General features: G+C 36.5%; 1 protein-coding gene across 1 annotated transcript; it reads right to left on the minus strand.

The window, feature by feature from the left end:
• Window positions 1-2,250: 2,250 nt before the first annotated feature.
• On the minus strand, window positions 2,251-36,791 carry LOC114358072 (uncharacterized). Its single transcript, XM_028311947.1, has 35 exons — window positions 36,719-36,791; window positions 35,859-35,989; window positions 32,049-32,138; window positions 29,528-29,692; window positions 27,117-27,221; window positions 19,861-19,926; window positions 18,765-18,894; window positions 18,276-18,489; window positions 18,009-18,115; window positions 17,779-17,918; window positions 17,027-17,665; window positions 16,764-16,952; window positions 16,375-16,515; window positions 15,912-16,079; window positions 15,732-15,815; window positions 15,513-15,663; window positions 14,913-15,441; window positions 14,499-14,806; window positions 14,213-14,422; window positions 14,033-14,123; window positions 13,366-13,929; window positions 13,133-13,259; window positions 12,839-13,047; window positions 12,544-12,752; window positions 12,289-12,471; window positions 10,767-10,890; window positions 10,388-10,525; window positions 10,032-10,178; window positions 7,509-7,661; window positions 6,531-6,607; window positions 6,089-6,265; window positions 5,451-5,636; window positions 4,142-4,328; window positions 3,766-3,901; window positions 2,251-2,956 (listed from the first exon to the last, which is right to left on the minus strand). The coding sequence occupies exons 1-35, from the start codon at window positions 36,731-36,733 to the stop codon at window positions 2,905-2,907; spliced, it is 6,342 nt and encodes a 2,113-aa protein (XP_028167748.1). The 5' UTR covers window positions 36,734-36,791; the 3' UTR covers window positions 2,251-2,904.
• Between the last annotated feature and the right edge of the window lie 35,298 nt (window positions 36,792-72,089).

Here is a 72,089-nt window from a genome sequence, read left to right on the forward strand (position 1 = left end):
AAGTGTGTTGTGCGAGAAGATAACATTTAAGCGGAAGTAGCTAAAATGAATAAAAGCACAAAAATATTTTTAATTCTTTATTACAACGAAATCTATTATACGGTCACATTATATTATTAAAAATTCGACTTAATTTTATAATTTCATACTCGTTTAAAACAAAATACATCTGTGAAAATTATGGAAAATGAGTGTTTTCATTAGAGTATTTATTATTTGACACAAGTTTTTGGCTTGAAATTAAATTAAACATTTAAATATTATCTAACTAAGTATGATATACATAAATTTTGAACGTATTTTAATTCCCTGAAATAGTAAATGTAGACTTTCTAATATTTAGTACCCAACTTTATAGTTTCTCCAAATATGTAATCAAATTCAAAAATAAAGTAGGTACACTTCTTGATGTTCTACTATTAATTTGGAATCACCCACGAAATATTATGTAAAATTTGAAGCTGTCTCTACATTTATTTCATTATACAACACACATAAATATATTACTTTTTACCACGCAGTTACTATTTCTTTATTACATAATTCAATATTATTTTGATCTAAATTAAATAAATATTTCAAAGATGTGACAGTCGTATTATTTTATATACTGAACACATTAATAGCTATTTAAACATTACAATGTCCATAAATCTATATGTTATTCATAAACAATAAATTATAATCTTACAACGTGCATTTATAAATTTGCAATAATCAAAACAAATGTTATAATAAATCCAATAGCCTATATTTTAAACACTCACTATTATACAAGGCTACTCTATAAGCTTTTTACCGATTCTGTTTACTTCAAGTCTTTTTATTTTATCATTTAAATATATTTGAGCTTTTACATGATTATTTATATACAAATCGTCGAAGTGGATTTTATTCCACTGTTTAATATCATTTTAATGCACAATTTTAAGTCACCTAGTATGGACCACATTCTAAAGGGGAAAATATACTTACTGAACGTTTACACAAACTATAAAATACACATTTATTATTATATAATTATAGTAAAAAACTGTAACCCCCTTTTAAATTATACATATTTACAATTGCAAAAGAAATATGAAATAACTTTGAAAGTATTTGTAAGACATTTAGACGAAAATTCACAACACTGACATATATCGCTTATTGTATAAAAATGTAGAGGTTACAGACAAAATATGAAAATGACAAATTCATACAACAAATTGTGCTTTACCAATAAGTCAAAAACCTCTAACTACAGCTTACTAAACTAATCACCATGTATGGCACATCAAATATTTAGATATACATATCATTATTCTCCTAAAACCTACATTTCACAACTAAATTAAGATAATAATACCTACTACATAATATAATAGGAATATTATTTGGTTACTATATTTTTATATACTATAATCTTCAAAATGTCTAATATTATAAGTTATGATAATTACTTACTACTAACATTCCAATTGTCATTTGGTACGTTTTTATGAAATATTTGGAAATAAATATCGATAGATTTTGTTATGTAGCGATCATAGTTTATTTATAAAGTACTTACCATGTTTCGATATTTTTAAATATTTTTTCCAATTCTCTATCTTGAATAATTTGAGTAAACATGCATGAAATATTTATTATGATTAGGTATAAATATTTATTGATTATAAACTACGAACATTTATTAATCGTCGAATACTCCAGACCATACACGAACTTAGCATGTATAAACAAGGGCGTATTATCGTTTATTATGTGTAATGATACGTAAACATGTAAATTATACAATGTTGTATAATCTATTTTAGAATAACTTTGTTTTAAAGCTATATAAATTTAATAATGTTATATTTTTCGATGCGTCCTTTTATTCATATAATTTGTATATTAATGTATAATTTTAATAAATCCGAATAAAACTATGTCATGTTAAAGTATACAAGTTGGTAATCAATATAATTTTAACAAATATTATAATATTCTGATAAATTATTCGAACTTGCAACTTTTCATAAAACTGTACCTAGTACTACGTACATAGATGATTTAAATATTTTATTACCTTTAAAACGGTCTGCAGGTAGGTACTAACGTAGGACGGGATATCACGTTGTCACCTTATGATCACAAAATGTCTCATCCTTGTACATTACTCACTAAAAAGCCATTGACAATGAATAACAGTCACTGAATAAAAATTGTAAATAAATCTGATTATAATAATTATATTTTATACTTACATTTTGTATTATCATATTTTCGGAATTATTTTGTAAAATATAACCGCGTCTCGTCTTTATACATTTATTTCGTTTCGAGAACAGTGAACGTGTTAAGGATCTTAAACCGTTACTTAACGCTGTGTTTGATATTTTACAGATTAGTATTTTTTTTCTCCCAATAGATTAACCCTCGTCGTTCCCGGCAAATTAAAAAAAATGGTTTACCTAGGTATTAAAGTTACATAACATGAAAAAAAAAATTTAAAGAATAGAACAGATGTAAAAAAACAACTTTACCCAAATAATTTCAAAGTAAGTAAAGTAAGCACATCTCAGTTAATTTGTAGGATCTAAACGAAATAGACCAGCTCTTTTGGTAATCTTAGGCTGAGTTACATCACCTAAATTTGACCGAAACTATAACGATAACCGGTGTTTTTTATATGAAGTTTGACAGATTTTTGACGTTTGTCAAAGTTAAAGTAACATGGTGCAACTCAGCCTTAGTTACTGTAAGTATTTTGATAACAAATCACGTTGACTTTGTTGCTATTGTAACGATTGCTGAAGACTCCTTGATAGTGTTAAAAAGGAATGACAGTTAAGTTTGAAATAATTAAAACGGTAAGAAATAAATTTAATGATCTATTATTATTAATCGTATAGTTCTTTAGACACCAGAATGTCGTCGTCAACCGGCCTTCATCCACCGGTCTATGGAGTATTCCAACGCTGCCATCCATCTGAAAACAGACAGAACACAATGATTATCAATGGCGGTCTAGTTTTCAAATAATCGGACTCTCTATTATCTGGGTCCGATTCTCAAAATTAGTTCGGTTTAGTTAGTAGAACTTTTCGGACAAAAATAGAACTAATCTAATATGAACAATGTCAAAAGTGGGCAAATGTTGCCTAAACATCGACAAAGTTAAAAGCCCGTTGTTGACTCTACCTACATAAAATGAAACTAAAGAAAATAATTATGTATGTGTGGTATTTTTATAAAATAACAATATTGTATTACACAAATCACTAATAATCCTGTTAACACGTCCAGCTAAGCTAAATATAATGCTTTTGTTAGGAGTGGGTTTACCACAATAGACCAGCGGCGATGGGATTCGAACTACTGATCCTTGGATCGGCCGACTGACATCGACACCGTTGGGTTATTGTTACCTTAGTAGGCGCACAGCGTTGATTTTTCGTCGGCCGATAGTTTAGTCGGGCTGTTGATCAGTATGGGCACACTACGCCGATTCGATTTGGCCGATTCATCATACAATTTGAAATCGGGCACAACTATCGGCCAACTAAAAATCAATGGTGTGCGCCTACTCTTATGTAGGTAGAAGATTGGTGTGCTTCCACTACACAGTACAAATCAATATTAAGGGTATTTGACACCATTCACAAATAAATTGAGTTCATTAAATAGTGACGTCATTTGCTTGTATTGCCCTACAAAATCTATGAGAGTCTCGTTTTGCCAGTTTTAAAATAGTGGTTTCAAGTACCTTATTATTGGAATAAAGAGATTAATAAATACCGTTTCTTATCCATTTCAGACTCCGTATGGAAGTAGAAGTGTCGCTGCTTGGGTTCCGTAGGCATCACTTCGAACGCGAACTTTTTGCCGCCCGGCGCGCACGTCTGTATCCTGTACCCGTGGAGGCACGCCATGCCTGGGGGCAAACATTACTTATGTATCCGTCATCATTATAAAGGATGGACCGCAAATCAGCGACACTGCGCTACATGTTATTTCTATAAAGCGACTCTCGATGCAGAGCCGTCCTGGTGAGATACACACCACCACACCATAATATTATAAGTGTTTACATTTTCATTCGCATTTACAGCATTAGAATAGTCCGGATTATTATAGCTCTCCAATAACTTTTTTAACTAATTCATATCCTTACCAAAAGCACTCTTGCTGTTCCCATCATTATAAAAGTAGAGGCAGGCGTCCTTTAGCACACAGTAGCGTTTGGCCCAAGACTTCCACTTGGAGCCCAGCTTCATCAGGTAGCCGAAGCAGTCAGGCCTCGGTATGGAGGATGGAGGCAGTTTCATGTTTCTCATGGTCACTTCAAGCCAGCCGTCTCGCTGGAACGAAAAGAATTACATTAGCATGGTAGGTAATGCAATTTATCACTCAAACTGTGTAACTCAAACGAGAAATAAACAACTACACATGTATAATATTTGTTTCAATCTAAAAGAAGACTGCATAAAAGCATTTTTGAGAAAATCAAGACTAGAAGAGCTTTTTAGAGCTTTAAGTTCAGCGCCATCTGGCGAGAGAATATCGAATTACCTATACCAGTATAAAGGAGGTAGGCCACGCATATGATTGTACTTTGGGCATGATTGTTATAAGATTTACATTAGTTAATATATTATTATTTTTTTGATTAATTTTCAAATATTCGCATTTAAACAGTTGTTGAATTTAAATAACTCGAGACAAAGTTTATCAATAGCATCGCGCGCCCTCTGTAGTAAGCTTTTGTAACTTTTTTATAAGCTCTACAAGTTCAAAGCTTTTCCTGTAGATGACGCGCAGGTTAACTTTGATTCAAGATAAATAAGAATAAATTGAGTTTAAAAATTTTACCTAACTGAGATCAACGTATAAATGCATAATAATATGAGTGAATTTATTACTAAAAATAATAACTGTATCTAAGTTATTATTTTTAGTAATAAATTCACTCATATTATTATTTTGTACTGATCTTACATTGAAAAAGCTCGCTTCACCATAAATGTAGGATTGCTATCAAGACCAACCCCACATAATATACACAAACATAAAATAATTAATACTAAAAATCACATGTATTGCCTGATTACTAGCATCAATAGCGTGAACCAGTACAGCGCACCACCTAGCGGCCGCTTCCGAAGTGTCCGCCGCCTACTGCAGTCGCGTACCGCCACCGCGCTGCAGCCTAAAGCCGTGCGGTCTACCAGCGTCCTCTTCAGTTAGTTGATAGTTCACTAGATAATTAATACTAAAATCAATCATGTTCTACCTGATTGCTAGCATCAATAGCATGAGCCAGCACCGCGCGCCACCTAGCGGCCGCTTCCGAAGTGTCCGCCGCCAACTGCAGTCGTGTACCGCCACCGCGCTGCAGCCTGAAGCCGTGCGGTCTACCAGCGTCCTCTTCAGTTAGTAGATAGTTCACTAGATAATTAATACTAAAATCAATCATGTTCTACCTGATTGCTAGCATCAATAGCATGAGCCAGCACCGCGCGCCACCTAGCGGCCGCTTCCGAAGTGTCCGCCGCCAACTGCAGTCGTGTACCGCCACCGCGCTGCAGCCTGAAGCCGTGCGGTCTACCAGCGTCCTCTTCAGTCAGTTGGTAGTTCACTAGCATCAGCGCACCCACTGGGTGAATGCTCTGGAATATAAATACGAGGATATAAATAAACGGGTTAAATGTGTGTTTAAAGTTCAGCCGAAGATAATCATGGATTATAAATGGGAGATGTTACATACTTAAAATGTTGAAACAAAAGACGGTTGCTTTTAAGAACGTATAATACCAAGAATAATGAGTATTAAAATTAATTAACTATAAGTCATAATCTGTAACTGTTAATTATTACTGTTATGATTCTTAATACTGGTGTGACTTTTTTTTTTAAAAAAAAGGTACTTAATACCTAGTTACTTGTAATTTTTAATCTTAAAAATTTTCATTTGTCAGAGAGAGAGTGTACATTCGAATACTCGTAGTATTTATTTTTGTGAGGAATTGTGTACAATGTGTGAATTTTTAATGAACCACAAACAAGTGTACAAAAAAAGCTTAACATAAAACATAAAAAGGAAAACGTAGACTCTACTCACACTATCGGTTTTGTAATAGTACAAGCAGTTGTCCCTCTTCAGGACGAACCACCTTCGCGTCCATCTTGGAGGATGGTGGGGCCTCAGAGGCGCCGCCCTCCACAAGTATCCTGAGTATAAGGCAGCTGGACCACCTTCGTGGGCTAGAGATGCTACCACTTCGCATGTTCTTGCCACCTGTAGTATTTTTAGCCAGTAAGTGTAGAATTTAAGGCTGTCTAATCATACGTAGTAGAAGTAGTAGATGCTATGATTTAATGAGCAACATTACTAAAGGTCTCACAGTGCGCGTGGACGCACAGGGGACACACGAACCAATCACAGAGCTCTATTCAACGCTGTGCGTTCGATTTGATGCTTCACTTATGCAAGCATCGTTTGTGAATACGGGTGTAAGAGTCACGCAGTTGGAAAATTTAAAGAAATAAAAATATTTACTTACATCCAATTCCAGTATTTCAGAACCGGAGTGTGCTATTTTAACTACTTCCGAATGTGTCTTATCTAAAACATTGATCCCTGAAAAATAAATAAATAACAAATTAAAAGGTTAGGAAGCATCTAAATTCTGATTTGCTAGGTAATTTCAATATCTTAGGTCACTTGAATAGGGTAATAGTAAAAGATTTGAGCTGAATATGGAAGGGATATTCAGCTCAAATTTAAGTCATTGTTAAGACCATCAACCAGTAGGATAAGGTAAGTAAATCACCGATTAGAGGAATAAATCCGTCCTACAGGATTCACGAGGCTACACCAGCAGCGTGCCTGAGAGTGAAAATAAATTCCCGACAGGACACGTGTAGATCGCGTGTCACAAAAATCTGTCAGGCGAACACCGTGATATTTAGCGGCGTCTCCCATAAATTGTTATAATAATTGGCACGAAGGGAGCACGCGGTCATCACGCTACGTGAACTCCTCGTCCCGTCACGGTTTATGTCTGCCGAGATTTTTATTGACCACCCACATTGAATACGTAATAAATAACCTAAAATCTATCAAGAGCAACGCATAAACCTTGCTCTCTCTGAATTTCAATATGTTCAAAATCAAGTTCAAACTATAAACATATTAGTGTATCTATACATGTAACGACACTTATGGCAGTTATAGAGAGAGGTCATTTATTTGAGGATACCACAAGTTAAACCAACAAAAGTCAAGAGATTTTGACGTTATAAGGAGTTTGTCGTTAAATTGAGTGACAATGTAAAGAGTTTACACAGTAAATAAATAGAATATTTATTCAATTTACCAACACGATAATTTATTAAACTGTAAAACAAAAGCTCACTCATTATATCCCAAACGTCTACACCCAAGATTTTCAATCAAGGATTACTGAAGACCTTACAGGTAATGAATACTCTGCATGATGATTAGCACGTTAAAACAGCAGAATATAAAGCCAACTCACCATTAACAGCTATAACTATATCCCCGACCTCAAGGCCCGAGGTCTCCGCCGGCGTGTCGGGCTCGATCGCCGAGACCACCACGGGCTTGCTGCCGTGGATCCTAAATCCGAACTCCTCGTTACCTCGTCTCACTACCACTGTTTTGTCGCTTTCTGGAAAGAAATATTTCAATAACTTAATCAACCTCTCAACAAAATAATCTTAGCTAGTGTATTGAAACACGTTGACGAAGTAATTTGTGAACTTTTGTTTATTTTGTGCGCTAATTGTAAAAAAATGTTAGAGTAATTTTATGAAGAGGTAAAAGATTAAGTACACACAGTCATTAAAATCACAACTATCAGCAGGGCTTTTTGAAAGAAAGGGCAAAAATTACACTCCACCCTAGTCTTCAGTTTCAATTTTACATGCACATTTATAGGGTGTGATGAAAGTACTACTTATTTGAATATTGAATACGAAAACTTCAGTCAGATAACATCGATCCCAGAGACTATGATGTTTATTTTGCATGCACCACTATTTTTATAGGAGCACTACATAAAAATTGACCTGAAACCCAGTTCGTTATCTCAAGAGCGAAATAGCGGCCTAGAGACGACAATAAACTCCCAAAAGCCGACCCTGACATACTTCCGACACTTGCCGTAGGAAACGTGCAATATTTGCCTTATGGCTTTCACTGAATCGTCTGGCAAATGGCCAACTGTCAAAGTATGTTCATTCATACTGTACGTTTGCTGTAATTACGGGTTAGTGTAAGTGCAATTTGTGTGTACGTAACATGCAACTTTTTATTTACCAAAACTTTGCAGTTTTGAGAACCTCCCAGATTCTTTCTGAAGCTTTGATCGTGTTTAATCAATATTGTAAGTTACCTTTAGATCTGGATAGGCCTTTCAAAATGAAAGTTTACAAACCTAATGTCCTAATGATATGGGATCATTTGCCATTTCACGTAACCTTGGGGAAAGGTGCCCTAGAGGTTAAAGAAAATCGGAAGCTTTAGTCATTCTATGAGAAATTATTCAAAAGCGCTTATCATTTTAGAAATATTATCGATTACGGTGTTAATAAAACATAATTATTTCACTGAGAATTTACGAGTATTTCTAAATTGTTACCACATGGCTCTAGAGCAACTAGCCGGTTCACTTCGCACTGTCGGCACCACACCACAAGCATAAGTTTGAAGATTTCTTCCAACTTCTGTCTGAGACTGCCCTTAGAATTCGACAACACATCTTTAACTAAAAAAAGAAAACCAAAAAATAATACAGATGAAAATAAACTGACGAACTAATCGAGAAAAACAGAAACACTCACACATGAATCCCATGTTGTCGAATGCGTCCTAAACGCTCTTGAACTTCATAACTGACCTAATTTTGTCACTAATTTTAAGTTTCCACCGTATTAAAATTGCGTCACTCGTTCGCCAATATGTTAACAGAACGTTATTGATACAAAATCAATATAAACCCGACCGTGCTCCACGCCAGTCGTAAAAATATCATCCAGCCGCAGTCGCGCGTCTTTTACAACTGAGTACAGAGGTGGAAAGCGGTTTCAGAATTAAATTTAGTCCGTTACGTTTATTCCGCGCCTGTTTTTATCAGCAATAACTATTGCTGATTCAGTAAAACCATTCTCATTAGCATCAATCAAATGAACAGCTAAATTTGATGTATCAAGGTTCCGACCTTATTAAATTCAAAAATAATTTGAACAAGTTTAGCGTTACGTCACGCATCGGTGATTGTATCAATGCGTGTGATTTGAAAGAATTTTGGGACAATCCAGAAATAATAGGTGATGATATTTAAAGATGGAGTACCGAAAATAGGAGTACACGTCACTATGTGGAGCAGTTACGTGCGCATAGTTACCGATGACGTAATTCGACGAAACGAACATAACGAAAATGAAGGGCAGCCAGGCGTTGAAATACTTTAACAGCGCGTTAATTTACACCACTTTAAGTGATAATTGGATGCAAATGAGTTTTCTGACTTGTATTTGACTAGAATTTAGTTTTGTACCGTAAACAAACAATAAAATTGTACATAAATCTGTTGACGGTTATAAACGTTGTCATAAAACACACATCATTTTGGTTCACACCTCAATAACATGGTAAGCTATTATTTATTTTCTCTGTTAAAATTTGTTTCGACACGATTATTTTGTGTATTTTCCTAAAGTATTTAATTAGAATAAATTAATAATATTAACTTACTGAATTTCAGATACATAGTTAAGTACTTTTTTCTTGTCGTATGGATGGAGGGCGTATTGAACTTTGCATCTAAAGTTTAATTTATAAACAAAGGTAAAATAAAAATGTACTTAGTGGATTTCTAGTCCATAAGTAACAAACTTACCTGCTCGTACAAGCACACATAAAATATATCTTAAAAACTACTTTTCTGGTTTCGACCGCTCAGATTTATTTTTTTCATCCAGCATGCACTATCCCAGTTTTATTTATGTATAGGAGAGGATACTTATATGTTACTTACCAAATGTATTATTTGCTTGCCGTCTATTCAACTCAATGCAAGCGCGTCTATGTACAAGTCTATGTGTTAGAGCTACATATCTTTTGTTAAATTCAGTTTCTGACTCTGTAGGATCTTCTTTGCTGCTTTCGATTCGTTCCAAGACATCTAAAAAATGTAATTTATATTTAATTACTATAGTATTATAAATTATCTGTATTGTAAAACTTGTTGGCTCGTATGACTTTCTGTGAGCCTTCAAGCAGATTATAAATACATAAATAAATAAACCCTTATTTTATTGTTATTATCATCTACCATTACCAATTTCTGAATTTATTTAAATATGAAATGTTTATTATACTACGAGTACTTACCTGGTGGAATCCTAGTCCAGTGATCGTCATTCTCTGAGAGCAGTATCCAGTTTCCACACCACCATGGAGCAGCGTATACTCCTCTCTCTTCCCGGCCACCTTCAGCACCTTCAGAACTGCCCGAGCACTCTTCATGTTCTGGTAGATAGTTGAAAGAATTCAAACTCCACAATTACGCACTAAATTGTATATTGTGAAAATACGGATGTGTGTTCCTGCACAAAACTCAAAGGCAATGATTTTTTTGATGAGAATTTAGGTATGTTTTTGAAACAGGAGCCTTTATTTCGATATCTTTCATTAATTTGTGGTGGTACCAAAAACTTCTTCTGAAAGTAAACTATGCTGAAGTAGGTAGCTATTTAGAGGAAAATCTTACCATCCGGATCTACGCTGGCACTCGAACCGGCTAGTTTATCCAAGCTGTTGCCAGCAGACCGAGCAATACGAGTGTCTTGAGGTTTTTCTGTAGAGGCATATTCCTCCTTGCCACGTTCTTCGGACTAGAACCAATCAATATACTTTTTGAATCTATTTATGAATCATTCATCAAATTAATTAGAAATAAACAATTGCAAAAAGTTTTCAATTTAGGTACTTTTGCCAAAATAATTATCTATGACCAATTAAAAACAAAATGTCAAATATTTTGACAGAAACCTAAAAAAATCTCTGGTATAATAAGGTTGTAGGTGCCCTAACTAAAATGCGATTGTTGATAATTTTTAAGCTTGTAACTTTAATTATAAAAAAAAGCGACTCTACCAATCAAGATGATAGTGATTTTGGCATTGAAATAGATTTTACAACAAAACTATCAGTCACTGCTGATCAAATCATCGAGTCCACGTCTCAAGTTTACGACGAAAAGTGGATATCAATGGCCTTGAAAAACATAGCTCATTATTTGCGAAACTATAAATTTAACGAATGGGATCAAAGGTATTTTCACGAAAAACCGTCTGATGATTTAATTGGATACTACGATGCATTCCCTACTCCCATTTTGAGGACATTACACTGGAAAGTCTTTGAAAACTGCGAAAATGATTTCTACAAATGCATAACGTATTTGCAATCTGTGATAGAAACAGCGCCATTCAGTAGAAACGATGATGTAATTACAGCCTTAAATCAAGGAGCTGTTCTCAATGAAACGCTAGTCAAAAACCTTGATAAAGAATGTAAAGAATCCAGATTGAATTCAGAAAGGAGTAGTTTGCCTTTTGATAGTCCGACTGAGAAATTTCAGTGGCGTACAACTGCATCCTATTACATGTGTTGGTACACCATGTTGGGAACACCTGTCTTATCTATGCTTGGAGATACGTGTGATAATTTTGCTAATTGCTTGGATACTGAATTTGGTCACAGAAACCACGATCCAAGATCTGATGATAAGCTGTCATTTGGATGCGCCACGTATAGCTTCTGTCCAGATCCTTGCTGTCCATTAAAACACATAAGCCACGAAAACCAATGTCGGGACAGTCCAAACAACCCATGTTATAATGAAAATAAATCAAACGAAGTCAACAGGCAATGCATTTTGCACAAAAAACATAATCAAAACTTAAGAGATATGATTGCGAATAAGTGGAATGTAACTTGTAACTGCGAAAAACGTGGTTTTACTTGGGTTTCTCAGTTCGGCATGTGTGTGGACATAAACGAATGCCTTTCAAAAGATTACGTTTGCGATAACGAAACTGAAGATTGTTTGAATTTGCCTGGCTCATACAAGTGTGTTTGTAAATGGGGGTTCGGCTTTGATAATATAAACAATAGATGTGTTAAAAGTGATATCTACATTACTTAATTTTGGTTCAAAAGTATTGACTACGCAGGAAATAATATCATGAAGGCACGTAATAAAAAATATTGATAAATTATATTATTACCTTCGCTCGCACATCAGACCTATGTCGATAGTGTCTAGATTTGTCTTCAGAACGGTATCTTTTATCCAGCTTTTTATATAAGCGAGCTCCAGTCGCATGCTTTTTTGAACTGATACAAGAAGGGGAATCTGCAAATCCTGCCGGTGCTGGGACAATATCAGGCTGTGCATCGGCATAGGATTCCTAAAAAGATAAGGAATTTTGAATGCCTTTTTTATTCTAAAATAAATTACTCAATAACAAAGTTATATTTACATCTGTATGGGAAGTTCTTGAAGCTCTGTCTTGTTCGTGTGAAGCTGTAACTATATGAACCTCTTTGCCACAATGTAAGCAATGTGCTTTGGCCTCGCCGTCGACTCCTGTTAGGCTGTGTTCTGTTTGTTCAGAATAAAATACGGAGTCAGAACCTGGTGAAACGGATCTTAAGGATTCTGCTGATGCTGCTTTTGCGAATTTACAATCTACGATACAAAAGAAGAAGTTATTTTAATGCATTTATAAGAGAAAATACTAAATCTAAGCGAGGAACAACCTCTATCTTGCTTACGATGATGTCTCGGAGATGTTGTGGGACTCTTCACGTATCGCAAAGGAGTTAATCTTGATCCAGCACTAACGAGTGTTCTGGTGGTTTCAATGTCTTCCGCTTCTAAAGAACTAAGACAAGGAACTGTGGGTATTGATTGTTTTCTGCGAGGCAAGCTGCCAGGTAGTGATATGCTTTCATTTGAACCACTCTTTCTCCGTGGCCTGCAACTAAACCAATATAATGTAATATGAATTTCTCATCTTAATGGCATGAAATCTAAATAAAATAGTAATTAATTAAATGTGGCATTACCTGTATCCTGAATGGTTATTACCAGAAGTAGGAGACTTTATTGAATTAGAATTAGCACCCGTTTTTCTTCGTGGACTATCTCGCAACCGCCTGTGTTTTCTTGGAGAGATATTTCCGTTGCCTGTACCTAGAAAAAAAAACCATTTTGAAAAAAAAAAATAGTTACTTAAACTTTGGCATTTAATATTAGTAGTGTACATTACAAACAACTTATACCATGCCATCATAATTACCTTCTTTTCGATATTGCTCACTTGAATCATCTGAAGTGGGAATATTTAGATGTAATTTCATATTTGAACCCATAGCTTCCCGCCTGTCGTAATGGGGCCTACCATAACCATGGTTTCCATCACTAGCTTTACTTTGTGTTGGACTTTTCGCTTTCAATTTTGTCCTTTTCACGTATCGTTCTCTTTCTTGAGGTCTCTTTGGTTCCGGATCTTTTTCTTTTACAGGCTTTTCTTTTAGTGATCTTTCGATGTCTTTTGGCTCTCTTGGGGACGATTGAACACTTTTGGTTTTTTCAAAGTGCGTTTTCTTTTTTCTTACTTCTGGCGCTTTCTCTTCTAGAGGAGATTTACTACATGTAGGCTTGAATATACTACTACGTTCTGATTTTTGGCTAATACTATCTGGGTCTTTTACTTTCTTACCCCAATCATCTTGTGATGTAGACACTGAATCATCATAAGACTTTGAAAACTCTAACGTGAACGCTTTCTTTTTTCTTCTTTTCTCATCTGATAACCAGGTTTTTGGTCTCGCTGATCTATATTTTTGTGAATGCTTGTATGCTAAAAATAAAATTGCTTGATTGAAGGTAATCAATAGCTATAAATAAAATAAAAATAAATAAAAGCTTTAAGAACTTTTATTTATTTAAATAATTGCACTTACTCAAACCGCCATCATCGTCATCTTCTACTGGACTTTCATAATACCCTGATGATGAGTAATGAACACTTCTTTCATCGTCAGATAATGAGCCCTGAAAGACATGTTTTGGCTAATTTCATTAAAGCAGTTAATAATGCTATAAGTACTTTAAATATTATTAATAATAATAGCAAGTAATACCATCATTTTGGGAACCAGTTGTTCTTTTTCGACCATTGGACTCGTAACTTTATCAGCTTTGGTTATCGGTTCAATCTTTTCAGAAATCTGTTTGGTTTTTTCAGTGGGAGTCTTATCGATGTCTTCTTCTGTCATGTTAGGATTTGAACCACCTATACTGTAACTTCCGCTAGAACTACTTTTACCACTTACCATATCTCTCATTGAAATCTGTAAATGTATATTTTTATCTTTAGTTATAGAATACCTACGTAAATTGTCAATTTAGAGATAAAAAAAGGTATACCTTAGAAACTTTGGGAACATCGTCTTTTATTTTTATAAATTCAGTCTTATCTCTCCTTATTGACTCGAGTGTTGGATTGATTTCTGCTTTTACTTCAATTTTCTCTACCGCTGCTCTTGGTAATCTTTCTGGTAACGGTAAAGGAGGTGATACTAAATCGGGTACTATGAAGTCGTCACTGATTTGTAATGGAGGAGAAAAACTTGGTACTACTAGATCTTCAGCAATGTTTTCTGTGCGAGTGGAAGAATAAAGACTTGATGCACTTTCGAATGAGGAACCTTCTTGTGCTTTATTGTTTTCAGGATCTGAAATACAGGACAGCGTGAGGGTATAGATTCAAGATATACTGGAGCAATTTTATCAAGAACCAATGCGCAAGCAATTCACAATAAGAAAGGGACAAATACTTACTCTGGTTCGGGTTTTTGCAATTACTTTTCTTTGAACTGTCTGAATTAGCCGTTACGTAATCTTCAGTAGTCGTTGTGCTTTCGGAAACATCAGTGGTATTTATTTTCCCAGAATCTGTGCGTGCTAAACTAGTTTCACTGCTAGCAGCTTTAGCAAGTGGTTGTTCAGAAGGAGATTCTACAATTTGGTTAGGAAGAGTTCCGTTTGGCTCTTTTTGCTGGGCTCTTTTTTGCAAATCTTTTCTTCTTGATGGGCTCAAAGCTCTTTCTCTTTTTTTATTGATAAAACTAGGAGTTCGTTTGAATGGCACATCTGCTAAATCTAGGCTTGGATGAGTGATAGCAATCGCTGGTGTATGGTTGATTTTTTGAGGCCCCATGGGAGATATATTTTTTGATATTGTCGGTTGTTTTGTTATAGGTAATGTAATATTCGGAACAACAGCAGGTGGTGAGAGTGACGATCTGGCTTGTGCTGAACTAGAGCTTGAAGTATCCAGTTTATTTCTTGGTGAAGTAGGTGATTGGCTCTGCAAAAATAACATGAAATTAATATTTAGAATAACTTCTGAAAAATAATTTTATTAATCACATTTCATACTTGTGAAGCATCGAATTCTTCATCCAAAGCATCTGTATCCAAAGATGATCGCTGCTGATGTTGCAATAACAGAAGTTGTTTTCTTCTTGATGTAGGCGTCAGTAAAGCCAGTGCTCCTGGTGATGCTGCTAAAGAGCTGAGATCTGATGAGCTGAAATCATAAATATGGTTAGAATTCATGGAAAAATTACAAGTTTGTTTATTCAAATTCGACTATACCTTATCACGGTTCCATTTTCAGTCCCAGAATCCACTTGTAAAACTGTGGTTTGCGATTCGTTCCACAACCCATCAGAATGATCCCTGAAAGTAATTACATACCAATGTTTATTTTAAATTATAATTTTACTAAGACTAGCCTACTTAGCTCCGTATTCTTAACAAAACTTAACCATGTACCTGCTATGATCTACAGTCAAAGACTCGTTTGATGCACACGGCGATGATTTTTCCAAAGGAGTAAGAATAGTCGTAATAGTACTCGAAATAATAGCTCTTTTTATTTTGTGGTCCACTTCAACATCTAAGCTTGCTGGTTCTGGCGATCCAGGACTTGATTTTGCAGTACTGGAAGAAATTACAAATGCTTTAACATAACGTAATGTTGACGTAATCAGAACAAAACAGTTACAGAACTAAACACGTAAAATCAACAACAATAACAATGAGGAAAAAGGAATAATGGTAAAATATTGTGCATGAGAAGTATAATTAATAATTTTATAAATGATTCGTATTATTATGTCAGGAACCACATATTAAATAACAAACTCCACAACAAATAATTCACATAGATAAGTCAAAAACATGTAAAGCAGGTATATTGCACAAGCCAATACGTCTGTGTTCGCGACAACCGTACCTGATTTCAGGAACTTCAGCCCTTTTATTAATTATTTCTGTTGGTTCCTCAAAGCTAACGCTTCGATTTCTAAACGGTTCATGCTTGTAACTAATATATTTTTCATGGAAATCTTCATATGGCCCATTTCCGTCTGAAGAACTATGAAGAGAATTAAATGAATGAGCATGGATGGATAGCATGGCGTATAGTCGTGAAAATTAGAGAGCCACTAAAGAGTATTTTCGTGTTGGTTAGAAAGTGAGTTTGTAATAGTTATGAATGTTCAGTGAGTATGTGTAGCTATGTTTAATTTTCGCCTAGTGATAGCAGCAGTGAATATTTGTGCCATGTACCTACTGTGCTGTCAATCGCTATTTGAACAAGTCTATCATTATTATTTTCGTTACCTAAAAGATCCATCGGGCTCGAATCCAAATATTCCTTCGTCTTTGATAGGCGTTTGCGTATAATTTTGATCAATGTATTGTCTGTAAATTGCTTCTCTTTCTCGGTCTTCTCTCACCATGTTTTCTTGGCTCGTTGACATGACGATAGGAGCGTCTTTTGCATCGCTTGTGTTTATTTCGCTTTTCCTTCTAGGAAAACAAATAATGTTAGACAAAGTTTAAAAAAAACTTATTAATTTATTAAATTATCGTTGACTACTTACACGTCTAATAGTATTTCCCCTTCTGAAAGAGTCTTTTGCAATGGTCTTTTGTTTTTTCTGCGCAATGTTGTAAAAGGTATCGCTTCATCATCAGGCCTTGGCTCAAAGTCTATTATAATCTCCCTTTCATTCTTCTCACTGTCATCTGTGGTTGTAGCTGAAGTTTCTGTTGAAGGCTCCGATTGGAATGTAGATGTTTTTGATAGCGGATGAGAATTGATAGTTTTTTGAGAAGCGTCACTAGTGCTTTTTGATAAAATTAATCTGAGCGACCTGTCTTGAGTCTTAGCTTGCTTCGCTATTTCTTGCTGAAGGTATTCCAGATTTCTTCTATTTAACGCCATGCTTTTCTCTATTGTTTCTATGTCGTCATCGATGGTGTCATCTCTGTCGCTCTCGTGAATGAATTGGAAGTTTTGTTGGAAATATTCTTGGGCCTGTCTTTGTAATGCGCTCAGTTCGGATGATTTATCTAAATTTGATGAGGCGACGGATTTTACTGATGATGAAGTGACTTCGTCAGAATCCATTCTTTGCATTAGCGGTGAGGGAGGCATCATGGACGTTGGGGATCGAGGGGATCTGGGTGGTTCTTCTGACTGCGTTCTATGTAGTTTTTCGTGATCATTGGCAATGAAACTGAAAAAAACATGAACAAGGTATGAAAGAGGTTCAAACAGGGAACACAAATCATGCATCTATGTTGAACATATAGGAAATTATTGCTCTGAAATACATTTTTACTTTCTTACCTTTCTACTGTAGCACTGATTTCACTAGTTGTGTCGCGACCAGCTAATCTATCTCCGCCTACTTCAGAGAATGATTTGGTTAATCTTCTAGCTCCTACAGTATATCCATTAGTTTGAACACCTGCTGCTACCATTTTAACCTGAAAATCAAGAGTAAATTATTGTGGTTTAATACTATTAATGTTGTTCTGTTTATTTCTTATCGATTAATTTTATCTTGAGATCCATACCCTTTTTATAGTTCTAGGACTTAACGACAAATAATTTGGAGGCAAAGGTTTTCTTCCTAAACAAACTTCAGTTTGTGTTGCTTGAGTCCTCATAACTCCTTTTTTATCTGAAAGTCGAAACAAATATTGAGTTAAATATTTTCAAACTGCAAGTGTTTTAGTATCAAGTAATTTATCAAGAGTTTTAAATTTTAAATCATCAGGAAGTATAAACATCCTAGTAAATTTTTAATTTTATTTCAATGACTTAATTTAAACATTTATTACCAAGCACAACAACTTTAGGTTGTTCAGCAGAAGACCTCGGAAGAGTGGCTGCTTGTTGCGGCATTTGGGGCATTTGCGGCTGCATTTGGGACATCTGCGTCATTTGCGACGAGTAGTGGATGGGCGCGGGAGCCGCTTGCGGCATGTATTGTGGATACGGACTGTACGGTTGGAACATTACTGGCAGTGTGTTGTAGGGTTGTTTTGCTTCAGACTGTAAAGGATAACAGACACAATTATTTAATACGGCATATAACGTAACTTAAACATGGATCTACTGAGCATCGTAAGTTTTTTCGTCGAAAGCCATCTTATCATTAGGCACCACTTCATCGAAAAGCCATTTGATCGAAAACTCGTAATATTAGAGCAGACAGGATGCCATGAAGGATCCACGAAAGGAAAATAAAATCATTGGTCAAAACTTAATCAAAAGAATGTCATATTTACAACATTTTTTTGTCAGAAACTGTTAATTTCATAAGTTACCTTTAAAGTTCTTCCATCGAGCAGTCTTTCGCAGTCTCTCCGAAAGCGGTTCCCTCCGACCGCGGCGGGCATCACAGAGTCGTCGAACGTGGTCAGTGTGTGTGAACGAGCAAACGATACGTGTTTTGTTCTGGAAAGTGAAAAAAAAAACATTTAATGCATTTTCCCAAGACCTTTTTGAAGCTTTGTTCTCGATTGCTTGGCAAAAAATACTTTTTGTAAACACTACATCTTAAAAACTGTCTAAAGGCAATTCTACTTGAACATGTTACCAATATTAAGTTATCCATGATTGTTTCCTGCCTTTCAAATAAAAGGGCAGTCACAGTAAGTAATTCCGATAATAGTAGGAATAGAATCAACCTAGAACCCCAACTACATTCGTTAATTAACGAACGCGTCCCAAAATAATTCCAGGAAAAACTCTCAGCCAAATGTAAGCCTGGATTGAATAGGCTAACTCCTAGATTAGGGGATCGAAGCCCTAATGCAGACGGCTCGCCCGCTGCTCTCTGTTAAAGTTTTACTTGTGACCTCGTTATTCGAGAACATTTCGGAACGGTTGTGCAGGAGTTAAAGGCTTTTAGTTTATTTAGATGAAAGCACTATGTCGTGTGTGGTTGTGCCGTTTTTGAGAGACCAAAGATAATGCAATCAATGGCTTGATTTGACAATTCAGCCTTAAGCTTACTGCATTGCATTTTGAAAGTATCCGAACTTTTAGCTATGTTACTTTTGAAAAATAGCAAATTAAGTTCCCTAATCTGATATTGTTGTTTAAAATATTTCTGAGGATTCTTTCTTTTTGTTCCCAACTTCTCCCGAAGTCACAATTAGCTGAAAATGACACAAAAATAATGTCCAAGGCATTCAGTGGAGCCTGTCGGGTTTCCCCTAAGATGCGAAATTCTTACAACAATAATTTACAAACATTACTAATGGATCGCAATAGCGGTCAATTTTATGTGCTTTTTAAATCGATTTGTTAACATCAAAATAGGCGTGGAAATAGACCAGCTGTTTGTTCTAATTCTAATTAGTCCTCGTATAAGCCAGCCGTTTGTTTTAGTTCTAATTACTAAAGTTATATTATTACCTGTGAGGTGCCATGGTCAGAGGTGGTGGCGGGGGAGGCGGGGGGATCGGTGTGTGCGCAGGACAGCTGGAAACGTACAAACAAATGCTTTGAGTGGTATTCAGAAGTTAGATCATCAGTTGCCGAGCTAAGATGCGCGCCGTAATATCTATACTTTATCGACGTCAAAATGTATGGAAAAAACGATAAAATGGCGTGATAACCGCTTATCGCGTCGCGCATCCTCCTACAGGTAAATAAAGGTGACGATGGAGTTAGGATCTAATTGTGCTTTTACGAGTATGTTTAAATGGTTGTGCTTTCAGGTTTGACAACCAAAAATGGCGTTGATTTTGGCGAGATTATATACCGGACTACTGGACTATCTATCCTTCATTCATGTCTTTCTTTTAAAAACCACGTGGAAAATAAATAAGCATTACAGTCATGTCATAATGCTTCAGTGAGTTAAAGCAGATACATAAGAGGAAACCACAATAAGTGTAATGGAGGTAGAGTGGTCGTGGTCGTCCCTACATTTTAATGGCGTGTCATTTTTATGAATTACACTTACACACTTTAGTCCAGTCACTGAATGCCTTAACGACGGTGTAGAGAGAAATCCGTGGAACACAATTTCTGACCTCGGGACTTTATTTAGCCTAGTTAGGTGGTGAACATAGCAAAAGTCCCCGCCCTTAGCCCTTGAGCCGGCAGGGAGAGGGGGGTTTAAAGGTATCACTTTTCGGTTTTTCGCTTAATCCTCGGAAACTATGCATCCTAGTGACATGACTACTATGAACCAAAAAAAGCTTATTCAATTTGCGACAGGTGAGACCGTCAAGTTTTTCTATATCTTGTATAGTTTTTGCGGCATCTGCTCTAGAAGGTCTGTAAAATTGGAAATTTTATTGTTGTCTTACATGTTCCTTTCAGGAGAAAATCGACTAAATCAACATTGAGCAAACACTATAGACATGCGGGAGCATGTTAAGCCTAGTTCCATGGAGGGGACTGCACCGTGCGTATATTTAGACGAACCAATTAGCGCCACTTTTGACTCCTCATCATTCAAAAACTACTGTGCATTAACACTTCAAATTTGGCTCATGTATTGAGACTTGCAAGATATACATCAGCTTCAAATTTCATAAATATACCTCAAACGGTTATTTAGGTATTGACGTTCAAAAATCGATATTTAGAGCACTACTATCTATCTATCACATGTGAAATGTTAAAATTTACTGGTTTTTTATTTGTTCCTTTGTATTTACATAACTACCTTTCTGGATGCCAAGTTTGAACCTTCGAGGTCATCTGGAAGTGGTTAGAATTTGGTCTATAGGTCAGACATGTAGATTTTTGGACGTCAATATCTAAAGAACCGTTTGAGGCATATTTATGAAATTTGAAACTGATGTATATCTTGCAAGTCTCAACACATGAGCCAAATTTGAAGTGTTAATGCACAGTAGTTTTTGAGTGATGAGGAGTCAAAAGTGGCTCAAAGTGATTCGTCTAAATATACGCACGGTGTAGTCCCCTCGCTGGAACTAGGCTTAACATGCTCCCGCATGTCTATAGGGTCTGCTCAATGTTGATTTAGTCGATTTTCTCCTGAACGGAACATGTAAGACGACAATAAAATTTCCAATTTTACAGACCTTCTAGAGCAGATGCCGCAAAAACTATACAAGATATAGAAAAACTTGACGGTCTCAGCTGTAGCAAATCGAATAAGCTTTTTTTGGTTCAAAGTAGTCATGTCGCTAGGACGCATAGTTTCCGAAGATTAAGCGAAAAACCGAAAAGTGGCACCTTTAAACCCCCCTCTCCCCGCCGGCTCAAGGGCTAAGGGCGGGGACTTTTGCTATGTTCACCTCCTAACTAGTCTAAATAAAGTCCTGAAGTCAGAAATTGTGTTCTACAGTTTTCCATCTATAATGCTTTATTGACTGGACTACTTGTTTTAGTGAGAACTTAGTGCATTTACTCATATAAGGGTGTGGCGTTACGTTCCGTAAATGCTCTTTGCCAAAGGAATCTTTTGTTGCTCTATCGTAAAACTGATGGTGAAATAGTTTTACATATAAAGTACGTTCTATCCGTTTTAAATGAATGAAAAACAGATGGTTTGGAATGAAATTAAATTGTCGTTTATAGCAATAAAATTATCCAACCTAAAACCTAACAATAATTTAGAGAGGCGATGAGCTAAGCTATGCACACTGCACCAAATTCCTTTGCTCGTCCATGCACTACCACTCAGTTCGTTCGTTTCAGCCGAATGACGTCCACTAATGGACAAAGGCCTCCCCCAAGGAATTCCACAAAGACCGGTCCTGTGTCGCCCTATCACTCCGTTCCTAGATCTAGACCCTAACAATACCTGCTAACTTAGAGAGGCAATAAGCTGAGTCTATGCGCACTGTACAATATATCCCTTTGCTCGTCCATACACTGAGTCTAAAATATTCACCCACACGACCTCTATCTACCCAACCTGTACAGTGCCTATTTATGGAAATAGTGCCATACCGGCAGTGAGTTTTTATGGGGGTATAACTGCATTATAGCGAAGCGGCCATTGTTCTACCCTGTTGTGCCTATTACGTTTTAATGAGGGCGGGATACGCTCCTGACTTTTATTTGTTCCAGCAAATAGAGATGATAACGTTATTTTTGATGGCATATTGTTAGTGGACAGATTTTATTCTGGGCTTTTGTAGTTAGTGAGGGTTTTTTGATTATGCAGAAAAGATAATTGCATAGTCAAGGGCTACTTCAGGGGGTGGATATACTTTTGCTACGACTTTAACTACGCTACCAGCCTGAAGATTCAGTGTACGTGTGGTTCAAAGTGCTCCTTCTAAAGGTTAAAAAAGGATTGTGAAAGTTTCATGGTGAAAAGTACTGGAGAGAAATTTATTTATTCTTTATTTACTTATTTAATTAGGACAACCAACAAGACAGACACAAATTCAAGCAAAGGGGATACGGAAGTTGTGGGTTCGAATCCCACTGAGGACAAATTTTAGTGTGACGAGGATCGAATACCGACTCACCATAGTCCCGAGCAGCAGCTATCTTTCAATTTATTAGGTGTTTCTATTAATTGATAATTTTTTATACGTCATAAATTACTCAATGGAGGCATAAAACAGTTCGTTGTACAAATTCATCTAAACTTGTGATGACATAATAAATATAACAGCACCAAGTGATTGCACGAACAGTTTAGAACAAAGCTTGAAAGCTTCCCGCAAAGTATCACACATGAGTTTCATCCCTCTCATCATTTGCCAAATGTGTAAAGCTTAGCCCACCCTTTGCTACGTGATTTAAATATAGATTCAAATTAGGGCGCACAAATGCCGATCATGGGCCGACTTGTCCGTAATTTGTAATTGAAAGCTTCTAAAGCTTAGTTGATTCGGGAAATTGTATGGATTTCTGTTAGTTTAAGTTTCGGTTCGCTAGATCTAAATGTGTCTATAATAATAATGTTTATTCTTTATTGTTGTAGTGCCACCAAACACAGGAAATAAACAAAATAATGAATGACAAGTTGGAACTAGTCATGGTAGTCTGACATAGTCTATGTTTGCTTTATAAAACGGATTTATCACTTTTTGTTAGGTCTTTCGTTTCATACAACGTTGTAATTCCTTGACTCAAGTCCATTTAATTTCCTTACATTTCTAATTCCTACTTAAGAGCACCCATATTGACTCAAGTTCATTTAATTCCATTTCATTTCTTAAACAAAAACAGTCATCTAAAAACTTTATTGCCCGCTTATAGAAAAAAATAATTAAAAGAACAAAATTCAACTGGAAAAATACACGCCCTCCTAATCAAACATTAAAAAAATTTGAGGCAACAAAACAGCACAAATTAAATATTGAAAACATTTGAGAGAGGTGAGCAACAAAGTTAATTGGGAAATTGAAACACACCTTTCATTTCGCAAAACAAAATTGTGAAATTCGATTCTGCTAACGAAACCATTTTGGGTCAAATGTATTTGGAATTTTCCAGAAATTAATTCACCAATTAATGGAGGATAATGTTCGAATAGCCATGTCAGCATGAAGTCATTAAGCGGGTTTGCTGGACAAAAAAGAAAATATCTGGAACTGTTTTTGTGGCTTTATTCTGGTGACCTGGGGCGACCGGCCCTTATAGGTTAAGCGTTGCTTAACGAGTAAAATGTTGTTATTGACGAAAATCTGAGGTTTGTTTTTTAAGTACACACTGCTATATTAAAACATAATAATGAAGAAATAAAACAAAAGAAAAATCTTACAACACTTATTTTGTAAAATAAATACCCGCTATTTAGGTACAGTGTAATACAAAAAAATCGAGGCATTTCCATCTTCCCTCGACCTAGGCTTCATTTCTTCCTAAAACACATATCGGCAAACACAATTTATTCCCAGCGGGGTAAACGATATTTCATACTTTAGAATTTAAAATGCCTTTTTCTTATTTTCGTACACTTCCTTGAACAAAAATCTCTAGCAAAAGCTTGTTGCTTGCTACAATTTGAAAATCATAATATTTTTTTGCTAGAGCACAATTAATTGAAACAATCTGTAGTGAAGTAAATCCCATTAACTTCAATCAAATCAGCTAATGCAATTAATCAATGCCATTAGTGAGATATTGAGATTTTGACGGTAGTGATTGAAATAGATTGACCTCAATTAGTATGGAGACAGTAGGATTCTAAGTACTTAGGTAATATACACATTGGACTATCGTATTTTAGCAATTAAGTACCTACCTAATATTTCGAATCAATTTTTATTCTTCCCTGCATTTGTGAATCAAGATAGCTTTGACTGATAAATAAATACCATAGAGGCAGAAATTGGACCACAGTAATAAAAAAAATCTTCACATCGATGGGTGCCTGGAATAAAGCCGCAATAGCCATAGCAGCAGTTTTCCGATTAAGCGATTTTCGTAATCTGGGGGTCCCTATACACCTTGTGATTTTTTTTCAGAATTTTATCTTTGAAACTGGCTGATTTACCAAAAGCACTATAGATATTGAATCGTTATTCCCGGAAATTTGTTTACCAGAATAATCGTGGCATGTTCAATGTTAAAAGTTTTATTTCAAACTTCTACAAGTAACGGCCATTGCGGCTTTGTTCCCCGAAACAAACTATGTGTACCAAGTCACAATAAACATTACCTACTTGTACAATTTCTTTAAACTTTCTTAAGTAATAATACTTCATGGTGTTCTTCTATGCAATAAAAATATGTTGATTGGATTTACATTAAGCAATGCTGTGTACCTACCTGACAACTGCTGGAACACAGTAAAGCTGTCAACATTATTGTTATGGCGACAGACTTAGGAAGATAAAGGGGACTTAGGAAGAGAAGAAGGAGGGATATTTGGTTTATGTTCATTAAAGCTTATTTATAATAACAATATGTTTCGGCATTGGAGGTAGGAAGCCATAGTTTCTCTGTAGTTGAAGTTTCCTTCTACCTTGAGCCTGATCACAGTTTCCACCAGGTGTGATAAAGGGCAAAAGCTTCCTTGCTGAGAATAAAAACATGTTCTGTTCAGTTATTGTCTCTAAATCTGTTCTACGTAATGTAAACTTAGAAGATTGCCCATATTAATTCACTTTAAGAAAGTCAAAAACATTTAGCGACTTACCACTTTAGTGGAGCGATTACAAAAATAGTGGCCTATTAAGTACATGTTTTTTTTGTATTATTATGAATGTCCAGAAAACTGCGCAGTTTTTAAAATTATTTTAGACCTATGAAAGTTCTCATTTTTTATTATTTAAACATTTAAGTTGAAATTTTGAGAATGTTCTGCTAAAAGCATTTTTTTTATGTTTCTAGCAAAAATTTTGAATCTTGCATCAAAGATAGGAAGGTGAATATTTTTTTCAAACATTTGCAATTAATAGCGATATTGTCAAAATAAAGAAATCTGAGATAAGTCAACCCGAAATAAAGATAAGTTTTTTTAAAGCCTACTAGGTCATGAAATTGAAAAAAAGTTACAAAATTATTGATAACTTCTAAACTACGAAAAAGCCGCGGGCAAAAGCGTGTAATATTATAATATTATCATTATGTACTAATGAATTCCACTACTTTATATAAAGATATTAACGAAACACTCTAGATATTCAACTTTGTACTCATTTCGATACGGACCATATGAACATATAATGTACACAGCATTCACCAGTACATTTTCCAAGTCGATCATTAAATTCAAGCAAACCGCTATTACTGTATTCGCCATACATCCTTCAGATCAGCGCACAACGCTGCAATGCACTATTGCTGTATGATTACTTTTGCACTTTTTACCGGAATAAAACCACAATGGACTCTTACGGAACCGACTTTCAATGTATGAAGCGGCAATATGTATTTCTACCTTTTTTAATGTATATTCTAAGCACTATAACCTTATGCACATTATATGTTACTCCAGAAAAAATAACGCATCGTTTGATATACAAACCATTTGGATACGCCTCGTAGTTTAGTTATTATTCAAAAATTTCACTAAATCTCTTCTCCTGTAAAATTGTGTTTTGTCGATTGCGGCTTTATTCCAGGCACCCATCGACATAATTATTATCTGCACTGATCGGAAAAATGTTAGCAATATTTTACTGATTGCTAAAATACTCGTAGACACACCTGAGCTCACCGTATTTCGTCGATGACTGAAAATACACTCCTGGGTAACATCCTTGATAGATTCTGGTAAAGTGAGAAATATCGCTCCCTCTTTATACTGCATTGACTAATAAATATGGGACTTCGAAACGACAATGGCGGCGCGATCATATAAGACTTAATTATTTGGAGTAATACGGACTTCACAAACTCTTGTAGGTACTTGCTAAAATCACCATCATTAGATCATTAAGTCTCCACTGCCTTACAGCATTTACCATGTGCAAAATAGGACACCTATGCCCGTTTTCACCATCAATCCCTAATTTTTAAGTGACCCCTATGGTGACTACATATCAGGTATTTTGTTTTCATAGGGGTCACTTAAAAACTAGGGTTTGATGGTGAAAACGGGCATTACACTGAATGTCGTAAGAGGAGACTAAGGGACAATCATGCGAACATCAACCGGGGAGCGTAGGCCAAATCCTCCATTTCCCTCTGGTAAATTGGGTCGTGTTCATGAAGCGGTTGATAAAAATAACAATAAAAATGAATGTTTATTAATATTGCTAATAATTAAATAGACTTACGGTATAATAGAGGGCGGTCTGGGCAGCGAGCCTCCGCGGCTCACTGACGCCATTTTGTCGGCGTTGTAGTTCTGCGGCCAGCCCGCGGAATCTTCTATTACCGATCTGGAACAAAATTTAAATTAAGATTTAGACAAACCAACGCGATCAGCCGGCGTGCAGCGATGGCGATCAGACAAATGCATTGACCACCATCGCTGCACGCCGGCTGATTGCGTGTGTGTTGCGTGTGAATGCGTTGGTTTGGCAGAACCTTTTGGTATGAATTGGAATTCACTGCCTGCTGTCAGCACTATAACAATCCGGGGTTCTGAAAGGCGAGAGTGAAAGGCATTTACGTAGGTACGTACTTACGTACAAGGCATATAATTGTAGGTATACCATTCTAGACTGCATCTCACTTAACATCAGGTGTGATTTCAATCAAATAGGGTAACTTATTTGTGCTGCATAAAAAAGGCAAAAAAGACTCCACGAGCACGACTCTACCAAGAAAACCTACAATTAATAGTTTCTCATTGCGTTATTTACTGTAGGATTCTACAGTCAATAGGTGTCGCGTAAGACAAACTATGGCTGAAATAAATTCTAGTTTGGTCTTACTAGCTCTTAATTAAGGTTCCGGCTACTTTAGTGTACCTACGTACATTATTACATCCATATATTTATATTAAAGCGACTAGTCCAGTTGACCTATGTTTTGTCTGCAATATTAACTTTGAAGCTTGCCCATAAAATTTATGTAAGCTTGTTGTTCTGTATATACTCGTGTATTACAATGCCTTCTGGAACAAAAACCACTATAATTACTACCAGTCTGCATGGTCAGGTCATGAAGGCATTGTTAATTGTTTACGAAGTAAATATTGGTTACTTTGTGCACAATGCCTCCACCGAACTGCTACCATGCCCTGAATTCACATTCATTTAAACTAAATCACAAACCATAAGGGAACATCTGAGTTAATCGAATGAAGTCAAATCGATTTGATTTTATTAGTCATGGGAACCCGATCATTGATTCATTTGAGTATAGTATCGATAAAATAAAATCAAACGTGCTTTAAAACAAACTCTTCTGTAAAGTAAACAAATCAATCCAGTTAATCTAACTTATCATTCTATCAACCTTGATTTATGAAAACAAACTTTGCGTCGAATCTTTGAATGATTTATCAAATCACTCGCAATTATCAACCTGTCCAAAGTTGACTAGAGCTACTGGCATAAACAGGCCAAGAACTAAAATTATACGGCGTGCTGAATGAACCCAACTTCGCGATATAATTGGAGTGTCAAACTTCAAAATGGATATACCATGTCCTAATAAATAACTCGAATCCTGAAACTCTAAAGCTAATTACGGGATTAGAATGCCTTTAGTTTGAAAAGGGCTTTAGAGACAATTTATTATTGTTCTTCTTGTCTTTGATAGACTTACTTCATTATCATTTGCTATTTTTTATAGTAGGTATACTTTTAATATAAAATGAAATTATACCCGACATTTTTATTAAAAATAAATAAATGCGCCGAAGATTCTCACCCCAAATCTTATGATGAAAAATATAATTTTGAATATGAGATCGAGAAAAAAACATTCGGTTAAATTATTATTTCCGTGATAATGCCTTTTATGGGGTAAAATGGATGCGTAAAGCCTATACAAGAGTGATAATGGGTGTGTATCAATCTTTATCTGCTCGCTGTGCTTATGCTTTATCTAGTTAGGTGTTATTTTTCGGTATTCTACATTCGGCCTATATTATTCATACAATAATTTAACATATGGATGTTTCATTATTGTATGAATAATATACTAACTTATACTAAGCTACAAATAGCCCAATGGTAAAGCTGGCGGACTCTCCGACTCGTGATCCGAGGAACCTCGCCGCTGGACTATTCTCGGGTTCACTCGTAACTTAAGCATTTATTTAGCTCACGATTAACGGTTTTTTACAAAAAAAACATTTTTTTTTTATGCAAGACAAGGCAGGTATTTGACCGCAATCGCACCTGATGTTAAGTGAGATGCAGTCTATGATGGTACATACTCGTATCTGCTCTGTAAGTGCCTATTCACTCTCGCCTTGAAAAGACCCGGATTATAGTGTTCAGGAAAGACAGCAGCAGGCAGCGAATTCCAGTCCCTAGCTGTTCGCATTATAAAAGAGTAATCGAAACGCTTAGTACTCTTTATCTATATTTCATCATCATCATCATCTCAGCCACAGGACGTCCACTGCTGAACATAGGCCTCCCCCAATGCTTTCCATGTTACCGGGTTGGTAGCGGCCTGCGTCCAGCGCTTTCCTGCTACCTTTATGATGTCGTCGGTCCACCTTGTGGGTGGACGTCCCACTATTTATGTATATTTAATTTTATTTTTAGTTATCTGCCAAACTCACTGTGGCCACTCCATCCGGGTGAAGTCTTCATCCTCTGGCATCCAGGTGTAGCGTTTGGGGTCAGGTTGGCTGCACACGGACCGCGGCCGCCGCCTGAAGTATGAACACTCCAGATCGGCGTCGTATGCGCACACCTCGGGCGGGGCCGGGGAGGGTTGGCCAAACCTGGAAGAGATTGTTCTTTTACTTTCTGTTCTAAAGCTTCAACCACACCAACGATCAAATGCCAATGACAGGTCGCGCGACCCATGACAGTTCACGCGACCTGTCATTTCCCTATGATCTCGCCGGCGCGATGGCGATCTGCACGCACCAAGCATTAGAAGTGGTGGTAATACATGCGAATTTATATGTAATTAGGTACATATTAAAGATCAAACTGAAGCTCGCTCCATTATATGCTTTAAGATTCTTTAATGGAACATGAAGATCCCAGACATTTTTTTATAACACTAAGGTTGGCGAAACTTGGAAGATATAGTACTATGGATTTATTTATTATTATTTTTCTTCTATGTGCCCTGCCCATTGCCACCTCAGCTTGCTAATCCGTCGGGCTATGTCAGCGACTTTGGTTCGTTTACGGATCTCCTCATTTCTGATTCGATCTCGCAAAGAAACACCAAGCATAGCCCTCTCCATAGCACGCTGTGCAACTTTGAGCTTCTGTATAAGGCCTATACAGAAGCAGAACTGACGGCCGATGGGGCAGAAAGGTTCTGGAATGGAGGCCGCGTACCGGAAAACGCAGCGTGGGACGTCCACCTACAAGGTGGACCGACGACATCGTAAAGGTAGCAGGGAAGCGCTGGACGCAGACCGCTGCCAATCGATCAACATGGAAAGCATTGGGGGAGGCCTATGTTCAGCAGTGGACGTCCTATGGCTGAAATGATGATGATGATGATGATTTTTCTTCTTCTTCTTTTCGTGTCGATAACAAACCTACACAGTGTCAGCCCAAAACTCCGTCACAAGAGTGGCGTTGTCAGCAGCATTCATCAATTCCTCCTGAGTGCAGTTGCTCGGGCAATTTATTATTGTGGTTGTAGTTGCTGTCATTTGCAGTAAAATAGTATTTTAATATTCTGGCGATATAGATTTGAAATAAAGCTGATCTTAACTGCCAATTAAAATTGTATCTAGCCAATTTGCTTTGGTAAATCAGTATTATTACAGTAGGTACCTTATACCGTTCAAATAAGAGAAAAGAGGTATTATTCCTCTTGTAAATGAGAAAGTTCGTATAATATGTAACAAAGCAAGAAATACCAGTTCCAATTTAAGACGCTATTGTCTGTATATTATAACGTTAGTCCCAGACAGAGCTATTATTAGCCTTCAATACAATTCCAAAGAGGACTCCAATCGATTAAGATTTCCACTGATATAATAGAATCACTATTGTTACTCTCTTAGTTCAGCAAAAGATAATCTTGCCAAAATCACTTGAGAAGTTTTAATGGATCAAATTAAGAAGTTTCTGTATAGAACCACTTCAATAGTGTCTCATTGGAACATAAATCTTCTTCGCTGTATTCAAACGAGTTTGCTCAACAAGTAGGTATTAGGTATTTAATGATTTAGAATGAATATTAATAACTGAGCAATAGTTAACTTTTCCTACACCAATAGCTCCGAAACTACCGGACCCGTTTAAAAATTCTTTCACCATTAGAATTCTAGATTATCTGTGATGAACGTAGACTATAGAAGGAATACAGATGTGCAAAGATATTATGTGACAGATTGAAAGTAACGCGGACGAAGCCGAAGAAATAAAAGAATTTATTATCTATTTCACTAAAACCATTTTCCTATTACTATATTTACTTTAGATCCCTATTAGATCCTTTAATCTTCTTGTTTACTTTGTTACACAACAATGAGCTATACATTATAATGTGATCTAGTAAGAGCTTTATTCCGCGTACATTTAGCAGTGTTTATGCTCGATCGATAGAGATTAAAACAGATTAATGAACGATATCACAATACCCTCGAATAGAGATTTCAGTCGAGTTATTTCGCCTGATTAATAAGCCGTACTCTCTGATTTACGACTTGGTATTAAGCTGTAACTGATCTTGAGTTTCGTTTAACGACTTCAATTATTTATGTTAAGCAAAAATTTACTTGGATACTTTAATTTTGTGATTGGACCAATTAAGTTGATGGAATACTACAATGGAAAGTTCGTCAAATCTTTTGTTTTTATTTTATTACCTACTTTGAACATTTTTCGCAAATTACAAATTAAAGAGACACTATTTGGTAATACAATGTTACAGAAAAAAATAGTACGTCATCAAGGTACTTTTACTATGGTAATAGGTAAACTTACTCGAGTGTTTCAACAAGAGCTTTGTTTTATTTATCCGTGTATTATAGCGAAAACTTCCTATAGTATTTTAGAAAGGGCTATGTTGTAAGGGCTACTATACTGAAGTGTTTTAGAAGAAGAAGAAATATTTATTCAGTATCATTAGAAAGGGTTATGCTTTATTATTTTAATGCTTACCTGGGATACCGCTGTATTGGTGCATAATCGGAGTTGAGATTCTCATCCGAGGGCACTCTACGACGGACACACACGGATAGAAATGATGCTCTGTGGACAAAATTAAATTATATTAACTAATAAAATTACGGTCAAGTGCGAGTCGGCTTGCGCACGTACGGTTTCGAACAACATTAGCATTTGATCAGGTAAAATGAACGCAGCCCGCAACTGTCAATTTGCGTTCTTTGCTCGTGTCCGCGCTATCAGATCGCATCAATACAAAATACTCGTATAGAGACCGTCAATGTTGTTCATATGATGCGGGCTGCGTTTACTTTGACCTGACCGCAGACGACAGAACTGGATACGTTCTGTAACATCTTATGGGTGTGTTAAAAAGTCGTTTAACGTTCATCATGGCAATCAAACCTCGAAGATTTTAAGGTACCAAACATGGCTCTAACGAAAAGATACGAGTAAATAGTAGTATGTCTTTTGAGGTGCGGAACTTTAACTCTGCAAACGATAGGTAGTACGGTTATTGTCACGAAGTGCCATGGTCATATTTCCATACAAAGCTCTGTGACAGAGACATCAGCACTGTGATGACGGCTATTGTATCACAACATGCGTCATGGAAACTCCCGTGACAATACTGTGTTGAAATCAAATGACATCAATGACAATCTCCAATCGCATTCCATTTCTTTTCACACCTCATTATCATGAGACTAATTAAGTAAAATACTAGAAATATCACCTAAAATCTTCAACTCCATCACGTTTATGAGTTTCAATATGCGAATCAGCTGAAAACCATAAATCATGTTGCTGTAATATGATCGGGTGGAATTACGGGAGGCACGCCTTCAGAATAAAGAAGTTTGGTATGAAAATGCTGAAAAAATTTCGGCGTCGTCTTTTATCCCTTGAGTCCTAATACGATTACAAGGGCACGGAATAATAAAACGGCCAATTTGTTACCTTTACCTTTAGTGAGGGTATTCCATTTATAGTAGAAATCAACTTAGGCCAATTCGTAGGAATTAGAGGGGGCGTATTCATTGCGTTAGAATAGGAACGGTGGGTACTTGACGAAATTGAAGATGTTGATACGATTTAAGACAGTAAAGAGTATTTGAAGGTGCATCTTTGTTAGGAACAATAAAACGTGGAAATAAGTATCCCTTAAGAGGAAGTTTAAGTATAACTTAAGGATTATAAAAGATGATAGAGACTTTTTGACAGCCCTTATTTGATACCTATATGTAGGTATTTCAGGTGTTCATCTAATAATATTTGTATTGGTCTCAATGTTAGTTACGGGGTTGGTTCAGTTTACAACAAGTGAGCTACCAAACACTTTTTCAGTGTGGCTAAAAACTGCAATAATTTAATACTTAACTTATTTTTACATGAAAAAACGTACGGGTACAACAACAAATAAACAAAACATTGTTATTCCATCCCTATCACTTTTATAACAAACGGTCAGCTATCAATAAACGGGCCTACCCTTTTGTATTCCCAGACGAAGGATACCGGCATATTGGGTAGAAAATTAGGTGTAAATAAACAAAAAGATGGCTCGCTATTAGGTGGTAGGGTCAGATATTTGACGAACACACTCGTTGAGCAAAAGATCGTAAGTTATGCATGGAACGCACGTACCAAAGATTGCCCGCTCGGGATCCCTGGGCACGGTTTGATTTCGTAAGCAATAAGTTTTGTAGACTGTAGTAGAGTGGGAAGAAATGGGAAAGAGAATAATCTGTTTGGCTTTGATCCGGATATAACGTAGGAAAACAAATTAAAGTAGGAAACTTATACATAAGTTTGTAAGCAATCATTGATTTTATACTGATATTGAGCTTTATTCAGGATTTAAAAGGTGATGATGATGGAAGACATTGTGATAAAGGTAATACTAAAGGTAATAATAAAAGGTAACTAAGATACGAACTAAGGCTATTTTTATTTTCGAAATCGAGTAACGATTCAGCACTAGTAAAAATAAACTAAGCACTGAATCAGTCACTTCCACCTTCAGCCTGATCATCACTTTTCATCAGGTGAGATACTGGCCAAGAGTTTTGGGCTCGTTGTGTATAAAAAAAATGTGAAAATCCGTGGGGGAGGCCTTTGTACAGCAGTGTATGGCATTCGGTTGAAACGAACGAACAAAAATCCTTGAACTAATATGCACGCGGGCAAAGCCGTGCCCAAAAGTCAGTATGAAACAAACCCTGCATTTCGAGAGAATTATTTTCTTAGCGGAGCAAAACATTAACAACTCCAACATCGGTTAGCGTGTGTGGGGTATAATCCCAGATAACAACTTTTAAACTCCTATCAACTTCGCCGTTTTGACGGGGAATTTCAAAGCTGGCAATTTTTGCAAGTGCCTACTAATGTACTTTGCAACTTGGGATTTGCTTAAGTGGCGTGCTTGAGTGATACATTTTTGTGCTTGAAAACACACTGTTCAATTGATTATCTTTATACTTACTTCATTCAGACTTTTTTTTCAGACCTTTTTAAGGTACGTCATTAATTGAAAAGAAATGTCCTAAAGACATCAAGTGCCTACTGCTTTGGTTTTATTTTGATAAAACATACATTACAAGGGTTTGTATTCAATATGTTCTAACAAAAGACATAAAAGGTGTGTAACTAAAACTCTTAGAAACTTCACGTCTAGATTCTGACCCTCTCAAGTATCTCTCGAGAGAAACCCTTTTATCTACCTCTCAGAATTTACATCAAACACTTTGTGATACTTGATGATTTCTAGAAAATCTGTTGGGCAGCTCTTAAAAAGTACCCATCCGTTTTCTAATAAATCATAAGTACGATATTTTCGGCTCTACCCTATCTTCTGATGTAGGTCGTATATTCGACAACTATTTACTTGATTTATTCGGCGTTTTGACCCATTTCCCTTTAAATCATGAGATATTCGTACATCAATGACCTTAAGTGAAACATTTCGATAACGACTTTTAGAATATGAAATCCGGACACAATAAGTTAGTGCTACAATTTGCACAGCCAAAGGCTGCAGAGTACTTTTGGTTATATGATGTGTACAAGTAGTGCTACAATTTGCACAGCCAAAGGCTGCATAGTACTTTTGGCTTTTAATGGTTATATGATAAGTACAAGCATTAATATCGGAGCACATTGAGTCTGCATGATAATTGTTCAGAGGTGAGTATACATTGCTACTCGGCTATGCATTTCACCTGATTGGAATCTGTTCCACCGATTGATCTCCATGTGGACCGAGCTAAGACTATTCGATGCATTCAAGCAACATCTTATCAATCGGATCGCGCAGATGACTGATCGTGTGGCATATCCAATCAGGTGGGCACGTCTATCATAGCGATGACATCGATAATAGAGATGAGACTGAATACAGGCTGATTGTAGATGCATATCGATGTAAAGTGATCTTCAATGCTGTCTTACAATTTTATTTGTTTGTTCTGCGTTTTATTTTTTAATTCGCTTAGTTAATATTGATGTTTCATTATTAAGACCCAGCTTTAGATTCATCTGCTTGCCCTTCTTTTTGTCAAAACTCTTTATCGCGCCACCACCATCATATACCTAGGTACTCAGGTTTATAGTTTCTTGTCTCATGTAAGATCACTCTTCAGCTCCCGGAAACGATCTAGTTAAACTTGATGGTAAAATTTGAAATTGAGTTTGAGTTTCTGACTGATACGAGTAAGCACATAGCATAAAGCCTTTTTGTGGAAAAATATTCTCCAATGCGCCAAATAAAGGTCTGAATGAATAATAATAGTGATGATAAATTACCTGTTGGCTCTGGAGCAGGGACTCTCAATATGGTACTGAGAGAGGCATCCGAGGAATCGCTCCTTCTTGGACTTCTCCAGTTCCAGCAAATCCAGCTGTTTGTTGTTGATGCAGTACTGCTCCCGGAATTCCTGGGACAATGAAAAATTATGGTGAAACACATCATTAATTCGAGGAAGAGTGAAGAACAGACCCTGAGTGCATATTTGCAATGTCATAAGAAATGTTTTCCAAATTAGTTTTTACAGTGATCATTATTTTTAAAGTAGCGTTCATCTAGTAAACAGTATTGATTTCTGAAGATTAGGTCAAACCCTTATTAAATGGGCCTACTTTCCATAATAAACAACATGCTTGCCACTGAATTTAGTCGGCAATTAGCATGTAACAATCAAATTCCTTGAAAAAAATCGTTTTATAACTAAACACATAATACATCAGTCACCACTTGTTTAAAAAAAGTAAAAACTCTGAAATACGGAAATCAAATAGAATGTTAAGTGTTGCCGCCGACCTCACCTGCAGGAAATTCATTTTATGATAGAATGTTTTTACTTCAATTCCTTTGGAACTGTGAATTATAGTGGTCTATTATATAGGTCTTGTTTTACTTTCTCAAAGCTATAAGACTCAGAAACTAGTAGTACATTACATTAAATTAGTATATCTCGTAATATTATGAACACAACATGTTCGGGAGTGTATAAGCCTAATCCGCCATTTGCCTCTGGTAAATTAAGAGGTTCATAATTGGAGACCAAATGATCCCTGACAATGATGATAATAATGATGGTGATTATGATGACAATGGTGATGATGATACCGCTGATAATGATAATGATAAAAGTAATTCAGCTAACCTGCTTCGAGTACATGGTGGTCTTTCCGGCTGGCCGTTCCTCGATGGCCCTCTGCCGCTTTCTGCTCGCGTTCTCATCCTCCGATTCGTAGCCTTTGGCCGAATGTGCTATATCTGCCTGTAGAAGAAAACATACATGTTAATACTATAATTTAGTAATAACTAAGTGTCAGTCTACAATCATTGGGCGAGGCCTATGTTCAGCAGTGAACGTTCTATGTATAGCTGAAAATGACGATGATGATGACGTGTCAGTCGCGGACGCGAAGAGATCACGCGGTCGATCGCCAAACCGCTGGATAGACGCCATCACAAAATCTACTGAGTCCACCATGGTCCAGTGTACACGCGACGCCTCTAACCATCAGTAATGGAGAGCTACCTCCGAAGATGACATCGAACACCCCACCGTGTACCTCGTCAGCGCAACCAGGACCACTCTGACAAGAGTGCCCGACTAAGAAGAAACGTGTCAGACGTTAAGAGTTTCATAAGCCCGATACCAGAACGGTTACTATCAAATTGCATTTGAAATGTGAAATCTTTGAAATTAATTAAAAAAATGTATTAACAAGTATTAATCAATCATTAAAAAAATACCTTTAAGAAAACCATTGTTATAATTCGGTATTTACTAAAATAAACTTTCGAAAGATGTCTGAATATTTTAAAATTAACTTTTACTGAAATATCAATACCGATTATCATTATTATTTGCTTAAACTAAAAGAAAAACACGAAAGTTTTTTTTTTTTCATTTATTTACTAAATTTTAGTTTTACCAAGGGTCGTTCCACCACCGATGCCGGGGTTGCACTACTTAAACATATCTTCGAGGCTTGGGAGAATTCTCAAAATGCACTAGGTGTCTTCTGTGATCTCTCAAAAGCTTTTGACTGCGTAGAACATCAAACGCTAATTCGCAAACTGCACTTTATGGAGTGAAGGACTCGGCTTTGGATTTAATACAATCCTATTTAAACTTTAGAGTTCAAAAAGTTGACATAAATGGTGTTTTGTCTTCTGGGTCACCTGTGAAAATGGGAGTTCCGCAGGGGTCAATTCTGGGTCCATTCTTGTTTCTTATATACATTAATGATCTACCATATTTTGTTAAGGACTCTTGCGAAATCGTGTTATTTGCTGATGACACATCTTTGATTTTTAATATTGATAGAAGTAAAAATAACTTTGACGATGTAAATAATGCACTAACAAGAGTTTTAAGTTGGTTCACTACAAATAATTTACAACTTAATGCAAAGAAAACAAAATGTATAAAATTCTCTTTGCCTAACGTAAAAACAGTTAGTACCCAAATAGAACTTAATAATAATGCCATCGATCTGGTAGACTCTACTGTTTTTCTGGGAATTACCCTGGATTCAAAACTCCAGTGGGGCCCCCATATAGAAACTCTGGCGGGAAAGCTCAGCTCAGCGGCTTTTGCAATAAAAAGGATACGGTCATTAACCGATGTTTCAACAGCTCGCTTAGTTTACTTTAGCTACTTTCATAGCCTAATGTCATATGGAATCATGCTATGGGGCAAAGCTGCAGATTTTGAAACAATATTTATTTTGCAAAAACGTGCGATAAGATACTTGTATAAAATGAAAGCAAGAGCGTCCCTTAGAGAATTGTTTAAAGAAATTGGCATTCTCACGGCCGCTTCACAATACATCTTAAACTGTATTCTATTTATTCAACAAAATATTAATGAATTCAAAAAGAAAAGTGATATTCACCAAATTAACACTAGAAATAAAAATAAATTGGCTATACCCGCTTTTAGACTTAATAAAGTGTTTGCCACTTTTATGGGACAAGGTATCCATTTTTATAACAAAGTCCCTGATAAATATAAAGAGCTACCGTATAATAAATTTAAAGGTATAGTTAAAGATCACATGCTTAAAAAAGCCTATTATACAACTCGAGATTTTCTTAATGATAAGTCATCCTGGGAGTAGGATTATGGTCCTCTCATGCTCGCACTAAAAATAATTAAAATGGAAAGTAATGTATAAACTAATAATAATTTCTCAAATGTTATAGTGTCATGCTTCTCAATCTGGACTGTTACTTAGCTTTATTATTAGTTTTTTTTTAAAAGATAACTTGGAATTGTCATTCTCACTAAAATGTCTCTGGGGTGGTGGCGTAGTGAGGCGGGTCGTTACATTCCCTCTAATATGGTCGAGTGAAGCGATGGCTGGTTCACTCGTCATGTCTGTGAACAGGCGCTGCTTTCGGGGACTGGTCAATCCAAGTTATTCAAATTTATGTATGCGAGTCATTTCTACTAGTATCTTAATATGTAAGTCTAGATATTAGCACGTCACTACCTTGTTTAATATACCACGCAATCTTGTATACCCATTCTTATAAGATACACCATACAAGAATGCATGGTAAGTTCAGTGAACTGCTCCTGAATTGAATGTACCTACTACTACTATTTATATTAACCGGCAGACAGTGGTGACTGAGTTTGTTGCGGCGCTTCTTCTCAGCACTTGCCAAATGTTGGTCTCGAAGCGCTGGTAGGGTAAAAAGATTATGAGACATGTAGAGGCTCCTTAAGAGCAAAATGACGATTTGTAAGGACTATTTATTAGTCTAAACAAATAAAGAAATTTTGACTTTGACTTTGAAATAAAAAGAATTACAGACAAAATTTGTTTTGACAGCATTCAGGAAACATTCAATTACACTGACTGAAAGCAATATTTCAGAATATTTTAATAACCACTGTATCATCACATTTTCTTTTATTAGCCTTATTCATATTACGTGCTACACCATAAATTCACAGAAAGTTTTATTGTCGTATAAATTGAGTAAGACAGTGATAGACTCACATTGTTCACTGTAAGTAATGTCAGGCCTGGCTCACTCCGCGCCATGAAGCTACAGATAAAAATGGAGGGCAAAGTTGGGAACAAAACTTGAGTCAAATACCTACTTATATCTATCTCGCTCTCTGTGGCCCTACCTCTCTTTTTAGTGTGAACTGTAGTATTGCTATCTTCTTATTTAAATCTCCTTGTAAATTCTTCGAAATAGCCAATTCACTAACCAAATAAGAAGTTAAATAAATAAATAATTAATATTTGAAACTTAGATTACCTAGTTAAATAAAAAATCACAAAATTGTCGGCCATTTAGGCTTAATGTGTTGGCGAATCAGGGAATTACAATCCCAATTTCTGAGGTATCGGTAATGTGGCAACATCGGCCGAATCCGGCCCATCATGGCGGTTGTTTACTATGCAGTTGATTTCGTTTGAGATTTTTCAAGGGACCTTATCATTGTTTTGTCTGAAGAAATGGTGCAAAATTGTATAGTGCGTGGTTGCGGTAGTTCGTGTTGTCCTGGAAGTGATATAAAATTCCACGCGTAAGTGTTTATTTCGTGATTTCTGACAGTGGATCATTGTTAACATATTTCTTTGTATTTTCACAGTAATTACAATTTATCTGTCTTATGTTAAAATAGGTAGGTATGAATGAAGACATTGTAATAGAACAAGTTTTTTTAATCCTAATTAGGTATATTTGAAATGTTATTTTTACTTACCTACATACGTACCTCATTACAAATAAGTAGATTAATTATTTTTTCACTAGACAGCAACCCTAACAGCGTAAGAAGAGTTCAGAGGCACGCGATAGAAAGAGACAAAACTTGTAGGTGAATAAAATTGTAGGTACGTAGTGCTGTGCGAGCTGAATTCCACTGTATCGCGTCGCAGCAAGACTCGCATTTATTTAAATCGTCGTGCGGAGTAATCCTTCTGTACCTGTACTATTACTTATTCTGTGGTAATGTCTTTACTATCTTTTGTTTTTCTTTAGTGGCACTAATTTCCCCAACCAATCGCCAGACTTTCTTGGCAGCCAAGTAGTTTGTTTTACTACCGTTATATTAGTTTCTCAAAGGAAAGAAGTGCAAACTCTAAAGAGGATCTTAAGCAACAAAGGGCCGTATTTCATTGCCTCTCCGATAAGGGCACAATCCGTCCAAGTTCGGCCAATAATTGCAAGCCGTCTTCTCGTTTGGACCGACACTCGTCTAGAGATAGGAACAGTGTCGATAGAGATATCGATGTGAATTATCATAAAATATCTTAATGAAATTAATGGCATGTGAAAGTCTTGAAGACAGTTTTTACATTATTGAATGAACTAACGAAGTACCAAAACGATAACAATATTAATAATCTTCGTTGAAGTCTAGCTAATAGTTTAATTATGTAACGCAAAAGCTTAAAAACATGAAGAGTAAGTTTTTCTACAAATTCGTAAAAAATATGAGTAGATTTTTCTGATAATCTTAAAAGTCGTTCAATATTTTATTACCTATCATAATCTATCGACATTAAGACTTGACTTAACGATAACGGTACGTTCCTACGCTCAACTCAGCTGAATGGAAATTCGATTGCAATTGAAACTCGGAATGAGCCTTTGGCAGTTACGAAAGATGAGTTTGAAGATCGGACATCAAGTGTTTTTGTGATTTCAAGATATTTACATAAGCGCCTTTTTTGCGTCCATTCGTTAAAAGATAAAAAGGTAATTTTTCTTTCATTTTGGAAATTCACAGTTACCTAAGTTTATGAATGACTTTTAATTACAGTTCCAATTTTTGTGATGATCATTTGTTTTCCCCATTTATTTACCCAAAGTATTGGTAGAGTTAAAGTCATAAATTCAGTGAACTGCTCCTGAATCGAATGTACCTACTACTACTATTTCTATTTATTTATATTAACCGGCAGACAGTGGTGACTGAGTTTGTTGCGGCGCTTCTTCTCAGCACTTGCCAAATGTTGGTCTCGAAGCGCTGGTAGGGTAAAAAGATTATGAGACATGTAGAGGCTCCTTAAGAGCATATTATGACGATTTGTAAGAACTATTTATTAGTCTAAACAAATAAAGAAATTTTGACTTTGACTTTGACTTTAATACGGGACGTGTAAAAGTGCTATAAAACATCCCATTTGAAGCAAATAAATGATGACTTTTCCTAAGACATTTTGCAAGGACTTACTTTAAGTCTAGTAATACAGACTGTACATAAATTCTCTCCACTGACACTGTGTTTGAAGCCTATAATTTACCTTACCCTCCAGACAGAGTTGGCAGCGAGCCAGCCTATTTGTCAAACTTGTTCAAACATCCAGGTGCCCAATGCATCTTGACTAAGCCGGAGTAAGATCGAGGGCTTTATCTTACCACCCAGTAGATTCCAGGCAACATTGACAAGGTTTGACAAGGTTTAACCTGCAATAAGATAATAAATGCCAGAATGTACGAGTATACCCTGTTAAACAAAGGTATAGTAATGAAGTTGGTTTCGATTGCATGTTGATTATTTTTCGTTCAATATGTTTTTACTAATATTTTCGGCAATTAAGGATCAATTGACTTTTTTTACTCTAGACTCTAGAGAGTGTTCTCTTAAGAGCTAAATCAGGATCCAATGATAGAGTACCAGAGAATTCGAGGGATATCATCAAAAATAGCATATTTGTTATTTTCACTTTATATTACAAATTATTCAGATTTTAATCCTTCATCATCATTAAAAGCGAAAAGCTTGGAGTAATTAAAAGTAATGGCCTCCTGATTTCCAACTATAAAGGCAGTTGGACACAAACAAAGCGGTCTTAAGATAGATAAACTTCATAATGAAGTCTACCTAATGACTTTTGAGTTTAACTTGAAACGACTTCAGCAGACGTTAAAGCATAGCTATTAACGTTTGAAGTCACTTCAAGAGTTATATTACAACAAGATTGTCGCCCACATTCACAAACATTACTATGAGGTCTCACAATGTGCGTGGACGCACAGGGTCACACACAAACCAATTACAGAGCTCTATTCAACACTGTGCGTTCGATTTGTTGCTTCACTTAGGCAAGAATAGTTTATAAATACGGGCATTAATTTGTTAGATAACAAAGCTAATACTCGTAGCTTGCTAGCTACTGTACAGATATTCTTGATAAGTGAGCATAAATATTGATTTTGCATTCAACACTATTCAAGTACTCGTAAGTAAGCATTTACAACCAGGCAAAAGAAAAAACTATCTTTTACGTCATTTCATTGTAATCCTTATAGAATAGCATAAAATCATAAAAGTAGACTCTATAGTATAAAAGTAGACCTATGAAGTTTGTTATTTCAGATTTGTGAAAGCATTCGAGATTTAATGCAACCGAAACTTGTTGTTTCGTAAAAGCATTTTAATAGTTGTGAAGCAAAACGGCATCAAATTCCTTTTACGAGTGCTAAAGTACACTACGTCTGTTTCGGTGAACATAAATACTTCGTGAATTTCGCTGTATGGTGAGAGTGGCGCTGTGTGACATAAATGTCCGACACTTGACTGAAATAGCGCGGACACTCCAAAACGGCTGTGCTATTTCAAAAATAAATACAAGTTCAGTTCAGACTGAAATAAATGTATTTATACGTTGATCAATAATGCTTTTAAATTCATACTGTGAATTTACTTTGTAAAGAGCTAGATGGCGCTGTTTGGAAATAGATTGCGGAAGCAAATATTTATTTCGGGAGAAATTGGTGACATTTGGTAACATATTTAGTATCACTTACATTAAAACATACAGTGAAGTATATTATTATTCCAATATTGTTTGGTTAGGATCTGCAGTCATTTGTTTTCATATCGAATGGTGATTCCTCAACCATCAACTTTAACACCATAGAATTAAAACCGTTTATTATGCTGTACACGGGATGGTACTTAACAGACTTTATACTGTAATTATTTACCAAGGCCCGAGAGGGCAGAATTAGAAGCGTGTCGTTAATCTTCCGAAATTTGTTCTAAAAGAAATTTAAGGACCACGATATTAAGGTACCGGGTACAAAGTACGCACTTAACGAAACGAGTCCTGAAAAATTCGCTTAATTGGATATTATTATGGTAGGTACTTTAAGTCGCACCCTTAGAATGAAAGTGACTTAACTCAAAATTCCTGTTACTCTCGATTTCACCATAAACTGACCTTATAAAGCATGCTCTATATCCCTGTATAGATAAAGTGACCTATCTCTTAGTAAAGGCAGAGCAACGCATACTTCGGTCTCTTTCACTAGTCCCGCTTTTCATGTATGCATATTGTGTGAAAGAGGCAGAACTAGTTTTACGTCGGCGGTGCTTGCGAGTGTACGTGTAAAACATCGGCGAATCTCGAATTGTATCTGTTTATTACAAAAATACTGTAAAGGTAAGTTCATGATTTTTTTGTCATAAAGTGACCTTTTAATAAATAGGTCTGTATTTAAACTAAATATGTTAGAGTAGTCAGTGTTCATTTATGGATTCGGTCTGTTTAGTTAAAAATATAAATGAAGGATACACGACACTTTTACGAATAGGACTATTTATGACTGAACTAACCTAATTTAGTTTTGATATTTTTGATATTGCGCCTGTGTAGAAGAAAAAATAAAAAGGACCGATTAACATATTTTTGGAATATGTCGCTTTAATATAAAATTTGTTTAAGATATGTATAAATTTATGTACTTAAGAGTTTAATAAGTTGTGTTGTTTCAGACTTTACTTCACAAGTTTACTAGTAAACTAAGAGCTAGTGAACGCCAGACCTACGTCATTTTATAAAAGCTGAAAGTTTATCAGCGTATGCTCCCAATATAGGTTATAATGTTGGTGAATTATGAAGTTTGGGTCATCATGGCTTTGGGAGCTTTAGAGCTACCCTAAAAACAGTCTGGCAAGGAGTTGGAACTGTCAAAACTGTGTGAGTGTTGGGGAAAATATTTCTAATTATTGCCAAAATGTTAAACAAAAAAAATCAGATTTTATAGTATATCCTATATTGGGAGTATACGCTGACAAACTTTCAGCTTTTATAAAATGACGTAGGTCTGGCGTTCACTAGCTCTTACTCTATAGTCAAAATAACCTCAAGATGAGTTAGTTCAAGATATGTTTAGTTTGATGGTAATAACACCTCCAAACATGCAAACGGATAATGAAAACAAAGACAGGGAGCTTTTTTTCCCTCAGGGATGACGGAGTCAAATAGCTTCTGAAGAGCTTTTAGTGCCGGCGCTCCACCTGCTTTCAGAAGCTCAGCTGTGATTCCATCATCACCCTGTACCTTGTTGTTTTTCAGGTGTTTGAGAGCCATTCTAATCTCGCACAGACTGACGTCCGAGATATCTTATAGTGTCGGGTCAATCTAGCTCTTGGGTCTTCGGCTAGATTTGTGATCAGGTGTGCGTACACTCGTGATAATTTTCCGTAGAACCTCAACCTCTTCCAATATCTCAGGCCCCGACGAGATGACTCTGCCATCCTCGGTCTTCAGCTTGGTCAGTTGGCTTTGGCCAACAGACAGATCTCTTGCTATAGAGCCCTTGTTATGCTCAGTCGCCTCTTTAATTGGGTCTGTATCAAATTGGCGTAGGTCGCGAGTTGAGTATACTTGCAGAACCAAGTTTCTTCTCTCTTCCATAAGTTGGTGAGGTCAGAGATCTTTTTGGTTCCTTTTGAACGACGGGTTTTAATGAACTTAGACCCAGTCGTTTGGACAATTCCTACGAACCTGTCATTGCATTCGTCCACATTTCCGTAGTCTCCTAGGCATTTGAAAAGATTTTGCAATTCGAGATAAAAGCTTTCGGGGTTTTGGAGCTGGATGAGCGCTAGGCAGAGCGAAGACTTCATCACCTTCATTGGATTCGCGGAAGATATCGTAGTCATGCTCGATGGCTTCTCGATGTATGAAGAGCTTCTCAACAAATGGTTCTTAAAATGAACATGGACAAGACAAAAATCATGTCAAATATCCGTGTTGTAACCCACACCTCTGAAAGTTAGAGACTACACTCGAAGTTGTTGACAATTAAGTGTACCTGGGACAATCCAGTTAGGTAGGTCCAACTTCGAGAAAGAGGTCAACCGTCGAATTCATCTCGGCTGTGCTGCGTTCGGGAAGCTTCGCAATATTCTCACGTCCGAAATGCCGCAGTGTCTCAAAACAAAAGTCTTTGACCAGTGTGTGTTGCCAGTGACAACTTAAGGATCTGAGACGTGGTCGCTTTCTATGGGCCTCATAAGAAGGCCCAAGGGCGATGGAGCGTGCTATTCTCGGAGTCTCCCTGCGCGATCGAATCAGAAATGAGAAGATCCGCAGTAGAACCAAAGTGACATAGCACGCAGAATCGCTAAAATCATGTGGCAGTGGGCGGGGTACATAGCTCACAGAGTTGATGGGCCGCTGGGGCAAAAAAGTTCTCGAGTGGTGACCAAGAGTTGGAAGACGTAGTGGCAGGCCCTCCACTAGGTGGATCGACGATCTGGTGAAGGTCGCGGGAGGCGCATATGCGGGCGGCGCAGGACCGGTCGAAACGAACGACTAAGAAGCAAACTATACCCTTGGGCTGTACCTCGGTTAGTTTTTTTCATACAAAAAGGCTACCTTATAGCACCCAATATCTGAATGTGTAATTCGAATTATCCGAATTATCCAACACTGTCTTATTGCTCACCTACCTAAACCAAGAAATCTTTCACCCAAAAAGTAGTTGGTAGTGTACATCGTATTGTAGTTAGTACCTAGATAATTATTTTTTTAGGTTTGGTTAGGTACCTGACAGGTTAGAGCACTTGCCCCACCCTGCCCCACCGTGGCTACGCCCATGTTCACTACCTTATATTCACATAACATTAAGTATAGTAATGACTTATGTCAACAGATTTATTTGCAATATGCGTCATAAACAGACTTAATTAATAAAAAATCTCATCAGTTTCAAAAGTATTTTGTAATAAAGTGACCTAATTTAGAAGGACTTTATATTTTATGTCAAAATATATACTAAATAAAGTATAATTACAAAAAATACTCTGCCAATGTCAACTCAAAAGGTTAATCAATAAATCTACTTAAAATCAATCAAATGCGACGGAACACGAAAGAGATATAGTAAAATGTATTCAAGACTACACTTTTTTGAAGACTTTCTTGTTCATTTACCACAAATTGCATTTTTTGGATTCGGTCACTTTCATTCTAAGGGTGCGAGAATTATCCAACACTGTCTTATTGCTCACCTACCTACACCAAGAAATCTTTCACCCAAAAAGTAGTTGGTAGTGTACATCGTATTGTAGTTAGTACCTAGATAATTATTTTTTTAGGTTTGGTTAGGTACCTGACAGGTTAGAGCACTTGCCCCACCCTGCCCCACCGTGGCTACGCCTATGTTCACTACCTTATATTCACATAACATTAAGTATAGTAATGACTTATGTCAACAGATTTATTTGCAATATGCGTCATAAACAGACTTAATTAATAAAAAATCTCATCAGTTTCAAAAGTATTTTGTAATAAAGTGACCTAATTTAGAAGGACTTTATATTTTATGTCAAAATATATACTAAATAAAGTATAATTACAAAAAATACTCTGCCAATGTCAACTCAAAAGGTTAATCAATAAATCTACTTAAAATCAATCAAATGCGACGGAACACGAAAGAGATATAGTAAAATGTATTCAAGACTACACTTTTTTGAAGACTTTCTTGTTCATTTACCACAAATTGCATTTTTTGGATTCGGTCACTTTCATTCTAAGGGTGCGAAGTGTACTTTTAGGTTCTTGAACATACAGCCTTAATGACACTTGAATGGCAAAAGTATTTTTCAGGTATTATTAGCTAAAATTACTTACAGCGTGTTTGGCGGAAGGTTAGACAAACTTCGTGGGTGTATAGGTAAGGTCAATACAAGTTCGCCCATTTGATAGTAGCTCACTTAGGGTCAAATGGGCGAACTTGTATTCTTAAAATGACCTTATCTATACACCCACGAAGTTTGTCTAACCTTCTGCCAAATATGCTGAATATTTTTAGAAACAAACGGTAAACCTTCATTTGCCTTTTCCTATAAAACGAAAATGACCGGCAAACCAAAACCAATACATAGTGGAAAATTGAACCTGTCAGGCCGAAAAAGAAAAATTGCCTTGCCCTGACTTTTCAGAGGGTTAACAATGATTGAAAATTGCATCCAAGCAATATGAAGAATAGTTTGACAGTGTTCAACCTTATTTTGTCGTTGGAATGGTTTTGTCACTAGAGTCTGGTTCTCGTATAAAATAACGGAATTTTTCTTCCATTCATTTCTTAAGAAAAATACGTGTAAAAGCTAAAATGTAAAAAGATGCTGTTTATTTTATGATAGGGTAAATAGACTAGGGTAGTGGAAAAATACAAATGGCGGTACTTTTATATTCATCTCAGAGATAGATCAGAAGTACAGTCGTGGAAAAAATCTATTAAACTTTTCCATTTAACACGACGTTATCAGAGTGCAATCGCATCTAAATGAAATTTTCCCTTCAGCGGGCTTCATGACAAGCTTTTCATTTGAAATAAACAGCTGGAAATAAATGGAAAACTTATTAAGTCTATGAAATGAAATTAATAATTTAATGCTCTTTGAAATGAACTGGAGTGGAAATTATAGTTTTCAGCTCATTGCGTTCTGATTAATTATAATTTTGCACGACGCGGAATAATATTTATGAATAATAATATGCATTACATTTTCGCTCGTTTCAGCTAAATTAAGTCCACCGCTGGACAAAGGCCTCCCCCAAAGCCATTTTAAATAACAAAATTATATTTACTATCTTCCTTTTTTTCTTCGGGCGAATCCATAGACAAAAACTATACAAAATATTATAGCTGTCAACTGTTCAAGTACGTTCATTGCGGTCCAGATATCTGCTAAGAACACTTAAAACTCAGGAACACTCGGAAACTAGCGAATGCAGAACACGGCAAAGCTTTTAAACTGAGACGCGAGATACAATTAAATAATTGCAAAATGCGGTTTTAATAAACTTTCATACTTAAGAACTTTATTTATTTCATATTGTATTCAAAAGAACTGCATGCGTCAAAGACAGTTACTTAAATTCAGAAATCAGAATCCGCCCTGGCTTCACACGGGTGCTAAGTATACATAAATAAACCTTCCTCTTGAATCAATCTTCTATTAAAAAAGCCACATCAAAATCCATTGCGTAGTTTTAAAGATCTAAGCATACATAGGGAGGGACAGACAGCGGAAAGCGACTTTGTTTTATACTATTTAGTGATACGCAAGTATTTATTGGAATGAATTGACGTGAAGGGGGAAAGGAGAGTTGTATTATTCACAAACAAAGTCGTTGGCGTTCGCTATCCAATTACCTAAGTGTAGACATGCTAGATTTCTTAGATAGATAAATTTCATTTTGATTTTCAAATTAAGATTCGTGAGACAAATTAAATAAAACCGATGGAAACCAATTAGTCTTCAAAACAAATTCTATTTCAAATTCAAATAACGCAAAAAGTTGTCAGAGAATAATTAAAATAACGAAGAATAATGATTATCTTGAGTAGAAAATGAATGCACGCCTAAAAGCATTGGGATTCAACGATCGTCTGATTACGTTTGGGCCAAGCTACAAGAGTTTAGTATTTATAGAGATACGTGTTTATAGAGGCAGTATATTAGTGTGAATGTGAATGTGAATTTTCATTGGAATATAAACCTTATTGGTTACATCAGAATCATTTACGTTTAGTTTGTTTCAGCCAAATGACATCCACTGCTGGACAAAGGCCTCCCCAAGGATTTCTAAAACAACCGATCCTGCGCTACCCGCATCCAGGTGCTTCATCCAGCGACATAATTCACTTAGTGTTACATTTCAGTGCTCGTGACTGTACACACGAGCAAATTGTTATGGAGGTCAATATAAAACTGTCAATATTGGCTACCACGCCGAGGTCGCGAATTCGATCCCAACACAATACAAATATGTGTGTTCATATCTATATTTGTATTAGTCTGGATGTTTCTACGTATCATATTGTGTGTGTATTTACTAAAAAAGAGTTATTCAATATCCGTTGTTTGGTGAATATAGTACAAGCTTTGCTTAGTTATTTAGTATGGGATTGCAGGAATGATTCCTGCATTTAAACAACACATGAAATGTTTGAAAAAAATAGGTCGTAGGTTAAATAAATATAAGGTGTTATTTTTTATACTGATCATACTTCACCAACGCATCTAATAAAATCATACAAATACAACCCGTGTTTTTAAAAAAAATTCAGGCTAGTTTTCGAGTAAAACGACAAAGAATGTTTCGAAAAAAATAAAAAATAAATCATCCTTTGAGCGCGGTGAGTATTCGTTTACGCACGATCGTAGTAGCCGGCCGAGGGCAACGACCGCTGCCACGTGCGGCGCCGCGTGAGTCGGCCATATTGATATCGCTGCCAGTCGCTCCGCGCCCACAGCCCGCGCCGAGCCGCCGATCGGCATGCGGGAGCGCAACAACATTAATAATCGTACCAGTCCGTCTAATGTGCCCAAACGTATTGCAGTGTATGTGCGAGTTATTACAATGCCGCGCTTGATAAATAAGAAAACGCAGGTGAAATGATGTTTCGGGCACACTAACTGGCCGACGAGAAACATTGACGAGTCGAAAACCTTCACACCTTGCTTGTTTGGAGCCACGCAGCGCTTCAGGGAGCGCAGCCGTATCCTGACTTGACGAGATCCCGTGCGCTTCGAGGACGAAGTTCTGGATTTCAATTTCAATCACCGGCACAGTGCTGGCGGTACCCAGATGCGAGCGCCGTAGACGGCGGCTTTTGTGTAAAAATACGGAATGCCTTATCAAGGAGTTGTTGCCAGAGGGCCACGACCGCGACCGAGTTCTATCGATGCATATTGCGGAAGTCTACCTAGGTACATACCTACAGTGTGATTTGGACAGATGAGTGCTTGTTTCCGCGAAAGCGACTTTTTCCGTAAAAAAGTTAGTGCGCGAATTGTGAATACAACATCCGACGTGGTGTCTAGTGAACAGCAAGCAAGTGTGCAGCCCGGAAGCATTACCTCAATTCGATCGTGGCTAGATTAGATAGTGCAAGACAGTGTTTACGTGAACATTCAACAAAGGCTTGACGTTCAAAATGTATTGTGATTAGTGTAATAATAACCTAGGAACTTTAAATAACAACATTCAAAATAGGTAAAAGTGTGAATAAGTAAAATGAATGAATCTAAAGTGTGATGGCAAATCATAATTTAGGAATTAAAACCAGGAAAATTGATCAGTGAGTTTTATTTACAACACCTATTCATATTCAATATTAGGGTGCATTTCCACTGAAGCGAAGCGAAGTAGTAATAGGTATGATGTACCTATCAATTTTTTATTACGTCTCTAAATAAATTGCGTAGGCATTACGAAACCGTAGATATTGAATTTCAATTTCTATCCTTTTTTAAATTTCTAGTTTAACGCGGATGATTCGCCTCGCCAGTTCGTTGGAAAAGTCCCCCGCTATTACACTAATGAAAATACACTTATTTACCTACTTATGTGGCTAGATTTAGTTTCTCCCAGCGCGTAGTACCTATTAACATGACGTAACATCGTACATACTCACGAGTGATAATTTTTGGTAACGTAGGTTTAGTGTAATCTAACCTTTATGTGTGTGAACGTTGAATGAACGCGCGCGGCCATTGTTCGTACTCGTATGAATGAAATGAGTAAAGAAAGAGAGAGAGGCAGTGAGTGAAGACAGGATGGTTGTAAAAATAATATCTTTTTTTTGTTAGGAAAAGTAAAAACAAAAACTAGCCTGAATTTTTTTTTAAAAACACTTGGGTTGTATTTGTATGATTTTATTAGATGCGTTGGTAAAGTATGATCAGTACAAAAAATAACACCTTATATAACATTTTTTCTGTGCAATTGGTACTTTTGATATGACGCTTTGTTTACTACGTCTCTTTCATGCAAAGATTGTTAACATAATTATTATCAACTAATTAAGTAGCTAGGTATATATTATTTGTCTTTGAAAACCATAGCTTAAACAAGAATACAGAGATAAGCAAAAATAATAACTCTACCATTATTAATTTATTTTTATTTGTTTCGTTATCACTCGTAACTTGCGCCAGAAATATAAGGGCAAACACCAGGAGACTTGAAATAAAGGGTTTCTCCAGTCTTTATGTTTCAGACGGAATTTCATTACGGAGAAATCACATTTTAAATGGGCTTAGTGCTTTTTGCACCCGTGGGGAAGGGAACTTTCAATTAGGTGCGCTGACTGTGTAATATTGCGATACTGATGGTTCTGTAATGTTTTACTTTTGAGTGAAATGCAATAGTAAAATAAATGTTATATTGTTATGAGCATGAACACAGCAAAGATACAAAGATATACAGGGTGTCCCGTAATGTAACGTCAAGCCGGAACTAGGTGTTAAGACAAGTTGTGCTGGTTATCAGAAAAATATAAAAAAAAATATATGTGGCATATTTTCAAAATAATAGGCATTAAAAAAATCTAAAAATTCTACTCCAGGTGACGGTCCTTTTACTCGTGTTGCCACAAATCTTAATATAATATAATATTATTCTAATATCCGTAACCGTATCCATAACCGAAACTTCATATCCTTATTATCCCTGTTACCAAGTACAAGTGCAGGCAGAGCAGGTAGTAAAGGCGCGCGCGCACGGGTGACTTTTGTCACAGTATGTCAACTACTATTACCTACTGTCATGGTGACAAAAGTTTCTGTGACTGACTGTACGGTAGTCAGTCACAGAAACGTGAATTTTGGGCACATTAGAATAATATTTTTAACCAGGGTAGATAAAGTTAAAAACGGGAAAACCATTTTGGAATCCTTACTAAATGCGCCAAATTATGACGTCACTTGCCACACTCGCGTAGTACATTTTTTTTCAGGACAGTCAGTTTAAACTAGGCAAAATTTTTATTTTGAAATTTTTTATGGGAATAATGTATTTTTTTCATCCAAGCTGGAGCAGCTGGTTTTGTAATTTTGATAACAATTTAGAGAAGCATTATTCAGGGTTACACAACAAAAAAAAAATTGGAAAATGTGAAGATTTGTGGCAACACGAGTAAAAGGACCGTCACCTGGAGTAGAATTTTTAGTTTTTTTTTAAATGCCTATTATTTTGAAAATATACTACATAGAATTTTTTTTATATTTTTCTGATAACCATCACAACTTACCTCAACACCCAGTTCCGGCTTGACGTTACATTACGGGACAGCCTGTATAAGAGATATTTTGAGAGAAATGAGCTCTATTACAGCCAGCGTCAAATAGTTCGTGACACAGTGGTCAAAAAGTTGACAACACAACTTTATTCCAATCGTAACAAAGACGTAAATAATATAAAAATAATAATAATAAAAATTCATTTATTTCCAAAAATACTTGTATACAGAGTTATTACCGAGTCTTCCCGGTAAGTAGTCAGAGACACTTGTATTGGGAATAACTCGCTACTTCCCATTAGGATATCTCTAATTAATTCTAGGAGTATTAGTTCACTTGGTATGTAAGAAAATTACAGCAGTAAATTGTAATAAGTTATGGTTGATTACTGACTCTCTTTCATTGACATAGAAAGATTTACGCTTAATGATAGTATATTAAAAAAAGAAAAGAATAGGATAATGCTCGTTATGTGTGTTGCGAACTTTTTGGCTACTTTGGGTGTCACGAACTATTTGACGCTGCTGTACAATAAGTACAATCTCTTAGCACTTGCCATGCGAGTATTTTTGACTCGAAGCGACGGAAGGGCCCAAAAGATTAGGAGACATTTACAGAGCTTCAATTATACCTTTAGTAGTCATAGCACAGATTACTTATGTGTCAAAACACAGTGTCAAATCTTAGTCAAAAAACATTGATCTGATATAATTTAATTTTTAAGCAACATTGCACTAATAATGCTTTGTTCAGCAGTGGACGTCATTTTGGCTGAAACAAACGAACGAACGAATGGTATTTTTGTTTTTTTTTAATACATGAGCGAACATTGAATTACGAGAACAATATGACTAATAGTCTTAATAACTGCTACAGTAATAAACGAAGACAATAAAAACAGTATACTTAGCTTTGAAGCCAATATTGGAATAATAACAAATGTACGAGTATTTGTCTGGTGACCTTTTCATCCCGGTTGACTTTGACAATACAATTTTATATGTCGTATTGTCTGATATTACACCTAAAGGTGGCGATACACGTTCTAATGACTAATTGTGAACTACGTCAGTTTATAAAACAACGCGTGAAATTGTAAACTAACAGTGGGTTAGGTTAGTTAGATTGTAATCTATCTACGTAGGTTATAATCTGGAGAGATCACATTTTTATAATGACATAGGTATACTCGTACGCTATACTGGCATGCCTGTATCTGGCCAGCGAGTTGATCGCATATTTTTGGTTGATAGTGTCCACTATTGCCTGCATAAATATGTGTCTACATTACGTCAGTTAAATGAAAATGTCGTTACCTACTGTGTTACTTGTATTACCTGGATGCAGGCAGTGCAGGACCGGTCGTTATGGAAATTCTTGGGAAGGCCTTTGTCCAGTATAGTGGACGTCATTTGGCTGAAACTAACGAACGAATGAACTGGGTTACTATTCCGCTTTACTGGCCTGTGTACCGCCACCTTAATATCCCGAAAGCTATGCCTTTGTAAGGGACTACTTTGGATAATATAGTACCAATCTCCAAAAAAAACTTGAAGGAAGGTCCTTCAAGGAAATTTTAGGGAAACCTGTTGTTAAATTATGATAACCCCGACTGCGATCCCCGCTCGACTGGGGACGTGAGCGTTTCCTACGTGACTGAGAATTGAACAGGGTAAATTCTCCCCAAATCTTTTATATTCTGGTAAGAGTACAATATGTACATACGCAAACATTGTTATACCTTTTTTCCATTGAATGGGAAATTTAACAAGGTATGAAACCGTCTTGTGTTTTGAGAAATCCTATTGATATTGATATTACTTAATAACATTTACTCTACACTGTAAGCATGACTTATTGATATTAAGTATATTGTTTGTTAAGGATCTCAGTTATTTATCTACTATATAAAAATAAGTCGGGTTTTCCTCCCTGACGCTATAACTCCAGAACGCACGAACCGATTTCCACGGTTTTGCATTCGTTGGAAAGGTCTCGGGCTCCGTGAGGTTTATAGTAAAGAAAATTCAGGAAAAATTTAAAGGGGATAAAACGGGATCCACGCGTACGAAGTCGCGGGCGGCCGCTAGTCTGTAATAAATACTTTCTATTAATTTTATTTTTATTGTTATGTAAAGTAAAAGATATTCCTACGATCAGCAGGCGTGGTAAAATGGGGCTCTACCATATTAAAATATTACTTAGTTTATTAGTTTAATACCTATGTGTTTACATTTTTGCGATACCGTTTTCAAAGACACGAATATTAATATCATATCATATACCTACAATGAACTGCCAAAATATGCCAGCAAATAAACGATGACCACTATTCAGCGTCAAAGCCTGACTTTGAACGATGCAGTCCGAAAACTTGAATAGAATCCATATCCGAGAATCAATCATCCGTATACAATCAAAACCATAGACTTAAACATACGTATACTGGTATATCATAGTAATGATTGATATATCCGTATTGATGGATTTTTAAATATCCGCTATGTTAACAGTTTTACTAGAAAAAAGTTAGATGTTTTTTGGTCTTAAATGTTTTAACTTATCAACATTTATTTACACCACCAACCCAGAATATCATTTTATACTTTTTCGCTGCCAACTAGCATCTATAATGACTACACAAGGTGGTCATGATGTTAGGCTTTATGTGCCCTCCTATGTACGTAAAAGTACGTACCTACTTAACTTATATTAATAATGGAAAGATAGCAATAAACTTACTTGAGCTGAAACTGATACACTGTCTCCTGGTCCACCACCTGTAAACAATAGAAAAACATTTTAATTAGTTTTATTTTTATCTCCAGCACAGAACATTAAGTTGCACAATCATTTCATTTTCGTAAACTATCGTATTATCATTTACGAAACGAATAAGTAACATGATATTTTGATTAAAACTTAAGAGCCAATAAATTCACCTTTAATTTTTTTAAATTACATAACTTGAAGTATAAAAATAGGTAAAAAGTAATTATATTTTCCATCGTAAAATAATTCGTACAGATAACTAAAACAAAAGATATCCGAATCAAAGAAACAAGTTTTTTTTATTTTCGTTGCTAAGCTATTTTGTTAGCGGCCAGTATGTATGTATGTAGCCAGAAAAGAAAAAGTTTTGACACATTATTTTTTATCAGCATAATGGAACCTCGTTATAAATTAATTCGTAATGATTTTTTTTTGTGATTTGGTGTCTATGCAGTAAGATGGGTATTGAGTTGATGAATTTTAGCATGATGATAGTAACCTGATTATAGTAGTGGAAAATATAAATTTAAGTGGGTTCATTAATTTTATTACCATAAAATATGTTAATGTAATTCACCAATAAATTAGTAAATACCTACTTAATTTTCTTAAAACTTTCTCCACGTTCACATAAATTAAATAACTTTCCAGAAAGTATTTCTGAAAATTACTCGACACTGCGTAAACTCATCAAAATACAAATTAAACGCTATAAGGAGAAGCAACTGGAAAATCTAAAATGAATGGCAGTAAGTTAATACTTTGAGAAAATCGTATACCTACTACTTAATTAACCTTTTCACATCGAGGCGAACAAGAACTTAACGAGCCGTACAACTTTTGTACGATTCCAATGAGCACAAAATTCAGACAGACAATTTTGTTTAAATACAAAAATTGGTGTGAAAATTATGGAGGAAAGATTGAGAGAAATGTTACCTGTTCCGTCGTTTAGACGCGAACCAGTGCTGCAGTGACATGTTGGTAACATTGTTTAGAGAAGACAAACACGTTCGTAAGTTTGCGGGCATGAAACTGGCGGCGACGGCCGAGCGATGGCGGGCGATTCATATATTTTTTTAACGCAGAAGATATCGAATGCGTTTGACGTAAACGCACACTACGCCCCCTGCTCCCTTTTCTGCATTATCATCCTTACACAGTCGTCTACAGTTGCGGATTCGAATCCCGTATGAAGTAAGGGATGAGCAATAATTATGCCCAGTGTCGTGAACGTGTTTGAAGAGATTAACTAGAGTTTTCCCGCGGATTCGATCGCTTGGGTTGTATTTATCTATCAAAAATATTTTTTCTCGTGCGTGTCTTTCGATTAACTTTGTGAGTAGAAAATTATGTTGCCAAAAGTATTCAAATGAATATTCGTATCATTAGTAGGTAGTAGGTACGTATGATAAATTATGGAATAACTTAAATAATAGTTGGGTTTCTACTAAGTTCTAAAATTCTTAGGATTTTATCTATAAACCAGCTAAAATCTATTAGCGTTTAAGGTGTAATAACGTAATGTTGTTGGTATACCTTAATAATAAAAAAAGTTTCCTACGTAAAATTAATTTATTTTACTAATATAAAAAGCTATGGAGAGGGCCTATGCTCAGTGTTTCTTTACGAGATCGAATCAGAAATGAGGAGATCCGTAAACGAACTAAAGTCGCTGACATAGTCCGACGGATTAGCAAGCTGAAGTGGCAATGGGCAGGGTACATAGTACGCAGAACTGACGGCCGATGGGGCAGCAAGGTTCTGGAGTGGAGGCCGCGTACCGGAAAACGCAGCGTGGGACGTCCACCCACAAGGTGGACCGACGACATCATAAAGGTAGCAGGAAAGCGCTGGACGCAGGCCGCTACCAACCGGGTAACATGGAAAGCATTGGGGGAGGCCTATGTTCAGCAGTGGACGTCCTATGGCTGAGATGAGATGATGATGATGATAAAAAGCTGCTTCCACGACTTTATCAAAAATTACTCTAACATTAGCAAGACACAACCAATAATATTAACTTCTAATAACTAGTAAAGTCTTATAATATTAATTCACTGAAGCAACAAAAGCGCAACGTGACCGAGATAAAATCCAATATAATATGCACTTTATAATTTCGCAGGAGAGCTCTATTTACTCTAAGTAAAAGATGTACAGCTTCGGCTTACTGCAAATAGGAACCTACTTCGCTAGTGCCGTTTGAAAATTAATCTTATTCCAATTGCAGAAGGTGCATATTGAAATGGGGTGTTACTGCCGAAAACCCAATAGATTATGCAGACACAAAGTTCATTTCTGCAGAAGTGGGTCGCGATAAATAATCCCGTAATGCGATATACTGTACGCTTCTAGTCTTAGCATTAGTTGGGGCAAGTTTTCAAATGAGTTAAGTGACTTCCCTTAGCTAATTGGTTTACAAAACTAAAGTCTGCACCGTTATATAGCTGAAATTAAAGTTAGTCTGTATGGTTTACTTAGTTTCTAGACAAATTAAATTATTAAAATCGACAGATGGGAATGCAATCGCATCCATAATTAAAATCAATATTGATATTATTTTGCTTTTGGTCTTTGTAAAATTAGCTTAATTAATCCTAATATAATAAATGTGAAAGCTTGTAAGAAAAAAAAAAGTTTACTCTAACGAAAAAACTACTGAACGAATTTTGATGAAACTTTACAGTATTGTTGTTTATACTCGTATATCAGAATAACATCATCATCATCATCATCATCTCAGCCATAGGACGTCCACAGCTGAACATAGTCCTCCCCCAATGCTTTCCATGCTGCCCGGTTGGGTCCTCATCATTTCTGATTCGATCTCGTAAAGAAACACCGAGCATAGCCCTCTCCATAGCACGCTGTGCAACTTTGAGCTTCTGTATAAAGCTATCTTAGCTCTTAGCTCTGTATCAGAATAACATTATGCTATAATTTATTGATCTGTGACAACGCGGGCGAAGCCGTGGGCAAAAGCCAATATTTATTAATTCATTAACTCAGAAAATAAAGTTGCGTTAGTATAAGAAGCAAACCCCTTAATCGCTTCTCATAAAGATTGAACAAGAAAACCATGTAACCCCATCATCGTTTTTCTCCCTCTAAGTATATTTAGTAACACAGTACCGCTAAAAGGGATAGTGGGAGCAGTTAGCAGTTAAGTGAATGTACATTAACTTGCTTTTAGGGTTATAAGGATAACATATTAGGTTTGTTTGCGAAACCGAAATAGTTTGCGATAAGATATAGTAATTTTGACCTATTATTATCAGACTAGACCTTGAGGTTGTCAGCGGTACACTATGAAAGTCGTAAGTAATTTATTTCTGCAAACAGGCTTTTAAAAAGCGGTTTCTCTTGCTATTTTTTCCTAATATTCTACTGTTAAATACTGTTTTCCTTAGCAATGTGGACAAACCCAACATTTCCCATCCCAAATGATAAGTTTTTCCCTTTTTAGGAAGCCGTACTATTTATGTATGTAAGCTACATACAATTTGTTTCTAGGCCGTTATGCTTCCACTCTACCATTAATACGTAAACTTCTAAACAGTATCCTGCAATAAATAGTTCCTGCCAATAAACGGGATTTCTCCGTGGGAAAGAACCATAACACTTTTCTAAATGGAAAAACCGTTAATTTTAAGAGTCAGTAGGTAGGTAAGCTTTCATAATACCCATTATAGTAACAATCCAAATTGAGCTTAGTCGAAAATAACAAAAACCGTTCATTTCGTACGCGGTCCGAAATTAGGTCATTTATTCTATTTGCGCTTACTCTTTATTTGCTCCAGTGTTTGCTGAACTGGATTTTTAAATGGAAAGGTCTTTAGAAATATGTTTGCTTTTGTAGTCAACGTTCGAGGTGTTTACATTATGATTGGTTTTATTTCAAGTTTTTTATGTACAAAATGTGCAATTAATACACTGGATCGCAAAGAAAAAGAGTCAGAAAATTTTCAATACCTTTATAACCAAGCGTTATATTCAGAATTTAATCTTGCATTGTAACATTATACCTGAATGCGCCCAGTGAGAGACCATCTTTATCGTTCTACTTACCAAGCTTATTTTCAAATAAAACGAATTGGAAATAATATAAGTATGCTCCAAAAATAGCAATACCCATTTTAAAATAGGTATATCCAGAACATTTAACATAATAGAAATTCCGTTACAAAACACCTAGCTTATTACTTTACCATCAAAATTGCTTATAAACAACACTCAAAATAAGATTCGCATACATTTCACTATTTTCCTAGCACCCTCCGCTCTACGCGGAATGTGATTACACTGGGTCGGAAAAAGGCTAGCCATTCCATACATAAGCCAAAGTAGTAAGGTTGAAAATTGTGCAACATTTTCCACTGACACCGATTGGTGGTGGGATCGACTCTTGCACAAACAGTCTGCTTGGATTTCTTGTAAATTCACTTCGAACAGTGTGATTTCTTTGCAAAGTGGATAGGGCAGTCGGGAAAATGATTTGAGAGGTTGTCTTGTAAGGTATTTTAGAACTTTCACAGTGTGATGCTCTCAAATCTGTAACCGAACTATTTATTTTTGCATTTTTTTACTTTTCTGCCCCAACGTAGGTACTTCGTTTGTCGTACCGAACGAGGTATGTTGGTGCAGAAAAGTTTTCGAGTAGCGACCACAGGCCGGAAGACTTTAGTGTAGGCAGGCTCCCCTCTAAGTGAACCGACGATCTGGTGAAGATCGCGGGAAGTACCTGGATGCGAGCAGCGCAAGACTGGTCGTTATGGAATTCCTTGGGGAAGGCCTTTGTCTAGAAGTGGACGTCATTTGGCCGAAACGAACTAACAGAAAGAAGCTCAAATGATTTCAAGCATATTAGCCTAGGCGCAGACCACCGATTTTTAGCTGGCCGATAGTTGCGTCGGGCTGTTAATCAGTATGGGCATGTATGAAAGTGCGTACATTATACCGATTTGGTATCGGCCGATTCTTCATACAAATTGGAACTATCACCAAGTCGGTGGTCTGCGCCTAGGGGCTTATACTTATTGAGGTTCATACCAGAATTTAATCCAGCTATGAGTGTTGCTATGTAAGACGGTAAGTGTTCATACACTTTGTTGTTGCGAACAAAAAGTTTACGTAACTAAATGAATGTATTCATTCGTAATTGAATCATGAATTCTATTCATCCTATAGTAACACAAACATTACTTATTCTTGGAACCAACAATCTCCCAAAGTGGTCTGAACATCCAAACTCCAAAACAATCAATACTCCAATTACCTCCCAGACTAAGTACATAAGTCATGATCTTAAAGTTATTCTTGTTTGGAAGGAGATACCTCAATTTAAATTCAATAGACGTTATTTCGCGGGTATATTGTGTTGGGTTTACTTACAAAAGTACCATAATGGATCTTTTATAGTATTTCCCGAGATCCCCTTATTATGCTTCTCCTGAATACAAAATATCTTGCGATGGCTTTGTTAGTATCAAAAGGTGTTTGTTCCCCGGATTGTCTTTTATTCTCTAACAAATTCAATCTTGTTTTTTCTCTATTAATATTCTTTATTATTATTCGTCCATTCAAATGAATATTAAACCATAGATAAAACATAGATTAAACTTATCGCCCTATGCAAATGAATATATTAATATATACCAAATTCTGTAAAAAAATGAACTTATTAATTTATGTTCATAGAAAAAATTAATTAAAATAATGTCGTTGCCCTACAGGGCTTGTAAATATTCTATAGTTTTTAAGTTCAACATAGAAGCATAGGTGATTGAATATTGTTATAGAATTTTGCATTGCGTATAGCTTTTAGCAGCTTTAAGCAGTTTTACGCTATATAAGAGTGCTTTGGTGCTCCTAAATCTGAATTTTAGACGTATTAGCAATATCTTTGATACAAAAGGTGTCATGGTATGGCTGATGCAGCGTCAGTGAGAGCTAATGAAACTTTTATTAATGCCCTCTTTATAATGGAGAGTGCAATATCGCGCCACGATGCACATTGAACAAGGGCATTATAGACAACGGCACGTCAATCTAAACGATATGGCATCTTATGTATAGTTGTATTAAGTGCTATTTTACAACAAAAAATATAGTCTAATGTGCTGTTTTTGTCCCCATATTTTCATTTCATTATAACAGGAAAGTGGGTCGGGCAATAATTCTTTATTCCTGCCTTATTATGCATTGCATAAATTATGCAATGCACCATTATATTCTAAAAAGCACTTTCCTCTATACCAGATTTTATATCTGGGTACTGCAACTCGTAACGTAATACCAAGAGGAATGGGATAGTACCAAACAAATAGTATAGGAATTGTATTGCTCTGACAGCCAACTTCCAGAAAGGATTATCGTTAGTTCCACGGAAACTGGAACGCCATTTCAACGTAGCAGCAATCCTTTTTCCAATAGCTACAAAGGCGAGATTTCAACTGAAGGTTTTTTAGAAATTGATGACCAATTACTGAAATTAGTGGTGTAAGTACTCGTATTTTAATCAAAGTAGGCCAGGCGTAAAATTAAAAAAACACTCTGAATAAATATTTTGGGCTGCTTAAAATTTTTAAAACCTGCAGATATTTTTTTTGGGAAAATTTCACAGCGGTCACGTGGTATTATTCAAGCAATAAATTATACAAATAGGTCTACTGCTAAGTGAAACCGCTGAATCCGCCAAATTCGTGCAATAAAAATCAATTAATCAATCAATAGTCCCAATAATAAGACGCCTTGCTTGTCAATGTTTGTAAACTCCAGACCAAAAGACCCAACAGACATTCGGTTATTTGCGCTAGCCTTAGCTTTAGAATGCCTAAGTCCAGTTTAGTTTACTACAATATTTGGTTCTCTGCTCGCCCGGACTAACAGTTTCTGTTTAAGCGCAAAGCTCACTGGTGTTATTAGTCCAAATCGGGGATTATTCGCAAATCAATGCGCAACTGAGCCCGAAGTTAATATTTATCGACTACACAGAGGATTTCGATATTTGTGGAGTTGTTTGGAGTTGATTGAATAGCTAGGAAGTGAAATTAAACCGCTGCCATTTGGTTTTGAGTGTGCTTTGAACAAAATTGGTATGAACAAATCCCTCAACGGAATAATGTACAGTTATTCAAAATTAGGCGATACCACTTACGCCAAGTATATTCATCACAAACTTATTAACATCAAAATAATCTAACAGGATGTGAACTTTTAATTTAACGATACTTTTACAACTTGTACTTCTCTTGTGACAAAAATTAACTCCAAATTATGATCTAACAGGATGTTACAGTCCTCTCAACTTAAGCTGAGAATTGCATTTGTGTGAGTGCACACCGATAGTTTAGAGTGGCAATCGGCTTGAAGCGCGGTGCGTCCCGCGNCACCGACTCGCCGCAACAAGTTTGTGTGTTCGCAAATAGAATACAAAACAGCGTAGCGACTTTTCGCGCACTTGGACGGACACACTACCTGTATAACCCCGAGATAGTACACAGTCTGACCGAGAAGCTTACACCAGCGCTTCGCTACCGCTGGTACGATTACGCCTGGGAGCATACAGAAGAGGAACCGGACCTCATCAAGTTCAGCCGCTTCATCGAGCACGAAGCTGAGAAGTGCGCCAAATTCGCCGCTCCCGAACCGATGTACAGAGAAGACAGTCACCGACACAGCAAACCGCAGAACACCCAGTGTGTCTTCCACATAGAAGAAAAGAAGACAACACAGAGACCGCCGTGCCCAGTGTGCGACGGCAACCACTCCGTAACCGACTGCGGCAAGATAAAGAAAGCCGATGTCAGCGAACGCTGGGAGATGGCGAAACAGAACCGCCTGTGCTACCGCTGCCTTCGTCCCTGGACAAGAGCGCACAGATGTCCGGGCATACCGTGCAAAATAAATGGCTGCAGGAAAACGCATCATAAGTTACTGCACCACGAAACCGCTGCGCCTACAGGAAAAGTGAATGCAATAGTTTCACTTACGCACCTCGATAAAATTGCATATAGTAATCGATCAGGCGCTAATAGAAATCGAAGCTCATCGCGTAACCGGCGGGAGTCATCGACAAATAGAAACCGACGAGAGTCATCGCAGCTTCCATACCGGCGGGAGGCTTCAGGGCGTGGAAATAGAGAAAAATACCGTGTAAGGATGAACAACCGCACATCGTCCGCACCACGCCGAAGTTCAATAACAAATCGACGTCCTACAGAAGAGTACAACCGACAACGCCAAGATATAGCTACAGAGACGAATTGGAGAAAGAAGACTCCAGCACCGGCGGGAGATACAGTACCGCAACATAGTCACCGAAGCAGTTATCTCCGTCACCATTTCACCGGGCAGAAACAGCAGCCGTCCTGCTAGCTGTTTTTCTGCATCGACGAGTCCGTCGCTGCACGGCGGGAGTATGTGCAGGACGACTACAAATCGGCGAGCGGAACCCTAAAAATATCAAAAGAAACCGCAGTAAATACGTATACGCACCTATAGCTATAGATATGTCATANCGGTCGTTGCGCGTGCGCACAAAGGAATGAGACCGCTCGGACACCGAGCCCACAGCGTGGTAGGGGTGGGGTTGCCCGCTCTTTTGTTTTTTACTACTACTACGCTGAATATTGTGTGCGGATTGGGTTGTCGTACAGGGGTACTACTACACGGTAAAATAAATCTCGGAGGCGAAAGCAGGATAATTAGGATCATACTTATTATTGCATCTTTTACTTTTCAATTACCTTGCAAACGAAACCAAAAAGATTCGTATTTTCCTAAGAATAAATAAGAAAATATTTGGAATCCTAACAATCCAATAAAAGCTCTTCTTTCAACAACTTATATCAACAAGTTTGATTTTAAAAGAGTTCTTGCCCGTTGTATTTTTTGGAAGCAATTAATGTCTGAAACTTTGGAAAAACCTTTTCATAAGATAATCATGATGCTCTAAAGACAATGTTGATGAGCACCTTCATGCTGTGTAACGTAGAGCTGGCTAGCTGGAACCGCTATGATAGAACTGTCATTTATATTCAAATGTGATGTTGTTTTTAAGCTGTGTAATGGCTGTGCCGAACTCTCTATTGTAAATATTCTACGTGTGCTTTGATACCAATATATTTATTATGTTACTACCAACCACTGTGTTTATTGCTCTGTAGCGGACTTAATATATCCCTAACAAGGGTTATGGGCCCAGAGCCCCAGAGCAAAGTAACATTTTAAAATAGTTTGTCGTGAAAANCTGCCGGGCCGCACCAAGCATAGTCTTCTCTAATCAAGCGAAGAGAATAGTCTTTCACAGTCAATCGAAGTGAATAGTCTCTCACAGTACAGACAAGAGTCGACTCAACAGTGAAGAATAGTCTACCCAAGAGTCTCAAGAGCGCATAGTGAAGATAGTGAATAGAAGAACGACTACAGCATAGACCTCGGACACCGTATAGCATCGCGACTTCGGATACCGTATTGACCGGACTCCTACAGCGTGTGACATCGACCGCACCGTGTTTACCGTATAGAACGTCACACCGCACATAGTATAGAAGCCACGAGGTACGAAGACGTGGCAACGATCCACCACCGATTATAGTATAGTAGTGCAGCGATTGGAGACACCGTCAGCGGAGCTTCTACAGTCTACAGTCCACCGCTCTCCGTTCACCGCATTCGACAGCCCACTCCGCTCATTCACTCCAGTCATCAGTTATCTGGCCTCCGACAGTTCCGTACAGTTTTAGCCGGATAATAAACAGTCCTGCACAGTTTCTCTGATCCGAGTGAGTTTGTACTTTTCCGATGCGTTTAAAGTTTAAAAGTTAACTAATTAGGATGAGTTTATTAAGCAGAAGAATTTAATTAGTATGGGAAAAAGACCTAGTTCTTGAAATCAAATAAGGAATTGTTGTGAAGGAAAGTACTAAGTATTCCATAGCATTAAAACGGTGTTTATTTGATAGGACAACTAATGTGTTTTCTGCTAAACTAAAATACTAAGCTGTCATTTTAATAACATTAATCAGAGACTTCTGTTTGTATTTCAACTTAAACTGCATACATTTTCACCCATCTATTTAGCAAACATAATTTCCAGACACACTAGATTTGCATTCCAGACTAGACTGTTTAGGTAAATATTCTCCCTAGAACCCCAAATTGTTCAAATAAGTACTAACTTTATAACGTTAACTGAAGCGCGCTACAACCGCCTGCGACCATCCATCATCGATATTATCGACAGGATCTTAAAGCCAAGAAATAGAGTTCAAAATTGAACGGCTTTTACATAATGTGGTCGTAAGTACGTTGTTAGTTTCAATAACGTTTACGTAATAGGTCCGCAACACCTGGGATGGAAGGAAGGCATCATAAATTCTAAACGGACCTTGATAGTTTGAGGGTTGGATATTTCTTAGACATTTTTCATAGAGCTGCTTGTGGCGGGTGGTGATTACCAACCCCTATGTCAATGGGGCTATTCCATAAGTCCTTACAATGTCATCCATATTTTCGAATATGTTCATCCTTCTCACTCGTAATATGTCAGGATGAGAAACATAGACCGGACAATAAATGGAAATGGATTTATATGAGTTAGTTAGGTGTAGTTTGATAAACTTAAAATATTTTGCCTGAAGTTTGAGCCCAGCAGTGAGACGTTTCTATTTAGGCTTAAAGTATAGAGATTTATAATGTATCTCCATCATCATCAAGAACACGACACGCCCTGTGACACGACCTTCTCTAATTTACCCGGGGCAAATGGAGAATTTAGCTTCAAGTCTTCACCCTGGCTAGACGGATTGGGGAGGCTCGACGTTTGCATATTTACTTCAATAGTCACCATAATTAAGTGCTTAATCATATAAAATTGTTTAAAAAGGCTTTTTTTATTTTTGTTGCTGACTGTACCCACTCTTCGTTAATTGTGCATCCCCACAACCGCTCGGCAATCGGCTATCGCGGTTTGCAGTCACGTCTCCGGTGAAACGTTCGGCAATTTGATGCCATCCCATTTCAGCCGCATGATAATGTGGCTTTTCAGTAATATTTCATTTCGACAAGTAATACCATGTAATGTGTACCTAATACTTTTATTTTATCACACACAACTACCTACACTCTTTTACCTACTAATTTTAAATATCAATGAAGAGTAAATGTCGTAAGTATTTTCCTAAAATAATAAAGCCAGAGTGTCGTAAAAGCAATACCCCTTAGTAGGTATTATTTTGGTTGAGATTTTTCTGTTTTCTTCTATCCATTAATCTTCGACTAAAGTATTTCTGTCCTAAATTCTAACTCCAGATAGCAAATAACTAATCGTAAAGCTATTTTCATGAAAAAAACTATTGAAAAGAGTTCAACTCTATTGACAGTAAAAAATAAACTTTTTTCGTAGGTCAAATTAACTCACTACACAAACTCCAATACCTACTTTAAAACAACTTTATTAGCTTCAATTTTATAGTAGTTTATTACAGCAAATAAGTATTGCAAGATGATACAACTTGTATAAAATTCTTCAAAGATAACTCTCCAGACAACTTCAGGCACAGTTCGAAGAACTTGCCTGTTGAAGCACAGCTAGGGTTTCCAGCGGATCCGTTACTAAGAAAAAGTTTAAAGGGAGAAAATTCCAATTCACAACATTAAAAAGTGCTCAAGTAGGTCATTGGAACTAAGAACTGAAATCCTAGAAAAACTCTTTTTCTCTCAAGTTAAAAAACATCATGCTTTTGAAAGGACTGTGACTATAAAGTAACAGAACACTTTAACTCAATGAGTTCATCTTTAACGTTGTTTAAAAGTTTTCTGTTAATATATAATTATCACATTGCCAAAACAAGTTATTAAAATAGCTCAGTCATGAATGAAACTGGCATAATTAATGATTAATTTATTCATTGCATCATTTAGTACATTGGATGTTAAATTGTAGGTAATACTTAGGTTTCTGGACCCTGCTTGGGCATTGCAACGTCAATACTAGGCATTAATTACATTATCCTACAAAATTTAATAGAAGTCAAAATTCACAAATTACAAAATATGTCACAAAAACATTCTAAATTCTAAAACATTAAACTAAAGCAGATAACTTAAACCAGTTCATCAAAACATAGATCCTGTTTATCGCCACTAACTGCCATCGCCTTGTAATATCCGTCCCAGAACTAATTTCGTCGAATACCGTAATCGCTTGATGGATTCCCCTTCATCGACGGAGGATATTCGTTGATGGGAAATATGGTAGGGAAATCGTAATTCATGCCCCTGATAAATTGATTAACTGGCAACTTCATGCCATATTTCAGAGTTTGAGTGCGAGTTTAACGGTGTTTTAGGGTGTGCAAATGGTAAGTTAGGCAAGATGGTAGGTAATGATTAATTTTGTGAAATCAATCGATGTAGTGCGGTTAAGACTTTGGCGTGGGGAAATTGTCGTAGATTTGGTAATTTTCTGTGTCAGAAATTATTTTTTCCGACCTGATAAGAATAAACGTTTGAGATAGAATATTTTAAAGTGTACATACGGATATTTGAACAATAATAAAAAAGCCATTTTTTTTTAATCCTACATACCACAAACAGGGAAAAGTCATAATGTAAGTGCAACCGTTAAACCCCCAGTTGGAATCGTTGAAGCGGCCAGCTGTCACATATTATTTCTCCATGAAAGTTTTCTTACTTACTCCCCGGTAAGTATATCAAACTTGGACGAAGGATCCATTAGGCGGTGGTTGTGCCACTAATCGGGGAAGTGCTGCAATTTCCGCTGGGACCGTCCCCTAAGCCATGGGGTGTTGCGGACATATTTGCTGTGTAAACTTTTCAAAGTGTAAACTCGCGTTTTCGCTACTTCATCTAACGCCAGGATAGCTTCAATGATGTTGAATTTATTTATCAAGTCAGCCATTAGACGTTACTTCTAAACCTAGCCTCCTCAAATCTAAAAAAAGTGCACCTTTGACTCTTACATTTTCGAATTTCGTTATTTTTTTTGTCTTTGACAGACGCTTAAGTCTTTTTGAGGGCGAAACATCATCAGCTTTGCTATTATCACTTTCATCATCATCATCATCACCTCAATCATCTTTAACAGTCTCTACTTACTCTATTCTAAGATTAATTGAGAAAACATTGAACGCACATTTTGACATGACGTGACATAGCATGACATCCTGATTATCATCATCATCTCCAAATTCATCATTAATCTGACTCTCTCTTAAGCTGATGCTTACGCATATTATTTACGTTAATCCTTCAAAAAACTAGAAAATACTTTGATGCAAACGCGAAGCGCTATTTCAGTTGAGAGCTAGTCGTCAAACGTTGGGAGTTTCAGCAGCTTTTAGCCAAAGTCGTATTGATCGTTTTAGTTTAAACAAACATAGAAAATTCTTTTCCAACGGCATAAGCCCGCCCGTTTCATTTTTAAGGTAGGTTTTTGTATTTTCAAGTGTTTGCAAGAAATTTTTATTCCAGTTTTATGAAGCAATTTGCTTCATTGTTCGCGGTTGTTTCAGACTATACTTTCTGCCAAAGGAATAATAACACAATGTCCCCTTACTAATTGGCTGATTGCTAAAGACAATTTGTATGAAAAGGTAATTTTTTTTTTGGATGATTTAAACTTCCTTATCTTGGGGAAAAATATTACATTTTAACCTTATTGTTTGACCACACACAAATGGGTCACACTGTATAAAACTAAAAGTTATAAATGAATATTAAACTATAATAATGTAGTTATTTGATGACATACGCATCGACTGCCTGACCTCATTTACCGGTGCCTGCATATACTCGGAGGCATGAAGTTGGAAGTTATTTGACCTAATTTGACCGTTTTCGGAGACCAGGGTATATTTTATATCAGCTTTGCCACTCCGTGTTTTAGGATCTGCCTCTATTGCACATCCAGGTTTCTAATATGAGTGAGAGAGATGTATGGATTTGAAAATTTAGATGACGCGTCTATAAACGCTCTGTGCTAAAACGTTATGTTTTGATACAAGCGTCAGTAAACATTACCGCGAAATATTAACAGGAAATTCAGTTCTAGTCATAAAATAACTCAAATAAAACAACGGAACACCCACACTGAATATTTGCATTCTAATAAAAAATATTAAAAGTCAGTTTTCAATAAGCGCAATATTGCGTCCTCGCTACGGACCCGTATTTATATTTTGCTTCGAACTTCGGCTGCTATCTGACAGTGAAATAACTGCTTTCGCTTTTTACTATTTCTTGGCTGCGATTCAATATTTCTGTGTAACTTCAACAATTTTGTAGAAATAACAAGAGGAAACTTTGAAGTTTGATGTGTATCACAAATTGAGAAGAAAACTTCTTAGAAATGTAAGCAGAAAGTTTGAGAGCGAGAAGATACTTAAGTTCTTGGACAAACTAAAAGTCAGATACATTTTTAAATTGATTGCTTTGTCAAGTTTCAGTTTTATCGCCGTTTACTTATTGCTAACTTTACACTTAAAATTGTAGAACTATTTCAGGTTTATTGGCGCGCTCACATACAAACCGCGCTCGGTACGTTTCTATGAAGATGACGTACTCATTGGTATTTACTCTGCTTTTACGTGCAAATAAGGTTCATTCCACTCCAATTTCTCAGTAGAAAAGCAGTTAACTATATTGTATATATAAAGAACAGTATTGTATACTGTTGATGAGCACCTTCATGCTGTATAACGTAGAGCTGGCTAGCTCTACGTTATACAGCTTCGTCACACTCATACACAGACGTCGACTTGTGAGGCTGAATTTGTAAGTTTAGCGGAAGCTATGAAAGAAGCAGTGTATTTGAATGGCTTACTGAAGGAACTTGGTCTTCACCATTGGTCTAAGGTAAGCATGCATGCTGATAACTTAGCTGCTATCTGTCTAGCTGAAGATCACGGTGTTTATCACGCGAAAAGTAAGCACATCGACATTAGGCATTTCTTTATAAGGGATGTGCTGCGTGACAATAAGTCGATAACTTTAGAACATTTGGCAACTGAAAATATGCTGGCAGATATTTTCACCAAACCTTTGCCTCGTATAAGGCATCACTTGCTGAGTAAAGGGTTAGGGTTGCGCGTACTCTAGTGCCTTGTATAAAGCATGAGTTGAGGGGGTGTGTTGATGAGCACCTTCATGCTGTATAACGTAGAGCTGGCTAGCTGGAACCGCTATGATAGAACTGTCATTTATATTCAAATGTGATGTTGTCTTTAGCTGTGTAATGGCTGTGCCGAACTCTCTATTGTAAATATTCTACGTGTGCTTTGATACCAATATATTTATTATGTTACTACCAACCACTGTGTTTATTGCTCTGTAGCGGACTTAATATATCCCTAACATATACAGTACAGACTAACTATACAATTACAGTATTAAGACACGTCCCCAACTTTCAGGGAGCATTAACTCGAGTAACTTCCTTGGAGGTCCATTGAGATTACTCTCTGTAATTCTTTAGTCACGTCCACCGTATCACACGGTTGGGTATGCGACGGCAAAGTTGTTTCTTTATGGTGAAAGGCATAAGAGTGATATTGGAAAAGGTTTTCAGACAACTTTCGTGCTAAATACGAGTAGGTAGGTAGTAAATATACAAATCTTAGTTATGATAAGTTCATGATTTTTTATTTTGTTTCTACTATAACGCAAGTTGACCTCAAAAGGAAATTATTATAATTTATTTTACGACCTCATAAAGTTGCGGGAAGGCGCTGGATGCAAACCGCCACCAACCTGCCCTTGTGAAAATCATTGGGGGAGGCCTATATTCAGCAGTGGACGTCCTATGGCTGAAAATGATGATGATGATTTTACTACCAACATAATACTGCATAGAACATTAGTGCCAAGTGCCGACTTCAACTTTAGACACTATATTGTATTTAAGCGCTGCTCATAGCGGGATAAATTAAATTTCCATTTTCGGCTTTTATTTCGTTCGTTCGTTCGTTTCAGCCGAAAGACGTCCACTGCTGGACAAAGGCCTCCCCCAAGGATTTCCACAAAGACCGGTCCTGCGCCGCTTGCATCCAGGTACTTCCCGCGACCTTCACCAGATCGTCGGTCCACCTAGTGGGAGCGGCTTTTATTTACCTAATACGAAACAAACATTATTACCTAATCTAAATAAGATTGTTAAAGCGGAGTCGAAAGATAAATTAACTTCCATGATTATGTACAGAAAATCCAATGGGACTTGCTCGTATTTCAGAATATCTTAAAAATTTATGAAGTTAACGATATTCCCATAAAATATAGAATAATCTCATTCAATTAAGGTTTACGAATCTCGGGTCAGCACTTGAACTCCTAATGGCTTCGGGTCAGGTCAAGACCATAATTTGAATATGTTAATACAGTCGTTAAGATTTTAGCTAAAATACTTTTTGGGAGTATT

The sequence above is a fragment of the Ostrinia furnacalis genome, unplaced genomic scaffold (assembly GCF_004193835.3).
Source record: "Ostrinia furnacalis isolate ACB-3 unplaced genomic scaffold, ASM419383v2 OfSCF0267, whole genome shotgun sequence".
In the NCBI taxonomy this organism is placed as follows: domain Eukaryota; kingdom Metazoa; phylum Arthropoda; class Insecta; order Lepidoptera; family Crambidae; genus Ostrinia; species Ostrinia furnacalis.

Excerpts from the sequence above, each read along its gene's own strand:
- LOC114358072 (XM_028311947.1), bottom strand. Across the intron at positions 29,693-32,048 it reads CCAATACAGCGGTATCCCAG|GTTTGGCCAACCCTCCCCGG; the intron begins GTAAGCATTAAA and ends AATCTCTTCCAG. Across the intron at positions 5,637-6,088 it reads ACTATTACAAAACCGATAGT|AGCATTCACCCAGTGGGTGC; the intron begins GTGAGTAGAGTC and ends TTTATATTCCAG.